Source organism: Zeus faber (genome assembly GCF_960531495.2).
Source record: "Zeus faber genome assembly, chromosome: 14".
Taxonomy (NCBI): Eukaryota; Metazoa; Chordata; class Actinopteri; order Zeiformes; family Zeidae; genus Zeus; species Zeus faber.
In genome coordinates, this window is record NC_137200.1 from 17514523 (window position 1) to 17586503 (window position 71981).

The 71981-nt window shown below is 44.1% G+C and overlaps 3 protein-coding genes across 3 annotated transcripts; 1 reads left to right on the forward strand and 2 right to left on the reverse strand.

Annotated features, from left to right (window-relative positions):
- Positions 1 to 453: 453 nt before the first annotated feature.
- On the forward strand, positions 454 to 24753 carry coro6 (coronin 6). Its single transcript, XM_080013840.1, has 11 exons — positions 454 to 714; positions 4004 to 4203; positions 9392 to 9514; positions 18612 to 18741; positions 19524 to 19702; positions 20572 to 20691; positions 20794 to 20898; positions 21205 to 21350; positions 22262 to 22319; positions 23752 to 23979; positions 24291 to 24753. Exons 2-11 carry the CDS (start codon positions 4006 to 4008, stop codon positions 24411 to 24413), a joined length of 1410 nt encoding a protein of 469 aa, XP_079869966.1. The 5' UTR covers positions 454 to 714; positions 4004 to 4005; the 3' UTR covers positions 24414 to 24753.
- A 318-nt stretch (positions 24754 to 25071) lies between these two features.
- Positions 25072 to 36639, reverse strand: LOC307240071 (von Willebrand factor A domain-containing protein 7-like). The gene is made up of 16 exons (XM_080013667.1): positions 36543 to 36639; positions 34819 to 35024; positions 34443 to 34715; positions 34231 to 34324; positions 33082 to 33216; positions 32467 to 32653; positions 32178 to 32353; positions 31866 to 31978; positions 31676 to 31792; positions 31352 to 31546; positions 31108 to 31240; positions 30173 to 30319; positions 27938 to 28030; positions 27099 to 27367; positions 26718 to 27011; positions 25072 to 25726 (listed from the first exon to the last, which is right to left on the reverse strand). Exons 2-16 carry the CDS (start codon positions 35002 to 35004, stop codon positions 25307 to 25309), a joined length of 2832 nt encoding a protein of 943 aa, XP_079869793.1. The 5' UTR covers positions 35005 to 35024; positions 36543 to 36639; the 3' UTR covers positions 25072 to 25306.
- Positions 36640 to 42563: 5924 nt separating this feature from the next.
- On the reverse strand, positions 42564 to 61804 carry LOC307239721 (serine/threonine-protein kinase TAO1-like; the record flags this gene model as incomplete). Its single annotated transcript, XM_080013256.1, has 20 exons — positions 42564 to 44121; positions 45177 to 45359; positions 47279 to 47491; positions 47644 to 47883; positions 47963 to 48082; positions 48922 to 49005; positions 49625 to 49753; positions 50500 to 50736; positions 51419 to 51565; positions 52184 to 52390; positions 53837 to 54004; positions 56221 to 56302; positions 56733 to 56826; positions 57438 to 57529; positions 58756 to 58869; positions 58975 to 59071; positions 60036 to 60081; positions 60567 to 60668; positions 61416 to 61487; positions 61673 to 61804. 20 exons carry the CDS (start codon positions 61802 to 61804, stop codon positions 43537 to 43539), a joined length of 3144 nt encoding a protein of 1047 aa, XP_079869382.1. The 3' UTR covers positions 42564 to 43536.
- Between the last annotated feature and the right edge of the window lie 10177 nt (positions 61805 to 71981).

Sequence of the window (71981 nt, forward strand, 5' to 3'; positions counted from 1 at the left end):
ATAATAACAATAATAATAATAACAATATTATTATTATTACTATTATTATTATTATATAATTATTATTATGATATAATAATAATAATAATAATAATAATAATATTGTTATTATTATTATTATATAATTATTATTATTATGATATAATAACAATGATAACAATATCATTATTATTATTATTATTATTATTATTATTATTGTTATTATTATTATTATTATTGCTAATATTACTATTGTTACTATTATTACTATTATTATTTATCATTATTATTATTATTATTATTATTATTATTATTATTATTATTATTATTATTATTATTTATTATCCCGCGGGCGCAACAGATTGCGGCAGCGCCCGCTCCCCACCGGCTCAACAGTTCGCCCCGAACCCACCGACGTGCGGGTGGAGAGCACAGGGTCTCTTCCAAAATAGACTCAACCACCCCCACCCATGTGCCGCCCAGTCCCTCCTCCACCTCCCCGCTCCGCTGTGCCGAGGAGAGGAGCGTCAGTGAGTACTGTGGCTCGGTGCGCCTGTCCAGCGCTCCCGCTGAACCCCACACCGGACACACTGGAATATATATATCGAGTGAATAATAACAACAAGGACCGCAAAACTTCCAAGAAAAGGGACAGGAGAGAATCCGCAGGCTGTCAACCTAAAAAAAAAAAACAAAGAAAAAAACAACAACCAAAAAACAAAGAAAAACACAGAGGTGAGTTGTCTCTGGTTTTAACGTCAGTGCGGCATGGTGTGGAGGTGCGTCACTTTGTCTGTTGCAGCGCGTCTCCTTGAAGAGCGCATCGAGATGAGCATGAGGTTGTGACGCTGCACTTATTTCAGCAGGCAGCTCAGATCTCCCTCCACAGCAGCTGCAGGCTGCTTTAAGAAGCACCCCCACCCTCCACACACACACACACACACACACACACACACACACACACACACACACACACACACACACACACACACACACACACACACACACACACACACACACACACACACACACACACACACAGCCCCCTTTCCACCTATAATCTCTTATCTTCATTGAGGTTTGGTGGTGTTTCCATGTCGTGGACACTGTCATAGGTAAACTTAGTTCACAGAGCCATGGGAGGTGGTGGCGGTGGTGGTGGTGGCGGCGGTGGTGGGTTCAAGTGGGCATATTGTGATATGTGCGATGAGAATGTGCTGCCTCGGGCGTGTTGGAGGGCTGGAGGGTGGAACAGGGCAGTGTGGCTATATTAGGAAAGTGGTCTGTCATTCTTCTGGGACAGAACGCAGTGCTGGCCTAAAAACTTGAAGCAGGCCTCAACAAAAGGACAGGACCGCAACGAATACAAATCGGACGTGAGACTTTATACTTAAGTTACTGTCATCTGGTTTGTAAAAAAAATGGGTCGTATGGGTTTTTGAATTGCGTCAGCACTAATTGGACTTAATTGGACACCCCAGCCGGTGAAGGATGGTTATGAAATAGGATAGGATAGGTGAGAAATGGAAATGTTACGTTTAGGATTAAGGTTGGACATGGTTGGATTTTTGCTCTGGTTTTGGTTTGGTTAAGGTCAGTGTAACTACAGTGGAAGGGTGGTGACCAAAGCAGCATCCAAATGCCAAAGATGAGCTGCTACTGATAAGTCGATATGACTAACATTGAATTATCAAGTATCCTGAGACTCAACTGATTTATACACCAATCAGCCACAACTTTAAAACCACCGCTAATAACCGCTAATATTGTGTAGCTCCCCCTCACGTCACCAAAACAGTTCTGACCCGTGGAGGCATGGACTCCACAAGACCTCTGAAGGTGTCCTGTGGTATCTGGCACCAAGAAGTTAGCAGCAGAGCCTTTAAGTCCTGGTAGTTGAGAGGTGGGGCCCCCATGGATCAGGTTTGTTGTCCCAGCGCATCCCACAGATGCTCCATCGGATCGGACCCTGACCCCGCCCATCCACATGATGGAGACGAAAACGTGATTCATCAGACCAGGACACCTTCTTCCATTGCTCCATGGTCCAGTTCTGACGCTCACGTGCCCGTTGTCGGCGCTTTCGGCGGTGGACAGGGATCAGCATGGACACTCTGACCGGTCTGTGGCTACACAGCCCCGTACGCTGCACAGTGTGTTCTGACACCTTTCTATCATAGCAGCATTAACTTTTTCACCAATTTGTGCTACAGTAGATCTTCTTTCGGATCGCACCAGACAGGCTAGACTTCACTCCCCACGGGCGTCAATGATCCTCTGGCGTCCATGACTCTGTCGCTGGTTCACTGGTTGTCCTTCCTTGGACCACTTTTAGTAGGTACTAAGCACTGCATACTGGGAACACCCCACAAGACCTGTCGTTTTGGAGATGCTCTGACCCAGTCGTCTAGCCATCACAATTTGGCCCTTGTCACATCATTACGCTTGCCCAGTTTTCCTGCTTCAACTTCAAGAACTGACTGTTCACTTGCTGCCGAATACATCCCACCTCTTGACAGGTGCCATTGAAACGAAATGATCAATGTTATTCGCTTTACCGGTCACTGGTTTTAATGTTGTGGATTGTCAGTGTAAGTGGACTGTTGACTTTGGACTATCCATATAGAGCACTTGATACTAGTAACTGTAAAGTTTTAAGTTCATTCTTCCTCATTGATTCAGACATGAGATGAGATGTTCATCGTCTTTCGGAAAAGGCCGCCAACAGTTAAATTACTGACCCCGTACTGCGCTAGAGGAAGGATTTCAGTACAGTAGTCTTGATGTCTTCAGGGACGTTCGCTGGCCTAATTCTTGGCTGCAGGTTTTTCCCTGTAAGTGGAAAATACAAGCTTCTAATGTAAGACAATGCGGTTTTGTCTGTGCGCTCCACAGATTTCGGGCCTGATCGGCCACAAGGCAACAGTCCGCCGTCGCGTATCACAGAGGTGCGACGTTGGCTTCACATGAAAAATCCCTTTTAAATTGCAAACCTGTACGATGTGTAGGAAGTTCCTGTCTTTGCTTTTATCGTTTTCATGGCTGTTTCTCACTGTTTTGCCTTTGGCCCCCTGCGCTGGGAATACTGTTTGGCTGGACAATCGTCTAATAATAACTACGCCGATGGCTATCGGTGTTTGGAGAATGTCCCCTGTGTTTCAGGGGGCCTAGGGGCCCTCTGAGCCGTTGCCTGGGACACCAACAAAACAGCAAGACGCAACAGACGACACAGGAGTTTCTTTTTGTTTTTTTTTGACAATATTAGAAGAAAGATTGATTTTCAGAAATGTAGTGGAGCAGAATGACGGTCATTAGCTGCAGTGTACGCTTTTCGTACATGAACACCAAATGATAATGAAAAATGATGCCATCGTGTGTATAAATCAGAAGCGCAGATAAGAGGAAGATGTTTCTCCCAGAACCTGAGACCAGTAGGAGTCCCGTCCGACTCGGGGCTGGATGATGCGTCTCTGTCGGTCGGCACGTAAGCCAACATGCGCGGGGTGTCATTCGGAGATGTGGGCGTGGGCGCAGGCGTTTGCCTTTGTGCTTGTACGGAATTGGGTGGAATTAACGTTTACGCGTTAACGGGCAGTGTCGCATTTATTAGACGACCATGTCTTTTTAAATTTTTTTTCCAAACTTTGTTTGAAAACTTTCAAACTCCAAAATATGGATACGAAAACAGAAATCCGCCTTCGAGCCTCATCTGCAAGTCGTGCTTCTATCCGCCACATTTTCTTTCCCGTTTCGAAACCCGCTTCCCCTTCCCTACAGGAAGTCGTATTATTCCACCAATCGGATGAACCCATGGTTACCCCAGAGCCCCCGTCGCTGCGTATCTCTGCGGAAGCGTAATCCAGCCTCCATACCAAAGTATCAATGACGTCCAATGACTCACGTTGGAATTTTGATCCGTGTTCTCACCCGTCTCTCTCTCTCTCTCTCTCTCTCTGTCTCCCTCTCCTCCCTCCGTCTACGTTTTTTTTTTTTCTCCCTCTCTCTCTCTCTCCCGCCGCCGCAGCGATGAGTCGCAGCATCGTGCGGCAGAGCAAGTTCCGCCACGTCTTCGGCCAGGCCGTGAAGGCCGAGCAGGGCTACGACGACATCCGCGTCTCCAAGGTGACATGGGACAGCTCGTTCTGCGCCGTCAACCCAAAGTTCCTGGCGGTGATCGTGGAGTCCAGCGGAGGAGGGGCCTTCCTGGTCCTGCCGCTTTCTAAGGTCAGTGGGCGCCGGGCGACTCCCGGGGTCGATGTGTCCGAGCCGATGGGGGCGACAAACGCGCAGGTCCGCGCGTCACAGTTGTGACGACGGGGGGAGTCGAGCAGCGAGAGTCAGATCAGGAGGAGGGAATCAGACGCCTAATGCTCCAATTTCCCGTTGTGTGCGCCGCGTGTACAAAACATGAACTAATCGTAACGCTTTTACTTGTGTGAAAGAAGTACAAATACCTACGCCTGCCTCTCACTGAATCTGTAATCGTGTCCGAATGTCGGATGCTCCCCCCAGTGGACGCCGGATGAGCTGCGTCTGAGTTTTGCGTCACAACACGTGCTGGAGGCCGTGGGAGAGCTCTACAGCGAGCAGTTTGCTCAGCTGGACATTTACCATGTTCCATGAATGAGAGTTTAAAACTCCCTTTATATAGTGTTTGCAAAGTGAGAGAAAAAAAATACACACAATTCTTATATTATATTCTCATCCTAAAAGAGATTTTTTGATCGCGAATATTGTTACGTCCAACGTTAATGACGTCATTATTTTGAAGCACGTGACTTATTTAATTCGTTTTGAACCCAGCTCCAATCGACCGTTGCTCTTCCGGACGGAGTGTCGGACCGAAACTTGTCGCATGAGTTGAAAAATGTGAACGCATCCCGGAGCCTGGATCGGACGCGCTTGACACACAAATTCTATAGTATATATAAGAAAGTACCACGTCAACATTTATACTTTCTACTTACCTGTGTGATCAATAAATGATGATTCTTCTTCGTCTTTCGCATTACAATTTACAATGAAATAGCATAGTTGTGTCATAGTAATTTGCGAATGTAAATCAAAATCCAGATGTTTTTTCTTTAACTAAAATAGCACGACAGTGAAAAATGTACTTATGTTCAGTCGGGGATCAAGTACTTGTATTTTGTTACCTTAAAAAAAAAAACAGCTTTCTCTGATCTAAACTTTAACCTTGTATCAAGTTGATGTTAAAACTTCATTCTCAACCTTGAGATTAAGTGCATTGGTTGATAACAATCACAAACGCTGTGACCACAAGTCTGAGCCTTATCCAGACTCTCCAGACTTTATTTACGGAGAGATTTACTGATTTACAGATATTTACAGATTCATGTTACAGAGAGAGATGGAAATAAAGAATAGAACTAAGCTACAAAGAGAGAAAATAAGCAAAGTTTTCGCTGGTATCTTAACGGGTGGTTTAAATAAGTCGACAGACAGACAGACAGACAGACAGACAGACAGACAGACAGACAGACAGACAGAGTAGGATTGGATGACACCTAAATCACAAGATGTTTGCGACGTTCCGGTTCTAATGACACCTCAACTGTGTCCATAGCTGCAATGAGACTGAGAACGGTGATGAGATAGGATGTATACAGTGTATATAGTATGTGTATATAGTGTATATAGTGTATATAGTGTAAATAGTATATATAGTGTATGTAGTATATATAGTATATATAGTGTATATAGTATATATCGTATATATAGTCTATATTGTGTATATATTGTATATATTAGTATATGTTTATAGTGTATATAATGGTATATATAGTGTATATAGTATATAAAGGGTGATGCACGATGAGATGCTTGACACTGAGACGCCGTGGTACTGTACGCAGTGTACAATACAGACTGGTCAGAGAGCTGGTCGTTAAACAGGTATGTGGTTAAGTGAGAAGTACCCGTACAGTAAACTTAATGATAAACACAACAAGTATAACCTAAAAAACAACAATAAAAATAAAATGACCCCCCCAAAAATGGAAGTGAATAAACCGAAGAGCGAACCAGAAAGATGAGAAAAATTGACAAGGTAAGAAGGATTTGGAAAATCAGTGGACCTGGGGCAGATGAGGACCTACCGTGTGTGCATAGTTATTATTAATGAAGGTGGCACGGAAATAAGGTGTGATTCTGCACAGCTTCTAACGACCCTCTATTTACAAAATACAAAAATGGTACAGATACGGTTATTCCTCCTGCATTTCTATCATTAATGTCAATGTTCATTTTATATACAGTACATGGCTTATTTAAAGCGGGGTAGGTAACATTTACAGGCCATGTCATGACAGAAAAAAATCTCAAACCTTATTTGTGTTGATGTTTGATGGTGTTTTTTTTTTTACTTTCAATGGAATAGTTTTAAGTAGTCAAAAGGTGTTATTGACTTACTGACTGTCACTGCATTAAAGAGACATTATCCCCTATTTGTGTGCTTATTTTAATCGTAATTGTAATTTTTGCCCTTACAATTACTAAATAATTAGATATATTTGTTAAAATCATTTCATATTCATATATATTTAATTTTACATATTTTCCAATCGTCACGACTTGAATTTGGCAATTGTCACCCTTTCCCAGATAAACTCCGTTCAAACTCTCTTTAGGGTCACATCAGTTTATTGGGATATTACCAGTCAGGGCGATTTTTTTTGGGGGGGGGTGGGGTCTAGAATAGAAGAATTCGCTCTTGAAATCAGAAGTGGAAAGGATTGCATGGATTTGCTCATCAGTGTCAAGCGCTGGGGAGAAAACACGGCATGACCTTTTGACCTTTTGAACCCCACCCCCCAGCTTGAAATTCATCAATTTACTCTCCCCGCCATAACCTGGTGTAACCTGGTGCATATTTCGCGTTTGTTCACACTTAGATTGGCTTTGGCGAGACGGACTTGACCGACCGGGATAATAATTACTGAGCCTCATGTCTCACTTTTAATTAGAATTAGTCGTTCAGTTGGGTCAGTTATCATTTTACCCTTTGCATGTGGGAAGGCTCACATTTCAGTGCTTAGCAAGCGTGCGCAAGAGGAAGATAAACTGATAAATGAATCGCAATTTGCAATTTTCTTTTTGCTAATTAAATTACATTGTATGTATACAGTGTGTACATTTCAAAGATTTCAACCTTTTCCCCTCGACCGTTGTAAGTAAACCTGGAGAGGAAAAAAAAAAAAAAAAAGGGACGCAATTTCCGTTGAAGTGCCAAGGGGCTGAGAAATACGCCGTTGCCACTGAGGCCAATTGGTGTTTTCCCACATTATAACAAACAGTTGTAACTCGTGAAGGATATACGAGGTATAGATACGGCCGGAGGCGGGACGCGGTCGTATATTAGGGGCCTGGCGGACTGACGGGCTATTAATAGACCCTGCCCTTCTCTCCATCTCCCCTGCTCCGGGACCCCAGCGGGGACGGAGAAAACTCCCCTTTCTACGCCTCGTCATGCCGCTATTAATACATTGAGCTGTGACACTGAAGTGTGTGTGTGTGTGTGTGTGTGTGTGTGTGTGGGGGTCAGGGGTGATATAGTAGAAGTTTGATGTGTTCAAGTGTTCAGTCCATCCGGGCTACGGAAGCAAAGCCACACGGGTTTAATGCCGCTTTAAATGGGAAGCTTTTAGCTTTTCTAAGATAGGTGGCACAGGAGGACACCTCTCGGGTGCGGTTTTGGGCGGACGCAGATTAGGCCTGATCTTGGACGAAATCCCTGAAATGGCCTTTCTCGGTCACGGTTTAAAATAGTCTCAGACTTGCCCTAGTCTTGGTTTAAAAATGAATCTGGTTTCCAGTAGGAAGATCAGAGCTCATCCCGGTCTAAGTGAAGGTTTAAATGAAGCCTGACCAGAGGCAGGTTTATCTTTGGATTAATGGACGCGGGGCCTCCAGGTCGACCTTGACAACAGAGGAAATGGATCATCTGGACTAAGACCAGCACCAAGAGCAGACAGAAGGAGCCGACTAGTCCTTCGTCACCTCAGTCTAGGACTTCCTAGTCTACAATGCATTTATCTGATGATAAGCAACGTCTCAGAAAGGCATTTTTTTAATACTGGATTCATTTAAGCAGGGTTATCTTCGTGCTTCAATCAAAGCCCGTCCGCGAAACCGCCCCGATGTGTGTTTGTGTTGTTCTTGCATGGCCTGCACGGTACATGCCCACGAATAAACAAGGGGATGTGCAATGATCACTGAAACTCAGTAAAGTTGACTTGCAGTAAATAGCAACCATATTAGTAAGAATTACAATATATGACAATAAACGACACGGGCTAGGGCTCGGAGTAGATTTCCAAAACTTTATGTAGACGATAAGCCGAGGCGTAGTCTTGCAAAGCGCCGGTCAGTCCAAACAGGCAGAGGTACCAAAAAAATAAATAAAAATCACAAGTAGGAAACTGGAAACTTACCAACGGGTCAAAATAACCGGCTGTGGCTGATAGACAATAAATGTAAACCTATAATCAACAAAAACAATAGAATTAGTTTAGAAATCAACCACAAGCAAGATCAAATAGGAACATTTACAATATACGTACCTAACCATAAACCATGAAACAAACCCAACAATAAGCCAGAACAAATAAACACACAGCCTGAATACGACAAACGTCTCGAACAAACCGGTCCATTCATTCCTATGGAGAGTCTGATTCCACATGTGAAGGGTCATGTCACCATATTGACTATCAATAAATATATTTTTATAGAAGTGATTGAATTTTTTAGATTTTTTTTTTTAATAATTGCCATTTTGCAAACACTATTCAAAGTGCGTTTTAAACTCTTATTCAAGGAACGTGGTCAATTTCCAGCTGAGCAAACTACTTGCTGTTGTACTGGAAATAAAACAAGCTCTCCCATCTTCCCGGACATATTTTGTGACGCGCAACCCAGACGCAGTTCATTCGACAGCCGCCAGGGAAGGGATGAGCCGACTGTCGGATGCGTTTGCACATTCGGTGTGAAGCGGCCTTCAGAATGGAAAATTTGGCAAATGTACAATAGCGATTATCACGTAACAGTCAGATCTAGAAACCCAGAGATTAATCAACACAACAAAATAAACCTCCCAATAAGCATTAAACAATGAAATCTGGCAATATACTGTAAACCTAATCATACCCAATAAGCATAATAAATATACATTATGATTTGTTTTTTTTTACAATAAACAATACACCTCTGTACAAATGCTTCACATTCTAACGATGGTGGAAATTGTGCAGTTTTGTGCAGCAGTTCAATAAGTATAAAGTGAATAAAAATCTTAAAGGTAACAGCTCAAAATATTCTTTCTACAACGACAGAAGCTGACTGGTGACTAACGTCGCATATGTTTGATGGCGAACTTCTTGTGTTGTTGCAGGCAGGCCGCGTCGATAAGAACTACCCGCTGGTCATCGGCCATGCTGGACCCGTGCTGGACATCGACTGGTGCCCGCACAGCGACAACATCCTCGCCAGCTGTTCAGAAGACTGCACCGCCATGGTAACCGCGCTCTCACTCATCTCTCACTCGTTTTCTGTGTGTTTTTGGTTTGGAGAGAACATTTTAACGTGGAAAATCGGTGACTTTTTGACCTTTTGGTCCTCCGTGCATTAGGTTAGTCTTCGGTCACTAAAAATGCAGGATTGATGTTGTGTTGATTTACGGTAGGACAGTGGTATTCCAAAGTTTCGTTTTTGCCGAGCCCCCCGCCTCCAAAAGTCGACTAGTCGGCTCCAAAAGCATAAATGTGTCATATGCAAACTAACAGTTTATTATGATGATAATAATAATGATAACAATAATAATAAAAATTATGATGATGATGATGATGATGATGATGATGACAATAATAATAATAACAATAATAACAATAATAACAATAATAATAATAATAACAACAATAATAATAATAATAATAATAATAATAACAATAATTATAATAATCATCATCATCATCATCATCATCATCATCTCTATTTGTGTAGCACCTTCCATACAAAATGGGCAGCTCAAAGGGTTTTACACACATTTAGGAATTAAAAACTTTCAGTAATTTATTATTTAAAGTGACTGAATAGTACATTTGGGGAGAACACAAACAAAATAAACCAAAAAAATGAAACATTTAAATCAAAATTTAAAAAAGAAATACAATTATATTTGAATTTCTCATTATAGTAAACTGGGTGGAGCAGTCATATTCATTTGTGGCTTTTATTGCCTATTCACACAGGCCAACGGGGGCAGAAAGTTGAAAATAAATAAAAATATCAACAGATATTTTATATTTATATTTTCAATTAACTAATTTTATTTTGTGAGTTTGAATACCACTGATTTAGGGGAGTGAGTGTGTGAATCCATATATACAGTAGTAGGTTTGAATCACTTATCAACAATAACATTTTGCAATAAGAGTCCATCTGCAGGCACAATGAGGAGGGATAGAGAATCGCAATTTCTTTATTAAACAAGTATTATTGTTTCATTCCATTATTGCATGTGACATTGCGCTGGAAGCAGGTAAAACAGACCTCTAATGGAGCTTATGAGTATTTCAGATATGCACAGCCAGTTGAAATTCAATTGAAAATCTAAAATGTTGTGGATATTTTTTAATTGTTTTCTATTTATGCACTTATTAATTTGGTGTTGTTCCATCATCTATTTATTTTTGTTGATTAATATATTTTATTTATTGATTTATATTTTATTTTATTTTAATTATTTTAATATTTATTTCCATGTTCATTTAATTTATTGCAGCCGACTTCGTCTTTTTCTGACAGCGATACCAATTTAAAAAAAATTTCCCCACTTTGTTCTTGCAAGGCGGATCCACGTAATCCAGGGGTTAAATAGACGAATGTAAAACTAATAACTCTTGTTCAGTTTCAAGCCTATGCATTTATTTTCCCGTGATTTCTCTTCAATACCGAGCCTTTTTCTTTTTTTTTTTTCGTAAAACACTATATCCCATTGACCGAAAGCTGCTGCCCAGTGTGGTGTTCCCTGTTTTGTTGTCCCACTGCTTGACAGAATGATGGAACTGCTGCGTCTCCGATGGCGACAGCTGCTCCACCGCCGCTGCGGCTGCGTGTGCACAATTATTCCTTTGTGCGTACTGTTCAGTGCACTGCAGAGGAGGGCCCAACACGAAAGATAGTTTCTCGCAGCTGTCTTGTTTTCAGCACTGTCGCTGTATTCTAGTGTTCTGCGCTACGACAGGACAGAGCCGTGATGTCACCCTATGGATTACTGTACCATCGAAAATGGCTATCATTAGATAGTGTTTATGTCTGGTGCGAATGCCGACACAAGGGGCGAAGAGCCATGTGTGTGCGTGTGTGTGTGTGTGTGTGTGCGTGTGTGTGTGTGTGCGTGTGTGTGGCGCGTGTGTGTATGTTCGGCTGTTCTAGCGCGCGTCAAAGATGCAGAGACAACCTTTTAAGAGGGGAAGACATTACGTAAAGGGAAGGAAAGTGCTGACGGGGGCGATTTGGACCGTGAACGGTGAGAAAATCAATGGAAAATGACGTTGAGGTCACGTGGCTTTTTTGGACGGTGCACCGGCGCGCGCTCCCATGCACGCCACAAGTCGCCCATAAATGCTCTGGTGTATAAATAAGCGTGCAAATCGAGGGTGGCAATGAAGGCAGCGGCTGGAGAGCAAGTGTAGCACAATGAGGACCATGAAAAGTCCTTTAATGGCAGAAAGAAATAACGTTTATAACATTTTCTATGTGCCCCCAAAGTATTACCTGCAATGTATGTATGTTTGAACAATGATATGTATTTATTTATTTGACATTTATTTGACTAGGTGTCTCATCTCTTTTACCAGAGAGACCTGGCCAAGAAAGCAGCGGACAAAGTTACTGAATATACAACATGAAAACACAACACATAGAAGGCAAAGCACAGTATGAAGCAACACTGAAAAGGAAAACTGAAAATCTAGGGAGGTAAAACAATTGCAATCTTCAGCTTCATCGCCCATACTGTTGACCCTCTCTTTGAGCTTATTCAAAGAGACAAACTCCTGCAGTTGTAGCATGTTTAGGTCGTAATTTGTCCCAAGCTGAAGGGCAGGAGAACTGAAACTCTGTTCTTATCTCAGGTAATACCATGACGCAAAACACAGCTATTTCAGCGTAAGCCCATAGATATTTATTTGAGCTACATAGGTAGTTTGTTCGTCGACCTAGTATGGCCTTTTAAATAAAAGTGTAGCAATGATTTTGCCTCCTCACCGCTGCAGATGCTAGTGAGCCAGCCCACGCTCAAATAGAGGCAACAACGATGAGTGCAAGCTTTAGAGTGACAAACAGCGGAGCACCAGAGAACGCAGAGAAGCCTTAAGGGCAGACATAGAAAATATCAGCATAATTTACAAATGGGCAAAAAAGTTGCAAGACCTGTTGAAAACGAAATTGCGAAAATTAAAACCCAATTGAAGCCTCGTCTTCTTTTAATGAGTCAATCCATGTGGGGCTTAATAGTCAATCACTTATGGAACTAGAAACCCAGGTGCTTGTATGTTGAAACCCTCTCGATTTGCCTGCCCTGTGGTCTAGTTATGGAAGGGAGAGTCTGAGGTTGCAACTGAGACTTTGGTCTTCTCTGCGTTCAAAAGAAGCTTCAGCTGACAAACATCGCTCAGTGCAGACTACACCTCTTCAAAGGCACAGTTTAGTGTCTGGGCAGTAAACCGTGATGTCATCTGCATACAAATGTAAACTGGCATTTCAAACAATTTTGCCGACTATTTTGTCGGCAAAACTATATTGTCGATTATTGATACAAACAGTGAACTGCAGGGGACCAAGTACCGAGCCCTGTGGCACCCACTTCTGGATGGTTCAAATATCATATGTTTTGCCATCAAACTGAAGACGTGTACAACTACTTCACTACTTTTAAAGCACTTTGTAATATAAATAAATGCTATACAGATTAAGGTGTATTAAAATAACACCCATGCTGTGCCACTGGGCCTATCCTAAAATACAGTAAATCACATTTTATTTCGTCTGGGCGCACATGTTTTTTATTAGTATTAGAGAGCACAAGTTGCGCTCTGGCTCGGTTTACACACATTTGAGTATTTTTCGTATTTTTCGAGCTTATAGAGCTTATTGTGCGTAATCACGGGGTGTCATGACATTTCACTGCATATATGTATGACCGTATGTGTATGTAATCTCACATATAACCGTATGTGTGACAAATAATCTCTTGAACTTGAACTCGAACTTGAACTTGAACTATATGGACGTGGACTGCGGATTCCTCATTTCACCAGACAATTATAACCGCAGCATATGCCATACGTGAATGGTCACGTTTTCCGGTTCCGGTTCCTGACTTGTCCTGACGTGATGCTACGTGTTATTATATTTTAAGTTTTTAACGTTTTTACCCACCGATCGGAATTGATCTAATCGGTTTTACTGGTCTTCTATCACTTTATCACAACTACTGTATGTCCATTGAGGACTACGTGCTTCTCCAGAAAGCAACCAGGAAGATTGCTGACCTTAAGGAGGATATTCAACAGCTTTCTGATGAACTGTAGAAGAAGGAAGCCCTCTTGTCCATGTTAATGGATCTGGCTTCTGGGCAGTCCAAGCAGATTGCCACTCTTAGCGCAACCCTCCAGGACACAGTGTTGTGGGATCCGTCTACATGCCCACGGCTTTCTTCCTGCTCAACACCTGGCCATTGGTTGTCCTGGACCGAAGTGGTGGTCCGCGGTATTGGGAGACACTCGGATGAGGCTGCCTCACCACCTGGCCTATCCCTCTCCAAAGACCACGCGACCCTGTCTGACGACGCTCCCGCCCACCCAGCTGGTGCTTCTGCGGTTCCGACTCGTCCTGATCTGGACCCCTCTCCGAAGATGCCACCTGCTGAAACTGCAGCTTCTTCATCGCTGGTCACTGGCAGTGTTTGGGTGGCTCGCCATTCCACGCAAGGCCAAGTCGATGACCCTCATCTCAGATAAGGATCTCTTTCTCACGTCGTAAGATCCTAAAAGATGCCCTGGTCAGACATTCTGGAGGTCTTCCTTGCCCGGAGCCAGCAGAGAAAGCAGCCCTGAATGAGCAGGAGTTCCCTGGTGCACTTACCTCTGGTGGCCGCTACTACTACAGCCGGAGAGGTGAACACCAACGCCTTCTGCCCAGCCGCTGCTACACTGAGCCAGGCTGAAGACCCCTGGCTTCAGCTAGGAGCGAGACCCAATGCTCATGTCAGCTCTACGCTCACTAGACAGAGCCCTGGACCACGACTTGCAGGATGAAACACCTTGGCAAGCGACTATCCCGTCTGTCTCCAACTTGGGTCCTCGAGACAGACAATAGGTTTGTCACCTTGGACAAACTGGATGACACATCCCTGGCCGGTTGCCTCCATCCTCCGTTGTCTCCTGCGTCACAACCCCTCTAGTGACGCAGGAGGCACTGGAGGATGAAGGCAACTGGCCAGGTTGCTTCAACAACTGTTGCTTCAACACAACCCTGCCTCTGAAGCTGCGGTTCAGGCCAGCCCAAACAAGATAAAAGATCAACATTCTGAGACCCTCAAAGAGGAGTTTGTGTGTCTCATCGACAGTCTCCTGGAGACTTGGAAGCAGGTAATTATCTCCAGCCCCCATACCCCCCCCACCCATAATTACTGCTGCAACAAAGATATCGCCTTTGTTGACCATTTTACTACCTTATATAACAGGCCTCGGCTTGTTAAAACAGATGGCCTCCATCCTTCCCAGGAGGACTCACACCTTCATTCAATAAGCATTGTAATGACCTTGCACTCCTCTAAGGCTTCTCTTGCCTGCTGACTATCAAAAAAAATCCCTCTAGGCCAGACACAGATATCTTTAACATGCCTGTGAAAAGCACTTATGAGATTTACAGTCAAACATACTGGTGCATGTATCAGGAACCTCATCCCTGTAAATGTTCAGTCTGCTGTGAACCCTGCTGAACAGAACTCTTCTTCACTGCCATTGAAGTTGGCATTATAGAACATGTTAGTGCTCTATAATAAGAGTTTCTGTCTATGAATGACTTTATCTCCCAATATAATTTCCATGTTCTATTTCTTACTGAATGTTGGCTCTCATCCACTGCCTCTGCGACATATTGAGGCTTCTCCCCCAGACAATAGCTTCTTATTTTCTGTGAGACAAAGCAAAAAAGGTGGTGGAATAGCAACCATTTTTTTTCTAACTTGTTCACCTGCACCGAATGCAATTTTGGAAATTTCTCGACCTTTGAGTATTTAGCCATGGCTATCAGAACTCAGCAACATGTTCTCGCAATTACCATTTATGGAAAGCACAATCCAAATGTTTTATCTGAGTTTTCCGAATAACTGTAGAGTGATTTTACTGGGTGAATTTAACCTGCATGTAAACGACTGTTCAGATTCTAGAGCAGTGGAATTTATGGACCTTGTTACTGGTCTTGACTTTACCCAACATGTGAAGAATGCCACAACTGTGGAAATACACCAGACCTAATTTTTACAAAAGGTATAGTTGCTGATGTTTCATCTATCTTACAGGTTCCGGTTTCTGATCACTCCTGTGTCTTTTTCAATGTCTCTTTCTGCATTCCAAGTAAGTGTTCAGAGCCTCATACACATACTTTTCGCTGTATTGACAGCATTGCTCGGTCTATACTGGAGTGTTTACGTGACATACTTGACTCCTGTAGTGCAAATTCTGATTTCCTCTCTCTTACAATCTGAATAGTGAGTGCCTTGATCAAAACACTCGCTCCTTTTACAACCAGAAAACGCACTTGGATGAAATCAGCGCTGTGGTTTTCAGATATCGCCCGTGCAATCAAACAGACCTGCAGAAAACTTGAGCGCAGGTGGCGTATGTCAAAACAAGAGATTTCTCACCTTGCCTGGGTCAAGGGTTTTTATGAAGTATAAACATGCACTCTCAGCTGCTTGGACAGCATATTTATCTCACTTGATTAACAATAATAAAAAATAATCCACGGTTTTTGTTTGATGCTGTTGCTAAACTCACAGAATACCCGTGCCAAAAGCTCTTCATTCAGTGCTGATGATTTTCTGATTTTTTTTACAAATAAGATTGATTCCATTGAAGAGAAATTCACTGGTCCACAGTCTTCTGAGAATGATGGCTTTCTAGTCTCTATGCCCTCAGCTTGTAAAACTGCCATCATCAAACCGCTGTTCAAAAAAACAAATAATGATCCACAAATTCTGAATGATTACAGACCAATTTCCAGTCTTCCTTTCATGGCGAAACTACTAGAAAAGGCTGTCGCTGATGAACTTACTGCCTACTTATCCAACAACAATCTATTCAATAAATTTAAATCTGGCTTTCGGTCATGTCATTCCACGGTAACTGGCTTGACCAGAGGAGTCAATGACCTAGTTATTACTGTTGATTCTGATTTGACATCATTGTTGCAGCTTCTTGACCTGAGTGCAGCTTTTGACACTGTTGACAACAGCATACTTTTAGGCTGCTTGGAGAAGCATATGGGTATCGAGGGGATGGTACTTTCATGCTTTCATTTTGGCCCTATGCTCTTCTCTATCTATATGCTCCCCCTCGGGTACATTATTTGCAAATATGGTGTTAAATTTCTTTGCTACGCTGATGATACACAGCTGTATGTACCGCTGAAGCCAAATGACCTTTCCCAACTCCTAAAATTAGAGGCATGTCTATCAGAAATAAAAACATGGGTGGGTATTAACTTTCTGCTGTTAAATGCTGATAAAACAGAGTTATTACTTGTTAGACCAGTCAAATATGGAAATTTGTTTGAGAACTTGAGTGTTAATATTGATGGTTGTATTATTCCTGAAAAATCGACCATCAAAAACCTTGGAGTGATTTTTGATTCTCGTCTGACATTCCAGTGTCATATCAAGGCTATTACCAAGACAGCATTTTTTGATCTTTGTAATATTGCTGAAATCCGACCTTTTCTATCACTGCACGATGCTAAAAATGTAATCCATGCATTTGTATCCTCCAGACTTGATTATGGTAATCCTCTTTTCTCTGATCTTCCTAGTTATGCTACTCGAAGTCTTCAGCTTGTTCAGAATACTGCAGCTGGAATCTTGACAAAAATGAAAAATATTTGATCATTTAACACCCATTCTGGCCTCTCTTCACTAGCTACAAGTGCAAGCTAGAGCTGATTTTAAGGTTCTTCTTTTAAACTTATGAGGCCTTGCATGGACTTGCACCACCTTACTTACTGAGATAATTGTACCATATGCAACAGCACACCCTCTCCGCTCTCTCAATGCCGATCTCCTGGTCATTCTCTCAGTTAACAAAAAATCATTTGCTTTCAGAGCATTTGCCTCCTGGTTCCCCTTATCTCTGGAATGGTCTGGTAGTACATGTCAAAGCACGCTTATTTGAATCAAGACTGAAAGCCTACCCCTATTAATTTCAATACAGCCTAGCCAAGAACGTAGAGCTTAGTCGAGCCCATCATCTTTTTAAACATTCCTTTAACAATGATGTTTTGATGTAGTTGTTTTATTTCGATTTTTGTTTTTGTGCTATGTGGAGGCATCTCTTGGACCTTGATGTCTTTGATTTCATTGTTTTGTTGTGGCTATTTTGTTTGCCTGCTGTATGTTGCTCCTGTGTTTTCTTTTGATTGTGAAGTGTATCAGGACCATGCTGCATGGTGATTCTACATTTTAAATAAAAATTGATTGATTGATTGATTGATATGCATATTTATTTATTTCTTTTTCACTAACCTGTGCAGTGAGCAGGCTTTGCATATAGCACAGGGTATTCGTATCATATGCATATTTCTATTTACTGTTGCATTAAAAATGATTTCAGCTTACCTATTTGACTTGCAGAGGATTGCCTTCAAGGTAATAAAAAAAACGTGCTTCCCAGTAATAATAGAACAGAGAAAAAATCTGAACTCTTGAAATTGAACTATTTACAGTTTAAGTGTGTTTTATTCAGATGCTTGGAGATCCCTGTCATACATTTCTATTAAACAAGTTCCAACTTATGGCTGCATATTCCATGCATTTGCCCGAAGGAAGTTCTCCAGAAGCCCATCTTTCATCCTATTGTGCAACAGCTCTAAACCGCGGACAAAAATGACAACCCGCTGCAACAGTTAAAAAGTTGCCGAATTCTGCATGAAAGCTGCAGACCTGTCAACTCTGCTGGCAGCAGTGAAGACCTTGTGATGCTGAGAAAGTGTGGAAGAACACGCCCACCTGCTACAAATCAAAATCTGATTGGCTAATCAGCCTGCCAGTCAAAAATCAGACTCCCACTCACTCAGACAGCAGAGGGATTCAGTTGAGATTCTGAAGCGCTCGAGGAGGAATTCATTTTCCACTTGGCAGAGTGGAGAAACAGTGCGGATTGGTCTCAGAACCTAATGAGAGATAATAGATCGACCAGACTGACGTATATGAATAATTAAGACACATTTTTCTTCATTCAGAGAAATCTTACACCTTGGCCGAAGGCCTTGAAGGCAAAGATGGCCCACAGCTGCTAATAATGCGTCTCCTTCTCTCTGCGGTGCTGCTGCAGGTGTGGCAGATCCCAGACCAGGCGCTGAGCCGTCCCCTGTCAGAGCCCATCGTCGTGTTGGAGGGACACTCCAAGCGCGTTGGCATCGTCAGCTGGCACCCCACCTCACGCAACACACTCCTCACTGCAGGTACACACACATAGATAGATAGATAGATAGATAGATAGATAGATAGATAGATAGATAGATAGATAGATAGATAGATAGATAGATAGATAGATAGATAGATAGATAGATAGATAGATCTTTTATTAATCCCCAGAGGGAAATTGCAGTCTCAGTAACAGTTTACATAAAAAATAGCCAATAATAATAAAGCAACAGAATAAAAATCTAAAAAGAAAATGGCAATATATGGAAAATGTGAAGATATACATTAAAAATTAACTCTACACAATAACATATGAAAACATACACTCAACCCTAATGATAAACAACAAAATATATAAGCTAAAAATTATCAGACACAATAAAATAATAAAAAAGTAAGATGAGAAGTGTTCCAAAAAATAGTGGTCCTAAAAAAGAACTAATGAAACCAGAAAGCAAGGACCTAAAGATGAACCTACACTTTAAATATAAGCCTAAAAGACAAAAAGCAATAGAAAAATACACCTAAAAATGTAAATAGAATGGCACTACACAATGCAAACACACACACACACACACACACACACACACACACACACACACACACACAGACACACACACACACACACCCACACACACACACACACACACACACACACACACACACACACACACATGTGCACACTTTACACATTTACATACTGTACATGTGTAAAGACACTCTGAATACACGTCCAAATCCCAAAAATAGAATCTGCCACTGAAATTGTCTAGGAGCCAAATTAAGCTAATATTATCCACCCCGCCCGCCCCCTCCCCAGGCAGTGATAACTTGATAATAATCTGGAACGTGGGCTCCGGCGAGCCCCTCATCTCCATGGAAGACCACCCCGACCTCATCTACAACGTGAGCTGGAACCGAAATGGCAGCTTGTTCTGCACCACCTGCAAAGACCGACGCCTCCGTGTCTGTGACCCCCGCAAGAGGGAGGTTGTGGCGGTGAGAGAGTTTTTAGGTCTACGCTTTGCAATAACAGCACGGCTGACTTTGAGATTCAAGCAAAATGTTTGAACCATATTTGTGTGTGACTGTGTGTGAGTCCATAGGGATACATTAAATGGGCAGAAATCCTAGACAAGTGGGAGGGTCAAAACTGTAAGAGAGACCACTTGATGATGTGTTAAACGCAATAAATTATCTGTCGGATCTCAATGAATTCACGTGGCATTAAAATGTAAATATCATTTTATTGTGTCGTATCAAGTGCATACTTGAGAATGTGAGACTGCTACTCTAAAAGTATGAACAAGGCGTTTTCCCATAAATGAGTCTTAGCTTACAGGGCTAGTTCTGTCGGACAACTTGACAGCGCCAAATCCTGCCTGGCAGCATGTGGGGCTGTCAAGTTGTCAAGCAGCCAGTCCCTCCAACCTGCATTGCTGCCCTCAACCTCCTTTGCATCCACCTGTTGGGCTGTACTCTTCTGTATGCCTATCTTTGCCGCACACTTCACCGGGGGTGACGAGCAGTCCAAGCGCCCAAACTCAAAACAACGCAACTTAATGAAGATAATTTAAAAGTACATCTAAAGTCAAGAGTTGTCAGAAGTAGGTTTCTGCGATATTGTAGCTACCTTGTCATATTCTAATGGCAAATCAAAAAGTGGCCCTAAAATTTGTGGCAATAGCATTTTATTATAAACAAATAGGTAAGAAGGACAATTAAGATTGTTTTTAAATGTAGATGAACCCCAAAAGATACAAAGATAAGTAGAATGATTGTATATGTTGATAGAAAGCGCAGTTGGTAATGTGCCGCACGCACAGATTGGCTCCACGTCTAACGTCCGTCTTGCCGTCGACTGACAGGAACGCTTGGCTCCGCACGAAGGCATCCGGCCGATGAGAGCCATCTTCACCAGGGACGGAAACATCTTCACCACGGGCTTCACCAGGATGAGCCAGAGAGAGCTCGGGCTCTGGGACCCGGTAGTTGCCTTTACGGTCCACACACAGAGTGTCGCACTGACACATCTGCACGTTAACACCTTATCGATTTGCCTTTCCTAATTCTTTTAACCTTCCCCACAGACAAATTTTGAGGAGCCGATCGCACTGCTGGAATTGGACACGAGCAACGGAGTGTTGCTACCCTACTACGACGCCGACACCAACATGGTCTACCTCTGCGGAAAGGTACTAAGTCAGAACCTTACCCTTGTTTGATTTGTGGGCACAATTCAAAACATCTCCGCAACGGGAACTACCCCCAAAATGAATTGACCCTTTGAACTCTATGAACTCTAAAGTTTTAGTGAGAGGTCTGTCATGTGCAGAGATATGGAGCCGTGGGCCTCGACTAGTGTTCCTGTCTCTACAAAAATGGACGTTTTCATCATGTATCGGTCTCTCAATGGCGTTTGACCGTGTGTTGGTGCTGTTGGTTGCGTGTGTGTGTGTTTGTGTGTGTCTCTGTGTGTGTGTGTGTGCGTGTGTGTTTAGGGGGACAGTAGTATCCGTTACTTTGAGATCACAGAGGAGCCGCCTTACGTGCACTACCTCAGCACCTTCAGCAGCAAGGAGCCGCAGAGAGGGATGGGCTTCATGCCCAAGAGGGGAGTGGACGTCAGCAAGTGTGAGATCGCGAGGTGAGACGAGATAAGATAAGATCAGAACACTTTATTAATGAAATTCATGAAGGTGAAGGTGAAAGTGGGACACTCACGTAGGGGTTCACACCATGTTGGAAGCTGGAATTGCGCCTGACTGTCCGACACAAATCACAAGTCGAAAGGGGTTTGCCTTGCATTTTCCCGACTGTTTTTCAAATACAAAGCAATACAAAACATACATACGGTTCCGCTCCGTCCCGCCTCTTAGTTATGTTTACGTTTTTAGTCACACACAGGTAGGAAACTAATGGAAATACATCAACATCTAGAATAAAAACTCACAGGAACCGTGCGCATCATAACTTAGTATATACAGTAAATAGGTTAATAAGGTGTCATAAATATGTTATTATAGGCCAGGTTCAAAATGCAACACAAAAATAATTGAAAATCTAGGGGGTCCCTGCTCTGTTTTTATATCCATCAAGGGGCCCTCGGGCTGGAAAAGGTTGAAGAACCCTGATCTAAGGTGATTACAAATACGAAAACTCCTTAGAAAACAAATATTTGTAATATGCTAACCAATTCATTATTGATATGAATGAGCTGGCATCACTTAGGCATTATTTTACCCTTTTGCTATCCTCCACTTATATGGAATCATTTCAAGTGGACGTGTACGCAATTTCCAATGCCGTGCTTTTATTTTGAAACACGGTTTCCAATTGTGGCGAGTGGCAGTCAAGAACTCAAATTACGAACAGTCACAAGGGTCACACCAGCTTAGCTGCAGTTTTCGGTCAAATAATTAAAACGGCTCAGATCTTCAATTATGCTTGGATTGGGACTTAATAACTATGGTCAGATGTTGACCCTGTGGCCGGATCAGTTTAGAACCACTGGTGTAAATGATGCTCACCTCCTCTTTTTCTTTGATCCTTTGTCAGGCTATACAAGCTCCATGACAAAAAATGCGAGCCCATCACAATGACAGTGCCCCGAAAAGTGAGTATAAAGCAGTGGACTTTTGTAAATGTACTTAATTGAACCAACTTGAAACTGGAAGCGTCTCTCACATTGCATTGCAGCGCATTACAGCTTATTGTGCATTACTACTGTTAAACTTATGCACCTGTAAAGTGAATCTAGTGATTTGTTTCTATACACATTATACTTGTTAGAATGTAATTGCTGAAAAGATTTTGAGGTGAGCACAAGACTGGGTTCAGCAGAACGTTTAAACATGGAGTTGACTTCCTCCTAAACGCAATTCTTTGCAATTGGAAGTGTTTTCAGCATCTTCAGCGGACACGCGCCCCCAGCCTCTCGGAACAGAGGGAACTGCCTTTTTCCCGCGATTTTTAAACCAAATTTTATATACTTACCGATTTTTCTAATCATTGAAATTTGGCTGGGTGGTCAATGTGTTATTGTTCTGTGGTGCGACAACTCAAAACGCATATTTATTTTTGCTTTACCAGCATTTTATGCATCGGAGAAATAAAGGCTTTCTCATCATGTATTGCGAGTTTATAAAGATATTGAGCAGTCGTGACTCCAGTGACAACCAGTGATGCAAGACTCGCGATCAATTCATTCCCAGTGAACAAATCTTTTGAATGACTCGGGCGTCTCGAGTCATTCCGGCAAAAGAGACGTTCGTACGCGACTCTGCAACTGCAGCCAGTCACACAGGCTGAACCGAGACTCGCATCTCAAGCGAAAAGCCCCGAGAGCCCCTGGTGGCGAGTCACGCACGCTCCCCAAACGAAGGCAATGACTCCTGAACCGGACCGAATTGCGACTAAGGATCCGTGCGTGGCGAGTCGCGCATGCGCGGGGCACACCCCCTGAATCGAGCGAACGAAGAGTCTGAATATTGAACAAATCTATTTACAGAGTCACTCGTAAAGAGTTGAATCTTCAAAACGAGTCAAAACTTTTCATCACTACACGAGAGCATCACACCCAAACCGATTCTGGAATGAGGTCCGTGAGTCACGAGTCACGCGTGCGCCTCAAGCGGAGGCAATGGCTCCTGAACCGGATCGCCAACGAGATCGGTCCGTGGGTGACAACCCCTGGATCTCATTCGCGAACGGGAATCGGTGAGTCGCGAGTCCCTGTGAATTCCATTCACAGCTCTCCCGTCTCTCATTCACCCGAAGTTACACCAACTTAGCCAAACGAACGAAGAGTCGGAAAATTGAACTAATCTATTGACTGAGTAACCCGTGAAGAGTCGAATCTCTAAAAGGAGTCACACTTTTCATCGTAATTGTATTCTGATATATTATGGATATACACTCCATACTTAACCGTCTTGTTCTAGATCTTCATTTGTTTCCCCAGCTTCCTCGGTCCTCTCCTTTTTAACCTATTAAAAACCCCCGTCGCACGCCTGACCGCCGCCGCCTTGTTCTCTCCGCCTTCTCAGTCGGACCTGTTCCAGGACGACCTTTATCCGGACACGGCGGGACCCGAGCCGCCCATGGAGCCCGAGGAATGGCTGGAGGGCCACGACGAGGACCCCATTCTGGTGTCCTTGAGGCAGGGCTACGTGCCGCCCAAGAGCCGCGAGCTCAAGGTGGCCCGGAAGAACGTCCTGGACTCCAGGCCCAGCACGCGGCGCAGCATGTCCACCTGCGACGCCAACCACCTGCCCGTGAGCATCAAAGAGCGCACCTACACACATATACAGCATATACTGTACATATGAATCACCGTCTAACACGTTTTCATGTATCTCTCTCTTCTGTCTTCCACTCTTCACCCCAAAGCTTTGTTTACCAAAGCAACTTTTGGTTGTCGTTCCACATTTCCCACGTTTCCTATATTCTCCCTTTTTTAACGTAGTATTCCCTTTCGCCGTCTTTTTTTAAGGCCTTTCTTCTCCTACCACTTGGTTTCTTTCTTAATTTCCTGTCTTCTTGTCCCCCCCCTTTCCATTTCCCTGTCCTCTCCTCTCCTCTCCAGCCTCAGTTGCTCGAGCGGTTGCTGGAGGAGATCCAGAACCTTAAGGCCACAGTTTTGTCCCAGGAAAAGAGAATCTGTGACCTGGAGAATAAGCTTTCCCAGTACACCAACGGCACTGCCTGACACCCAGAGACAGAAGGCACCCGTTGCGTTGGGGAGACGGTCTGAATTATATTAGTGTTACAAAAAAAAATTTAAACGTTGTAGAACTCCCCTACAATTGCCCGACACCTACAATTCTCCTAACAACGCCACCTCTCTCTTAGGGGTGAGGGGTGCAAGGACATTTTCAAGATTGTACATAGCGAGGAATCAGAAAGGAGTAAAGAAAACAAAAATTACAAACTCATATTAAATGTGAAAATGTTTTGTTTTTTTTCTTTTCTGTAAAGGATCATACATGAGACACGTAGTCATGGCATCAATAAAACAATCTTTTTTTAGAAAAAAAAGTCTTCCTCAACCCGTCCATTTCTGTTGTCATTTTTTCCTAGATCTTTTCCCTGCAAAAGCATTTCTGCCTGGGCCAAATTTTACATTTATATATATATATATATATATATATATATGTGTGTGTGTGTGTGTGTGTGTGTGTGTGTGTGTGTGTGTGTGTGTGTGTGTGTGATTATTTTGTATTAATTTATTAATTTATTTGTATTAGATATCTATATATTTATTATATATATTTATTAAATTAAAAAACAATCACATACATATGCAATGTATCCATATAACTATACAACAACTATGTGAATCTGCTATATTTTTGTTCATTACTGAAAATGTCACAGCCTCCTCCAATTATAGAAGATAAATAAAACAAAAGCAACTTGTTTGCACATCTCGCATCATTTATATTTGCCTATGCAAGCATAATGGGCTTAGAGCCCTGGTCTAAAGACTGGAATCGTAACAGTTTCATCATCATAACACACAAGCAAAAAAAAAAAAAAAAAAAGAAATGTGAGTGAGGAAAGATCACCGGGGCCCTTGGATCTTTGGAGCTGGAAGTCTCGCTATCTCCAGGTTGTGCAGAGCGGGATCATCATGCTGAGGCCCAGAAGGCCAGACCGTGTGGATTTGGGTTTGGTCGCCTCAGATACAGGGGCCGGCGTCGGACGACCAGAGGAAGCGTCTCTGCTGGTGAAGAAACAGGAGCCCACGTTGCCGACCCCGTCCACAACCACCAGTTCCATCTCGGGCGAACAGCAGGAGGCGCTGTAGGACACCAGGGTCGCGTTCACGCCGTCGGCGCCCGTCACCACTGTGCTGGTTAGAGTTCCGTTGCCGCGTTCAAGACCGACGCGTCCGATGCTGCTCCCGTCAGCGCCGTCTGTCACGGTGACGGAGAGCGCCCAAGTAGACAGGTGGCACGTTTCGGGGCAGTTTGACTGTAAACTGTTCCGTAGACACACTGGCGGAGTGAAGTCAGTCACCTACGCAGTTAAAGAGAATACTGTTAATCACACTTTTAAAGAAGTAAGTGACGGTTTGAAATAGTCTCACACTTGCCCTGGTCTTGTTTAGAAAAGTCTGTTTTCCAGAAGGAAGATTAGAGCTAATCTAGGTCTAAGTGAAGGATTAAATTAAACCTGACCAGAGGCAGGTTTATCTTCGGATTAATGGACCTCCAAGGGGAGCTTGACAACAGAGGAAATGGATTATCTGGACTTAGACCAGTGAAGAATATATTTTCAACTGATCTTTTATTTACTCTCATTTATATAACCAATACTCATATGTTTAATACAATATAATCAATAAATGTTTTTGTTCATACGCTCTCTCTTCAGTCTTTGTACAAGGCGCTTCCAGGCAACAGGCTCCCTTATCTCTATCTCCACAAAACTAGAGCAGATGTGCATTCCTTGCATTCCTTGTAAGACAATACCCGACTAAGGACACCTTTAGCCTATATACAGTACTCCCGGTGATGCCATGAATACTCTCCTTCTCCAGTGTGCCCTGCGGGATGCACTTGGACAAAGTTCCCCGCTGTTATTAAATTTACTTAAAGCTTTAAGAAGTAGTACTTTGAATTATTTCTCTCTGCAGTCATCCGTCTCAGCCAACAAACCTATAAGCTCCGGAGGAGGCGTTGAGAAAATCTTCCACACCTGCACCAAGATACAACTATAGATAGGAGCAACCCTCTGACAGTCGCAGACGAGTCCTTAATCTACCTACCAAGTCTAGAACTAATAAATCTAATATTAAGCAACGTCTCAGAAGGGCTTAATTAAAGTAGGATTAGTTTAGCCCTGATTTACAGTAGATTTAACCCCTGTCTGCAAAACTGCCCCTTGGACATTCACAACAACTTTGCTCTTTTATACTAGGGGATGTAAAAGTGAGTAGGGTGGGATATCGACAGATGGATAGAATGATAGAAGATAGGTGGCAACATTTTTGAAAAGACAAAATAACCATGTTGACGATGGAGAACCGCAGCACGACGTAGTTGGTGTCCGTGGCCCCCGGAGCCTCAGCCTCGATGGTCAAGGTGACTTCGCTTCCTGACGGGGTGTTGAGCGGTGCTATGAGGCTCACTGTACCGTTGGCACTGCCCCCCTGTTGCAGGGACAAGCTGGTAGGGAAAGTCGAATCGAAGCCCTTGTCGTTGGTAGCCCGTATGGTGAAGTTTCCGTCCGTCTCGCCGGTCGTCACAATGAAGGGGACTATGAACGGCGACCCCGGCACGAAGACACTTTCTGAATCCGACTGGATGAATAAAGAATGGACAATGAGTCATTTGTCACGAGTGTTGAATGTTTTCAAAGGTGCGCCGCTGTAGCCTCACATACTCACAATAACAGTCAGGTTGGAGCCCCGCAGGCTCGTAGGGGACTGCCTTTGGAAGTTGCTTGACGAATCCCTGGAAATGGTGTTCGTCCCCTTCACTCTCACCATAAACTCGCCCGATGGGATTGTGTCGAACTGAGCTAAGAAATCTCCTCCGCCCAGTGACTCCACAGTGGCGTTAACCTCTCCTGAACCAGATACGTCCACCAGCGCCACCTCCGTCACTGTGGCCGTATCGCCGCCCGTGATAGACAACATCAAGCTACCATTCACACCTTTAAACAAAACAACTTTGGATTAACCAATGACTAACATAAAAGTACATCATATACATAACAATATACCGTTTTTGAATATGACATTGTCACATGCTCAGAAACCAACATCTCTCTGCCCCAAACCGCAGCCCAAGCACTTTCATTTTAGAATGTCACTTATTTTCAATTGAAATCTCTCACACTTAGATTTGTGAACGACCTCCTGTGCTTGAGTGTGGGCCTATTGTGAAGGGTTTCACATGAAAGGGATCTCGTTCTGGCTTGTTAGTCCAAAAGGAAATGCCTAAAAACTCACTGATAAAAACCCCAAAAAGTTGTGCTCATAAAAGAAACATCAGCTACACCAACTAATTTCTAACTAAGTAGAAGCTGGATTTAAGGTAGTACGCTGTCCCTGATAAATTGGGACGGGATGTAAAATGTCTTTCCCGACTAGGGGGAGGCGTAGCAGCCATTATATGGCCTTTGAAATCATTTGACAATGATTTTGAGGTACTTTGCAAAAATTGAGGATTATTGCTTAGAGGAGGGTTTGGGGCGATTCAGGGCATGACACTGCAACATTACCAGCTCTAGGACGGCTGTCAAGAATGTCAAATCCAGTAAAGGTGCCTCGAGAGGTCTCCACAAAGTCAAACAGGAAGTCAATATTGCTCTGACCTGAAAACAAACAGACAAACAAATAGAATGCATGCACAACAAAGCTTCCAGCATTAAGAACCATTCTGTTTTATATCTTCACCCCATAAATGTCAATGGAGATCCAAAGATTGGTGCCTTAAAGAGCTGCTTCGTATTACTTTTCCATCAATCCTTTGGCCATAGCTGTGGTTTTTCAGTGTCCTTTCAGGGTAAGGCTAGTTTGTCTTTTATCTGGTTGCAAATATCCAGCCTCGTTTGGTTGGAAACAAAACTGGATCTTACGCCCCTCTGTGCGAATGGATTTCTATCTGAATGGACTCTTAACTGTCATCACATTCCCGCAATTCTGTAAAAACTTCACGGACTAGAAGTACGTTGGCCATGACAGCACTTTTAGTTTAATATGTAATGCTTTTCTAGCGTTCTTGACTCTGGATATCTCTCATTGTGTCCTTATTTATCATCCCAAGCAAGCATCACTATGTTGAATTGGTCATTTATACTCAATTGTAATGTGTGTATCATCAACCCATCCAACCAAATATGGCACTGGCCAAACTAAAAACAGTCAATTAAGTAGCCATGAACTAAAAAATAGCCGCCAGTCTATTAAACTGTATAGCAGGACATAAGCTAAAACAAATTATACAAACCAATGAAATCCTCTCAAACTGAAAGGGAAGCCAAAATGCATTTTGTGCCACTGCTCATAATTCACAACGAACTTTACTACTTCTGCTATTTTCATATGTGCAATTGGCTCTCTGTTGGCAATTTTTTCTGTTCTTATTGTCACACAGAGTTATCTGCTGTTGCCCCCTGTTGTGATCCTGCAGGGAAGATCCCCAATCTCCGTTCCGTCTCAAGCCTGCATCACACAGAATGCGACAAACAACAAGACCAAACTGACCGGGAGTGAAATTATTTGAAATTAAATTAAATTAAAAATTATTGGAACTGAGCTTAAAACTCAGTAAATATACAAATATGTAAATAACATACGTATATAACCGATCAGCCACAACATTAAAACCACCTGCCTAATATTGTGTCGCTCCCCCTCAGGTCCAAAACGGCTCTGACCTGCGGAGGCATGGACTCCACAAGACCTCTGAAGGTGTCCTGTGGTATCTGCCACCAAGACGTTAGCAGCAGATCCTTTAAGTCCTGGAAGTCGCGAGGTGGGGCCCCCATGGATCGGGCTTGCTGTTCCAGCACATCCCACAGATGCTCCATCGGATTGAGATTTAGGGAATTTGGAGGCCAAGTCAACAGCTTGAACTCTTTGTCATGTTCCTCAAACCATTCCTAAACAAATTTTGCAGTGTGGCAGGGTGCATTATCCTGCTGAAAGAGGCCACTGCCATCAGGGAATACCGTTACCATGAAGGGGTGTACTTGGTCTGCAACAATGTTCAGGCAGGTGGTACGTGTCAAAGCAACATCCACATGAGTGCCAGGATTTAAGGTTTTGCGAGAGAACATTGCCCAGAGCATCACACTGCCTCCGCTGGCTTGCCTTCTTCCCATAATGAATCCTGGCGCCGTCTCTTCCCCAGGTAAACGATGCACAAGCACCCGCCCATCCACATGATGTAGAAGAAAACTTGATTCCTCAGACCAGGACACCTTCTTCCATTGCTTCATGGTCCAGTTCTGACCTTCACATGCCCATTGTAGGCACTTTGGGTGGTGGACAGGGGTCAGCATGGGCACACCCAGCCCCATACGCAGCAAGCGGATCCAACGGGCTAGACTTCACTCCCCACACGCATCAATGAGCCTTTGGCGCCCATGACCCTGTCGCCGGTACTAACCACTTCTTATCGGGAACACCCCACAAGACCTGTCGTTTTGGAGATGCTCTGACCCAGTCGTCGAGCCATCAGGATTTGGCCCTTGTCCAAGTCACTCAGATCCTTACGCTTTTGTGGCTTTCCTGCTTCCAACACATCGGCTTCAAGAAGTGGGAATCCCACTGATGGATGCGATTATGGATTTGATGTGCAGCAGGCTTTCATTTCACCCTTTTGACACTGGGTTTTTGGTAGATGAAACTAATCATCAAACTATCATTCGAATGTAAGCCTACAAATCCTACAGGAATGTAAGTGTGGTAAGGGACTATACATACTTGAAACTGAGATATGAGTCACATACCTATGACCTTCAGTGAATATGGATTATTTGACACCAGTCTCATCTCCCATCGCCCCACTTGTGTGTTCAGCCGCAAAGTCTGGAAGTTCCCCACAGACTGGATGGTACCTAATGATCCAGTGTTGTCAGTGCTGCTCAGAGACGCACCTGTGAACAGTTACATGTCCATAGATAATGTGAAATTTTATTTGATCATCATGTTGAGAACAGTACGTGCCATGAGCTCTCAGTGTAGGTAGGCAGCAAAAAAGAAAAAACAAAATATATAATTTACTTTAATGATTGATAACTCGGCATTATCAGTCATTTAAGTTGCAGTGCATTATAAAAGAAGATAGAGAAAAACAAACAACGAACAACATCTTTACAGGTCCACCAGAACCGAGGCCCCGACCAGGGACCCGCACCTGATTCGGGTCCACCTTTTATTATCGCCTCAGACATGCATCAGGTCTGTTCTGTAATATCTGGGGGAAAACGGGTCGGGTATTTATTTTTATTTTTTATTGTTGGCTCACATCGGATCACAGGGTAAATGTCCCGGGTCCAATTGGGCTGGGGTCAGAATTTGGGGACCCAAACAACCCATATGTACGTGACGTAGCACAGCACAGCAGCCAGTCCTTCTTGGTGTCCCACCCCAAATCTCAAATCTCCGGCCCCTTCCTTTAGTGAAGGTTTACATGCCCTGGTGTGTCAGAAGCTGTCACTACTCAAATTAAAGCCTTGTAAGGTGGAGAAGACAGTAACTGCTGCCATCTTGTTACCGTGTGCTCAAAGTTTAGAAGTTTACAAATTATACATAATCTCCATTGATCATATGCATTTACGCAGAAATGCAGTGTAGAAACAGCATTCTTGTATGTATGATAGGGCCCAAGCCCTTCAATTACAGGCTGAAGGTTAGAGATTGAAAATATTTCCTTTTTCCCGACCTGAGGGACTGATGAGGGTGAATGTCAGGGACCGTCCGGTGACATAAATAGTGAGGTTTTGTACCGACTCATCCACTAAGAAGGAGAAATCATCTGCCCTCCCTGGACTCCTGTCAGCCTGAAAAAGAGTCACCTGGGCGGAGGAAGAGAATCAACAATTTCAATTTATTACGACTCTTCGCTTTTGGTACTTGAAAGCTTGCCGGTCAAAGTTTGTTGGGTTTTTGTTTTGTTTTTTTTTTACCAGGGAGGAGAAGGAGGAGGACTCTGTTATGATGCTGGTGGCCTCCAACAGCTGACTCTTGGAGACCTCGATGGCCTGCCCTCCCGAAACCTGCGCCAGGTCCCGGTACAGTTGGACATCGGACCCTGTCATCTGGTCTTCATCACTCTGTCTCCGGCGACGGCGCCCCAAGACGCCAGTGAGCATGAAGTTAATCTGAGCGGGAACAGAAACAAAAGATGTTTGTTCAATTATATACAGGAGGTGAATGGAAATCAGGAAATCCTGTCGCCTTCATTCTGGATGTTCCATGCGGTCCGGACGAGCGGCACAGGCCGTATTCACCACTGTCTTGGTCCTTTCGATCAGCGCGGTCACCGTGCTTTTCAGGTGGCCGTCTTTGGCGACCGCGTCCGTGAAGAGGAAAATCTCCGACTCAGGAGGGGCTCCGGTTAAAGCCAACTGAACGAGGACAAAAGTATTGTAAGCAAGCTTCCACTCGGCCCACAAATACAAGTTTTTGCTGATACGGAACCTGAAGCGCCGAAAGACTCGGTTCGGGGAAATCTCCGCCCCCCTCTGCTGTGAGAGCATTCATCTGAGTCTTGAAGAGAGCTGAGTCAGTAGTTCTGATCAGTGGCCCCAACCCTGGAGTCAGAATGAGTGGAGAAGAAGACGTTTACTGCGATCTACAAGTCGGATGACTGAACACAGTATAAAGACAAGCATAGTGTACAACATTCAAACTTTCCATATTGATGGGTTCTGTTGTGTTCATTTCCATCGCTCGCCTTGTAGCCGTGGGCGTGCAGGTGGATTGGAATGTAAGGCAAACACGCCCTCCTACCTGGGTCATTGAAAGGCACGAGGATATAGACCGAGGGCTCATCCGACGTTCCTACTCTGCTGTTCACCAGGGCAAAAGTCACCGTCTTCACCGCCTCGATGTCGTCACGCATGGTTCCTGTTGTGTCCATCACAATGCACAGAGCTTTGCCAGAGCCCTTGCTGATGCCCAACATTCTGACATGGGAACGGGGACGGGCGGCGGTGTATGAAGGAGAGAGAAATGGAGAGCAATTTAAAAGTAGTCATCCCAGTAAGCGTTGCAGTAAGGTAGTGGTTGGATTTCGTACTGTAAGAAGTCTGTGTCCCCAGCGGCCGCTCGAATGTCCTCCAGCAGTTGTTCGGTCGCAGCGATAGCCAGACCGGCTGCCACGGTGTGGAGGTGGCCGTGGCTGGAGCTCTGCGAGTCCTTGTTGATCCCACCTTTTGGCTCTATGACACTTGTCTGATCTACCAAGCCTCCATGACTGCATTTTCCTATTCAAATTCATTGTGAGAATAAACAATTAATCGCACATTTTGGGAACATGCACTCTCTGTGTTATTGCTGCCGACATACAGTATGTACAATGTACAGGTACTGCCACAGGACATAGACACGTTGTTTTGGCTTCCCCAAAAGCATGCATGGCCAGCTATCGGAACAGATAAACCAAAATCTGTACAAGCAGGGTTGGAATAGAATCCTGGATAAAATATGAGGATAGGGAAACATGAATAAGTGAAGCACACCACTAGCAAAGATTCCAAAGAAGTGCATGGGTCGAGCAAAGTAGAGCTATTTTAGTAAAGGGCCGTATAGTATTTTCCTCATGTGTGTCTGCATAATTGAATCAATACTTTTTATGAAATGAATCAACTGAACCTGAACCGCCTCCCAAAAGAATGACGACATAACAACTTACCAGCTGGTTTGGTCGATAAAAAGGGCACAACGTCAAAATATCCCGATGTCAGTATCTTCTCCCGCAGGATGTCCTGCAGGATGTTGTTGGTGCAGTCGTCACCATCACAGTTCCGACAGGTCGCCCTGGTCACCGCTGGAGAACGGGAGTTACAAAGCGAGCGTTTCCACCAGGGCTGGAGAGAATCCCTACTGAAGCCTGGCCCCCGCTACAAGATTTCTCAAATCTTAACAGACACTGGAAATATGAGAGACCCCACACAAAACCACATATCTTTATGAATTCAACAGTTTTGTTCCCATATTGTGGGGGGAGCAAGGATTTGCCCACACGGCAGCACAAACATCAACCTATTCCTAATCTTGCGTAGCCGCATGGGGTCTGCGCAAGATCAACTGAGAGTCCCGACTCTCAGAACAGGGAAATCCTGCGCGATCAAACGTGGCTTCAGAATAAACAAATTCTATTTTCGCTCTATTATTATTACAGAAATTCCAAAAGGGAATAAGAAAAAACTGGATGACGTCGTGGAGATGGTATGAAAATGGACGTTATATGTTGCGGCCTGAGCTTTATCCTGCACAGTGTTGGCATTGGCGGCCATGGCTGCTGTTGTGTTCATGACTTGTTCCACTCCAGTCAACTTAGCTCCCAATATCCGATGTTACAAATACCAGACCGCGCCCTCGGCCATCCTCGTTGTTCCCGGTCACACTACACTATATTGGATCGTATATAGCTAAGGGCCTTTAATACTTGCGATTCGCCATCTGTGCGGACAGGACGGACTTCTGAGCAGATAGGGGAGGTAAAAAAAAAACAAACTCATTTTTAGAACTATCAACAAAATTGCGACTTTCTCACGATTGTCGAAGGAAGCGTGGGGGAGTCGGGCTCAAAATCGGCTTTATTATCTTGTAGTGTGTACCCAGCCTCTTAAATTGAACGCCATGCTTGAATCAATGTGCTGATTTTAATAGGGGCTGATGCCCATATCACCTGCACATGCCCGAGTAAGATCACAGCACCCCGCCCCGGTTTCCACAACGTTGTTCGATAACAGCAGCACCACGAAGAGTCGCCTTTTAGCGTCACTGGCGCTGGCTTGTCAGCGGCACAGACAAAGACAGACCCGATTCGTCTCCTCACCTGCTATGTTTCCGATGCTGACATCTGATCGGATTAGATTAGGGTTGGGGCGCTGGTTTCCTATCTCCACCCAGTTACTGTGGCTGTAAAAATCCTGCGAGTTTGCAAAGCAATCTTCAGTCACGTACTTTGATTCAATCCAAACCTTTATGATCTTTTCATCTGAGTACAGTTCCCTCAGATTGACAATTAAGGGAAAAAACAATATGTACCTGTAAGGGATGGCAAATTTCTCCCAGTTTCTCCCTGGCCGCCTCAAAATTCCCTTGCTTGTTGCTGACCTTGACGGCGGAAATCCCCGTTGTGATTATTTTCCTTCCTTGCAGAAACAACTCATCGTCAAAATGAAAGCTGGCGTTCAGGGCGTGTCGGAGGTCGACTCGTACGTTCCTCCACTTTATCGACTTAATGGATTTGAGGAAGCGCTTGGTCGATTTAGGTGACGAACAGGCAACGGCAACGGCCTCGGCTGTGAAAGGTTGTGGCTACATGCGCCCACCCACACACATACACACAGCACATCAAAACCCACATTTAAACAGTCAAATCACTTGCAAAAGAAACAAACTGTAGAATTTGAATTCTTACAGGGAAAGTGAAATCCGTCCCGACGGAAAGAGCCAGTCTGCGGCACACTTGGACGGTGGCGTTCAGAAGCGCACTATTGGTTATCTCCAGGTGATTCAAGGACTTCCCAGGTAAAATCCCAAACCCGCAGGCCCCAATCTGCAGGAGCCAGAAAGAGAGAGCCGCCAAACCTGTAGACGGCCTCATCCCTGAGCTGGTTTTGCAGCCTAAAAAGGATAAATATATGGCTTAAAGAGCTTTGAATTAATGAAAAATCAATATTCCCATCCATAATTCAAGTTTTTGAAACATTCACTGCAACATCTCAATATTTCAATATTTTAAGATAACACATAATATTTAATAAAATTTTACAAAAAGGGACAACATGATACAACATTTGCAAGGTCCATAAACGCCAGTGGAGTGATCCAAGGTGGACAGGCCCGTGGGAGGTAATCATAGCGACCTCACACGCAGTAAAAGTCAAAGGGTCAAAGAGAGACAATTGGCAACACCTCACCCATTGTGCGCCAGCCAGAACACCAACCAGACCTCTTACAGAGATAAAAACTCCATTGGCAGAGTACCAAAAATGAATAACCAAAGGCCCTGGCACGCATTTCGCCAGCCCGGCCTGTGCGGGGTAAGGGGAACGTTTGGAATACTCACGGTCATAACCCTCATAATAGTGTCGCTTACATTATGGCACCACCACACCCACGGAATCGTAGAAGTAAAGCTCAACTCCACCAACACACCCCCGCAAAGGGTAAAACGTAGTTCTGGGGACACTAGCAACAAAGCGGTCATTGTCACGGTATGCAAAGGGGAAACCAAGACGCTGATGATGGATGCATGCAGAATTTTCCCGTGTGCTAACCATCTTTATGAAAAACAACTGACAGAGGAAGCAAAATAAATATATACCACGGAAGAGATCAGCTATGTCGTAGCTGAGGACGATTAATGTGGACCACGTTAGCAATGAATTAGCGGACAACTCCGGGTTTGAGGACCCATTCTCAGGATGGTTAGAAAAAATGTTTGGCAAATGGAAACATGTGATTTTGTCTGCATTCATACCCATTACCGTAGTAGCTTCAATGCTTGAGCTATGTGGATGCTGCTGTATCCCGTGTATCCGAGGACTGTTCCAACGCCTCATCAATACCACCGCTACCAAAGTAGACATTCAAGCCTTCCAAAGACAGGTTGGGGAGGAAGACGTCCAAAAACCATTGCTTAGTGATATGCGTGAAGTGTGATTATGCACCTAGGTGTTGGAGTGAATAAAGGCTTCGGTGGTTATCAAACCCATGCAAGCTCCAACATACTAGGACATAAAAAAAATAATAATAATAAAAACTCCTTTAAAAAATTCCAAGAGTCCTCAAGAAGACCTCATGTTTTCTTTATATGCGTTTGAACTCATATGACTGACGGCAAAATGCTAGTGCAACTAAAAAAACGGAATAAACGAAAACATCTGCATTTAGGCAGACAGTTGAACAATCAGCTACCTATGTGTTAACACTTGTACACCTACGCCCGGCTAGACAGACCACAAGATGAAATTTCCACACCAGGTATGTAGTGTATTGCTGTGTAGTGCTTAGATAATGAGAGTAACAAGGAGGAATCAGGTGCGGCGCTACCCAATAGAGTGCGTTAACATACATTGTGATAAGACAAAAGATGTTGCGTCACTAAGCGTCTAAGAATTGCTGTACGTCAGTACTTACGCGGGCTACTGTCAGGCAGCTAACTGGATTTCTCCAGTCTGTTGGGTAGAAAGTGCGAGGAAGTCCAGTATTCCATCCTTTATTTGTTGACGGCTCCTTTTCCTTGTGGGCGCAGCCCATATGTGCCTGGGAGGGGAATCAGATCTCAGAATTCTACTACGCCCTTAACGGTTTCGCAACATTTATTCCAGGGAAGCCGGACTTGTTCAACCGGTTATGTTATGACAAACAACACAAGGGCATCCATCTCACCATCTCCCGCAGTCACTCAGCCTCTGATTGTGCATGATACATGTGAAGTGTTTTATTTATTTATTTGTTTGTTTGTTTGTTTTTTTGTTTATTTAATTATTTTCATTCATTTTCATTCATTTTCACATGAACATTTTTGCAGTAATTCCACTTTTTATATATAAATCACACACACACACACACACACACACACACGGTTGGACATTGACAGTGTTCAATCTGAGTGCCACTTGCCAAGTTCCAAGTTTACAATTTACATCCAAGGCAGGGTGGATGTCTCAAACTTCGCAGAAACGTAGATTCCGATATTAATATTTGTTAATGTTTTGACACAGCAACCACCGCTGGAAGCAGCTGGTACCAGCAGGGGGCTGTCTCTCCTCCCGCTGTGCCCATTACACAGACACTGGCTGGAGAAGCTGATCATTCCACGTACTAGAATTCTGACCCTTCTAGCCTGCCGGTACGTGTCTGCTGCCTCGGGAGGCCCCTGGGCCAGCCAAGCCCGAGAGGCCTCCTTCTTCAGCTTGACGACTTCCTTCACCGCTGGTGTCCACCAACGGGTTCTTGGGTTACCGCCACAACAGGCACCCACTGCCTTCCGACCACAGCTCCTAGAAGCTGCCTCTGCAACGGAGGTTTTGAACATGACCCACTCGGATTCCATGTCCCCAAGCTCCCCCGGGATGCGCAAAAAGTTCTTCCGGAGGTGGGAGTTGAAGACCTCGCAGACAGGGGCATCCACCAGGTGTTCCCAGTTCACCCTCACTACACGTTTGGGTTTACCAGGTCTGTCTGGCAGCCTCCCCCTCCCCCATATGGTGTTCATTATGGCCAATCCATGACTAGCACAGAAGTCCAATAACAAAGCGGACCACTTGGATTCACATCAGCCTGATGGTTCCTCCCAATCACCCCCTTCCAGATTTCTCCATCGTTGGCCACGTCTCCCGGTAGAACTATGGAGTCCCTAGGCGGAGTCCCTTCCAGGACACCACCCAGAGACTCCAAGAAGGCCGAATGCTCTGAACTAGTGTTTGGTGCATAAGCACACACAACAGTCAGAGATTTCCCCTTCGCAACTGTTAGGCTGGGCTGGTGAGTATCCCCACACCTGCTCGGCGCCTCTCACCCTGGGCAACTCCGGAAAAGGAGAGAGTCCAGCCCCTCTCCAGGAGATTGGTTCCAGAGCCAGTGCTGTGCGTAGAGTTGACCCCAACTATATCTAGTTGGTACTGCTCCACCTCCCGCACCAGCTCTGGCTCCTTCCCCGCCAGAGAGGTGATATTCCACATCCCTAGCAACGAGAGTCTCCGCTGACGTTAAAGTCGTTCTACCAATCATCCGTCAAACAGCGAATTGAAGCAAAGGTCGCCGTGGAGATGATCGTCTGTCACTTTCAAGCCCATGACGTCGTAGAACCTGTTGGCTAACTTTGTAGAAATTGGAATGGAATGGCCTGGAATTGTGATTCCCACGGGAGCCTTGCTGTTGTTGGTATTTAAAGTGAGTATTTCACATTCACTTTCACTTCTCTTGCAATTTGCTCCCAGGAGGCCACGATTCATCTTGTTAACAATGATGTAGTATGTGCCTCCTTGTCTTGTATTTTAATTATCACTCAAATTAGTCGCACTTTGTTGACCTGTTGAGTACCTTTGTTTTTTATTGCTATTTTTGAATGTATACATTTTGAATTTAGTGCTTCATGTTCTTCACTCTCCACTGAGCTGCTGCAACATCTGAATTTCCCCTACAGGGGATCAATAAAGTAATTATCTTATCTTGTTGGGAGGACATCTTTCATCTTTCATTGAAGCTGAGAGCTGTTTTACATTTTTATTTTTTTTTGGGTGGAGGGACTGGGAGGAGATGGCAGACCCATTGACTTTCTCTCCACTTTGCATCTGAACTTGCTGATAAAGTACATTTTGGGTTGATTGACAGAGCTTTTTTCTATAAGACAGTCAACATGCGCAACATAGGCGCTATGCACCAAGAGTATATGTGAGACGTTTAACCATTCCTACTGTCTACTGGCCCAGGCTGTACGGTCACTTGAGGTTTTGCTGCAAAGGCTGCCAGATAAGAGGCCAAAGGTCAACAATAGCTGGGTCCGAGAACTCCCTCTGGCCAGGAGTGAGATAATATGGACCAAAGAGAAAGGCCTGCCGGGAACGAAACAGACATCAGCAAAGTGATTGCCCCTAAAACACCCTCCTTGGCCAAGGGGAGACGGCTCTTGAGGGTCATGGCTGTGTGGAAAAGTGAGGGTGGATTGGATGGGAATAGTGGGCGACGCGCTGCTGTAAGTAACATCAGTCAGGGTGAGTCAAGGGAACTGGGCTGCTTCATCTGCGGCATTCCCATCACGCCAGTGGTCGGGAGGTGCTCGTGACTGTGTCGTGCGGTCGGTGAATGGGATTTGGGATCAGATATTTCGGTGGCGATGTGGCTCTGGTTCCTCCCTTGCAGGGTCTGCAGCTCGGACTGTGGTTCAACACTTCCATGTCGCCTACGTTCGGAGCATTTCACAGCAAGATACAAACTAGTAGGTGAGGAGGATTTGATAATAATGACAAATTAGAGCTACTTGGGCTTATTCGCTATATGCCACACAAGCAGTCTCACGAGGTTGCGCTGTAATGAATTTGGTCAAAGGCTCCTTAATGAAATTGTGGCAACACAGTGACACATATTGATTAGAATTTAAATCCTATGACATTGATAACAACCTTTTGAATCAATTATTCAAATTGACATAACATATTTTGTAAACACAACTCATATTTACATGCAAGTGAGAAAAATCGAGTTGGGTCTATTCAATATTTGGAAATAGAGTTGAGTTCACTATATATGAGGAAAGTCAGGTCGGGTTTACTAAATATTTGGGGAAAATGGAGTTGATTTACTATATATTTACGAAAAACCGAATTGGGTTTCCCAAATATTTGGGAATAATCAAATTGGGTTTACCAAATACTTTATTAAAAATATTTGTTTTACTAAAGGAAACATAGCAAACATTTTTACAAGCCTAAACTTACTTGAATTGTGTCAATTTCAATCATTTACTCTCTGTGTATTCCATCTATTCAATAGTATTACGTCTCACTTTATTGACACAATATAATCTTTTCTTATCACCTCAATAAAATCCCATTTCTCCTTTTTTATTTTTTTTCCTTTTAAGTAGCATTCTAATAAAAAAAAACCCCACAAACCTTTTCGGAGTGATTACAAGCCTGCAGGCCATGAGCAACACAGGACATTTCATTTGGCGACCTGACATCTGCTTCAGCATGAAGGGAAAGATTGTGAAGATCATATGTTTATAGATACCAATCGCTTCATATTGCATTTACAGCACTGACTTAAAAAAAAAAAAAAAAATCGAACACACACACACACACACACACACACACACACACACACACACACACACACACACACACAAAATATGACTAAATAAAAAGGAGAGAAATGAAATACTAAATAACTTTATTACAGTTGATACTTTATCCAGTAGCCCTCTTCCAACAAAAAATAGTAATTACAAACAAAATATTACATTTATCCCCCTAAACATTGTTTCTTAATTTCTTTTATACATTTTAAATCACTTTTATCTTCAGTAATGAATAGCTTTTTATCTTCTGTAAGCTGTGTGACAATCAGCTTCTTTTCTTTTTGCACAATCTATACAGTTTAATACAGGTTAATACAGGTCTCTGGACCGGGGAAGAAGAGTAAAGCAGGAAGATCCCACAGTGACGGGAAAGAAGAAAAGAAAGAAAATACTGATCATACAGACTGTACAGAGACGTATAGCTGTGCCCACCCCCCCCGCCCACCCCGCTTCACCGCCCCAGGATCGGCCAATCACAACGATTCCTCGTCAGGGCGTCGGCCAATCCCAGTACAATCATTATGATCTGGCAAATCAATTGTCCCTGAAAACACGAGACAAGGTTTATAAAAAGAAATCAAATAAATAAAATATATATATTTTTAACTGGCTCTCGTCCTGTCCACTACGGATATCATTCAGTTAATTGAAAGGAATAAAATGGAGTAAAACACTGGAATTTAAGATTTTATATATATACATACATATATATATATATATATATATATATATATATATATATATATATATATATATATATATATATATAAATATATATATATATATATATATATATATATTTTTTTTTTTGTGCAACTTATGAACGTGATGGACACAGCGAACAGCCCCGAGCGTCTTTCACAGTTCAAACTAATGTCGGATGAAATATATTTGGGCTGATTGTACGGGGAGTACAACTCAGTACTGTTCTATATTACATCAGGGTGTAGATTAATTCTTATTTGTCAGAACCGACATCCATATTTGGCCTGGAGGGGGCGGAGGGGCTATCGAAAGTGGAATGCATCAAGTTTCCATCGTCAACCACCGAAACATCAGCATAACTTTAACAATGGCAAAAAGCAGATAAAACTCAAGTTCAAATGACGGTTAAAAAAAAAAAAAAAAAAAAAAAAAAAAATCTGAGTTTCTCTGAAAAATAAAAGACAATTCCGTTGCCGTGCTTCACAATTGTTGCCACGAAATGTAAGCGCAACTGCAACAACTAAGCAACACTAACGTAGCGCTTCGTTGAAGCCTTTTGCGAACGCCAAACATCCCCCCACCCCACCCCCACACCACCCCCACCAGCGGTAAAAATGTCTTTGAAATATCCATTTAGTAGACGTCCATACCTCTCCGACTCCTAAATATACAATATTAACACATTCCTCTGTACATATCACTTTTAAACATCATAAAATCTGTCATTTTTGCGGGTCTCGTCACAGAACCTCCACCTGGACACCCACCCAAACCCTCCTCCTTTAACGATGTATCTTTTCATCCTTCTTTCACCTTTGCTGTAGAGCTCCCATTGGGGGAGGAGGAGGAGGAGGAGGAGGGAGGAGGAGAACGGGGAAGTCGCCATCCGGAACCTTCTTCTTCTTTTTTTTTTGTTTCATTTTTTTGTTTTCGTTTTTTTTTCGTTTTCGTTTTCGTTTTCTCCTTCGACGTTTCGCCGGAGGAGGCGAAGACCGAGCTGGAGCTCGGACAGACGAGAGCGGGCCGCGACACCGGAGGAGAGGCCGCAGGGGCAAGGCGGGGGAAACCGCGGCATCACCACCCATCCATCCATCCGTCAGGACATTCAGCGGTCATAAACCGAAGCGGGATCCGCAAACCCCCGCCCCCGGCGACCCCACGTCTTCATAACACAGAATCCCACTAATCAAATGTTTCAAAAATGTCAGCGTTTTGAACGGCTTAATGTAACTGAAACACGACACGTTGCAAGATGTTAACGGACGAGGTGTTCCCTGTCTCCTCCGATCCAAATGTCAACGCCTAGTTTCTGCATCCGTCGGCGCAGTGATGCAGCGAGACCGAGGGAATAAGCGCGTGTGTGTGTGTGTGCGTGCGTGCGTGTGTGTGTGTATCAGTCGAAGTTTACAAACGTCGTTGGCGCCCGACACAGGAAGTGCACCGGCCTGTGACAAAGCCCAGAGCTGTGTGACAATATGCCTGTTTGGAGGCGACATACACAAGCGATGACACCGGGAGCTAGAGGGATGGAACGGGGTCTGTGGAAAACCAGGCGGGAACCCCAAAAGCCCCCCCCCCCCCCCCCCCCCCAAGCGCGGGAATCCCGCTTTCTACGTCTATAGAGGCCGAGAAGGCCCTGGCGCCCGACTGGCAACGTCATCCGCCCTGCCGAATGTCCGACCGCTCCCGTCCGTGTTCCCGAAGCCGCTTCCCGCGTCATTATCACCGACTTCTATCTCCTCCCGCCCAATACTGCATGTTCACCAGCACGGTGTCACGCTACCTTACCGCTACCCCCCCGCGTGGCGGTTTCCTCTAATAAAAATAAAATAAAAAATAAAATCTAAAATCTCTAGTGCGAAGCCGACCGGGGCTTCTCGACGCAATTCTCAAATTTGGCACTGGGAGAGTTTTAACGTGACGTCTTTTAGTTGGGATTCTATTTCCCCTTAAACGTGCGCACGCGCACACACACACACACACACACACACACACACACACACACACACACACACACACACACACACACACACACACACACACACACACACACACACACACCATGAGCACTGACGCAGGCGAATCAAGTTGAGCCCGCGGTGAGATTGGTGAGACGGCACACTGCGCTTAAAAGAAAAAAAAAAAAAATTTGTTGAACTAAAATCTTGGACAACAACACTGCATAAACCGAGGGAGACTAAAATGCCAAGAAAATGTTAAGAAATAAAATAAAACTGGAGATGGTCCCGCAGGCTACGGCAAACCATATGACGGTGTTCAGCCTTGGGGTTTTGGGATTCCACAGTCCCCTGGTAGCAGGAGAAAACTAAACAAAACGGGGAGTGAATGAGGTCGACCGGTCGGAATATCGGAACATCTCTTTGTGTGTGTGTGTGTGTGTGTGTGTGTGTGTTTGCTTTATAAAACCCAATGGGCCCGATTTCCAAATTGACTATTTTTTGTTTGGTTTAGAAGTGCACCAGGAATATGGGTCCTCACTTACCAGGTGTGGGTGTGTGTGTGTGTGTGTGTGTGTGTGTGTGTGTGTGTGTGTGTGTGTGTGTGTGTGTGTGTGTGTGTGTGTGTGTGTGTGTGTGTGTGTGTGTGTGTGTGTGTGTGTGTGGTCTAGGTGTATGACAAGTGGGATCCATTGGAGATCTGGGAGGTGATGCTCGCGCTCCTGCTCATGCCCTGTTCACTTCTCCCCCCCGATGACGTCCTCCTCATAGCCTGTGGGCTGTTCCTCACCCCTCCTGGGCCTCCCCCGCTCCCCCTCTGGCTCCCCGCCGCAGGGTGGTGGAAGCTCCAGGGTGGTGGGCCCCCGGCCAGCATGGGGTGACCCCAGGGCTGCTGGGAGTTGGATGCCCCCTGGTGGAGATGACCATGGTGGCCTCCACCTCCTCCTCCACCGCCGCCGCCGCCTCCTCCTCCTCCTCCGCCGCCCCCTCCAACCATGCCTCCTCCTCCTCCTCCTCCTCCACCTCCTCCCCCTCCAGGCCAGTGGCCTCCCCCCTGTGCGCTGTGGCCCCCGCCGCCCCCGCCCCCCCAGCCTCCCTGCGACTCCGGGCCCAGGTTCGTCAGCACCATGTTGCTGAAGCCCAGCCTCATGGACTCCGAGTCGAAGGCTTCGATCTCTCGGGCCTGGCGCTCCAGCAGCGAGCGGATCCTCTCCAGGCGCTCGTTCTGCAGGGCGAGCATCTCCTCCTCGATCTGCGCAGAGAGGGGACAAAGCCGCGGTGAGGTTCGGGGGTTCTACAGAGACCAGCCGGGGTCCTTCAAGGGGTCCCGGGGAGTCTCCCAGCAAAATTTTTCATGGTTAAACATTGTTTTACTTATAAGACGTTACATCCATTAGAGCAGTGGTCTTCAACTGGGGGCTGGGCAGTTTTTTTATAAATGTCAAAAAATAATTTGTGAAAACTTCTTTTATAGAAAAATATTTATAAAAATAAATAAAAATATTGACTAAACTCCAACATTAACACTAGAACAGCTGCGTTGTTTTGTTTCAGTTATCGGCTGAAGGCGAGCCGATTCGCAGCTTCTGATGTTAAGGTGCATTCAAAAACCTACGACCCACGAACCTACGAGTACGAACTAGTGCATGGCTTCAATTAAAACACATGGGAAATGGTTTGTATTATTGTATTGGCATTAAACAGCATTTAAAACCCTATTTCAGATTTGTGAAAATGTTATTTTATTAGTGAAAACAAGAAAAAGATGGATTTCGCTGTATTGTAGTAGACCAATCACGTGCCGTATTAACGGAACTAAACTCTCGGAAATAAATCAAAATCTAAAATAAAATCACACAGGAACTGTAAGCGTCGCAACTGAGTATATTAACAGGTTAATAACGCGTTATAAATATGTTATTACAGGCCAGGCTTAAAATGCAACACTTAATTTGATAAAAAAAAATACATCTCAGGGGTTCCTGCTCTGTTTCTCTAGCCACCAAGGGGTCCTTAGGCTGACAAAGGTTGAAGACCCTGCATTACTACGATGATGATTATTTTGATCTCGGTTATCTCCCCAACTATAGTATAGATACTAAATCACCAGCAATAAAAAAATCTTCTCAGATTGGGGACCCAGAAATACAATTTTCTCAAATGGGGTCTGTTGCCTAATCCGCATCAAATTGAGGCTGCTTGGCGTAAAAGAGGCTGGGGATCACTGGCTTAAGAAAAACACCAGTTTTACTTTAAATATGGTGGATTCAGGCAGTAACTCCATTCCAAATCCACTCAAGCACGTACTTTCTGCTCCAGCAGAGCCCTCCGGAGCGAGACCCTCTGTTCGAGCTCCCTCCGCTCCTTGTCGTGCTGGGCGTCCGTCTGCATCTTGATCTTACTCTGGTAGGCATTGAGCAGCTCCAGCTCCTGCTGCAGCTGCATCCTCAGTACCTGACACTCCCCTTCCTGAGCCTCGTCCAACCGGAGCTGAGAAGGGGCAGGGCGGGCGGGGCCATTGGGGAAACAGGAGGTGGAGAAACAGGTTGAGATACGAGAAGACTCCAAAAGTTGGGGGTTGGGTGGGGTCTCGAGCCAACATTCGTTCTTCATGGGGGTTAACGTCAACTAAACGACGATAGGGTGCGGACAAAATAGGATCATTTCCAGGTTGACGCACAATCAAGTAAAACAATCAAGTCATTTATTTTCCATTTGTTTGTAAATACACAAGTCTTCTGGAAGTAAATATGAAAGGGGTCAATCTTCCTTCCTTTCCTGTCGGTGTGAAGATTACAAAGGAGTCCTGAGATATTAAAATAGTCCAAATCCCCTTCCATGAATTCAACGGCATCTGGTTATTTTGGCAATCACGCATGGATATATCGTACAGATGACTGTACCTGCGGACCTCTTTGCACAACCTTCATTCGCAATGCGTCCATTTTGAATTACCTGAAGAGTTCCAAAAACTGGGAGGTGCGCCCCCTCCCTCCAAATCACCGTGCGGTGCTGTCACGAGTGCCGCAATGCCGTCATTTATGGCGTGCGCACTAAACGACACCAGGGCTGCGGTGATTATTACCAGCCTCTAGTCTCATTGTCTATTAGTTTTGTGATCATATACACCGTCATCACCAACATCAGCCACAACATTAAAACCTCTGACAGGTGAAGTGAATAACATTGATCATCTTGTTCCAATGACACCTGTCAAGAGGTGGGATATATTAGGCAGCAAGTGTAATCAAAAGGTTGCTGGTTCGATCCCAGGCTCCTCCTGCTGGCATGCTGTAGTGTCCTTGAGCAAGACACTAAACCCCTAATTGCTCCTGATGGCTGCGTCCGTCGGTGTTTGAATAATTGTAAGTCGCTTTGGATAAAAGCTTCTGCTAAATGACTAAATGTAATGTAATGTAAAAGTGAACAGTCAGTTCTTGAAGTTGATGTGTTGGAAGCAGGAAAAATGGGCAAACGTAAGGATCTGAGACACTTTGACAAGGACCAAATTGTGATGACTAGACGACTGGGTCAGAGCATCTCCAAAACGGCAGGTGTTGTGGGGTGTTCCTGGTTTGCAGTGGTTAGTACCTACTAAAAGTGGTCCAAGGAAGGACAACCAGTGAACCGGCGACAGGGTCACAGACGCCCGGGGATCATTGATGCGTGTGGGGAGTGAAGTCTAACCTGTCTGGTCAGATCCCACAGAAGAGCTACTGTAGCACTAATTGGTGAAAAAGTTAATGCTGCTATGATAGAAAGGTGTCAGAACACAGTGCATCACAGCTTGCTGCGTATGAGGCTGTGTAGCCACAGACCGGTCAGAGTGTCCATGCTGACCCCTGTCCACCCCTGAAACCACCTACAATGAGCATGTGAGCGTCAGATCTGGACCATGGAGCAATGGAAGAAGGTGGCCTGGTCTGATGAATAATGTTTTCTTTTACATCATGTGGATGACTGGGTGCATTGTTTACCTGGGGAAGAGAAGGCACCAGGATACATTATGGGAAGAAGACAAGCCAGCGGAGACAGTGTGATGCTCTGGACAATGTTCTGCTGGGAAACCCTGGGTCCTGGCGTTCATGTGGATGTTGCTTTGACGCGTACCACCACGTGCCACCTAAACACTGTCTCAAACCAAGTGCACTCCTTTCATGGTAATGGTAATTCCCGATGGCAGTGGCCTCTTTCAGCAGGATAATGCATTTTTTTCAAGGAGTTTTCAAGCACTTCAGCACATTTTCAAGGTAGGGGCCATTTTCAAGGTAATGGCTATTCATCAGGGCTATTTTTTTGTCACGGTTGTAGCTTGAGTTTGTTGTGTTCATATCCAAATGTGACGACAGACCTGCCGAAGATAAACTCTGAAGATAAATCTCGATTCTGATTTTGGCGTCTTTACTCACAGCCTGCGTGGACAGCATGTCGTTGATGGAGTGGTCGTACTGCTCGGCCAGGATGGCCAGCTTCCTGGTCTGCTCCTCTTTCAGCCTCTTCAGCATGGCCTTGTGCTCCGACTTGGGTGTGCTCTCCATCAGGTGGTTCCTCAGAGCCTTGTACTGCCGCGTCTGGGTCTTACAGGTGTCCTGGAACTGTCTCTTGATCTGCAGCTCCTTGGACTGGTGCATAAGTAATAATAATGAGAGAGATTTGCAAAATGTGAGAGACGCTCTCCGCACACGACGTGGTCCGTGCACACGTGCCTTCCCCCACGCATTCTAGAACACTCATTCCCACTCCTTAAACAGGGTAACCTGGCGACCTCGGGTACCTTGAGGCTCTTGGGCTGCTGGCGGACCTCCATGACGTGCTTCCGCCTCAGCTCACGCTCCCTCCTCTTGTTGTACTCCAGCTGGTTGGTGAGCTCCGTCTGGTGCTGGGTTCGGATGAGCTCGGCCCGCGCCTTCTGGATCGTCCCCAGGTGCCGGAACTCCAGCTCCTGCATGGACTCGTGGTGCCTGAGCAGCATGGCGTGCTCCAGGTCCTTCTGGGTCTGCCGCTTGTTCAGCTCCTGCGCAGACGATCGTTCTGGCCTCAATGGACAGTTTGGAGTTAAGGGCATGAGTGTGTTTGTCTGTGTGTGTGTGTACCTCTCTGGCCAGGTCCTGCTCCACGTTGTGTCTGGCGATGAGGATCCTCCGTTTGAAGCGTCGACACTCCAGCTCCAGGTATTGCCGCTGCCTCCTCAGCAGGTTGGCCTCCTCCTCCGCCTGAGAGCCACAACACCACCACACAGTGACACTGGAACCTTCCCTCGTGGGGAACTTCACGTCTCTCGAGAAAATGTCGGCGATCGGCGAGGACAACGGACGCTGTTCTGGGACTGTTGTTCATACCATTCGATTGAATGAATTGATTGATGGATCATCTCCATCCGAACGTGTTGAGTTGCTACTTTGGCCCAAGAATAGTGGATTTCACGGCACCTTACAAAATGATAACTCTAGCCGCGTTTCCACCCAAATCACCCGGAACTTTTAGTCCCAGGAACTTTTTTTTTTAAGGAATTAAAAGGTTCCTTCCGCCCCTTGCTGTCCGCGTTACCAACGAAGTCTGATTGATTTTTTTTCCTCCCCAAAAAACCAAAAATATTTTAAATATTTGTACAAAATAAATATTCGTAAAAAAACCCACGATTTATGGTTTTGAGGCTACAGATTTGCGGCTGCAGATTTTTTATTTATTTTTATTTTTAAACGGCGGCTGAAATAAAATGCTGCAAGTACTCGACCAATCAGAAGAGTTCAGCGCAAGCCCCGCACCCAACGTGCCGGACTTTTGAAAAGCACGACCTCCCGAACCCTGGTTCCCTGAGGTGCAAACGCACAGAGTTCCTTTCAAACGTTCCCGAGTTGCTGGGGGAAAGTTCCTGCGGTGGAAACGCGGCTTCTGATGGATGTCTGTGGGTATTTTAACCGAACCAACTAAACACACGGAAACATCAAGAGTGGTATTTCATCACTGATCAAATGCCATAATTAACTCACTTCACCAGAGTCTATCCTGCATAGAAACTATAAAAATCAGATAAGACTACGACATTCCTGACCTGGAAGTGCTGGATGTTTTCTTTCTGCTTGGAGAGCCACTCCTGCTTCTCCTTCTTCGGTGTCGACTGGTTCTCACTCAATTCCTGGACACATCCGGGGGAGAACCATTTTACAGAGCCATAACTGAGTCCGGATGTGAGTCCCAATCATGTCCGGGTGCTTTTAACTAACTGAAATGGCCTTTCTCGCTTGGTTTAAAAAAAAACTGTCTCAGACTTGCCCTGGTCTTGGTTCAAATAATCTCATTTCCAGAAGGAAGATCAGAGCTAATCTAGGTCCAAGTGAAGGTTGAAATTAAGCCTGACCAGAGGCAGGTTTATCTTTGGATTAATGGACGTGGGGCCTCCAGGTCGACCTTGACAACAGAGGAAATGGATTATCTGGACTAAGACCAGCACCAAGACCAGACAGAAGGAGCCGACTAGTCCTTCATCACCTTGGTCCAGGACTTCCTAGTCTACAACGCATTCATCTTAAATCAAGCAACGTCTCAGAAAGGCCTTTTTTAAATTCTGGATTGATTTAATAGGAATAGCTCAGTCCGAATTTAGATTTAAACCCCGCCCGCGAAACCGCCCCTTAATATGGTTGATTGAACAAATGCTAAATTGAGTTTTTAATTATCAGATTGGTGTGTGTGTGTGTGTGTGTGTGTGTGTGTGTGTGTGTGTGTGTGTGTGTGTGTGCGCGTATGCCTTTTACCTCCTTGAGCTGCTCCTTGCGTAGCTTGTACTCCCGTTTCTGTGACTCCAGAAAGCTGCTGAGCTCCTTCTTCTGCTGCACCTGGATGTGCTGCTGGAACTTCTTCTCGTCGTTGGCAAACGTCTTCAACTGGACGCAACGCAGGCATAAAGTCACGGGGAGGTGTCACAGTTCACAAACATATATAATGAACTTAATTTAAAGAAAATACGAGTCGAGTGGCATTACTTATATGAGATTAAGTATATTCTCTGATTTATTATATATTATATATTCCGCGCTTTGAAAATGAACGTTCAACAACACGGAGATGGAAATGCGCGGAAATGATGTTACCGTCGGCAATTTATCATTTAGTTTATAACTTGTGTAGTGTGGTGCCAGTGTATTTCATCAGTCCATGTAATATGGTCATTTTCTTTTGTTTCGGCACATGTTCAGTTTGTCACCACAGGGTTCATTCTGGCATTACAGAATGACATTCAAGGACTTTCAAAAACTTCTGTGCCGTTTTTTTATTTTCAAAGACTTATTTACTTAAGACCTTATATAAGGAATTATATAAAATAATATATAAACAAATACATTTCCAATGTGATTTTCATTAAACTAAAATCTCAGGCTCATTGTTTATTAATTGGTATATATACTGTATAAATATCTACAAATAAAACGCTAATTGTAATTTATTATTAATCTCATTGCTCCACTGTTATACGTGTCTATATCCAACCATGCTGAATTAAATATAAATTTCCCCGGCATAATCAATGCCGTAAAAGCGATTCTGGAAAATGTTTATACGTTTTCAATGATCGCGCCACCCTCCAACAGGGGTGTGGTGGTGGTGGTGGTGGTGTGTCGCCATGACATACGTCTTTCTCCATGGCCGCCTGGTGTTTCTTCAGCAGCTTCTCCATCTCCTGGCTGAAGGCGTTCCTCTGGCTCTCCAGCTCCTTGTCCAGCCGCAGCCGGTGCTCGTCCATCTCGCCCTTCAGCTTGTTCTCCAGGGCCAGCAGGTGCTTCTGGTGCTGCCGCCGCATGCGCTTGTAGCCCGACATCTGCTCCCGCAGCTCCGAGTCCTGCTCGTGCTCCTGCATCTCGCGAGTCACCTGCGCAACGGGGACCCACAGTGAGTGGCTCCAGCTCTAGTCCATCAACGCGCGCGCACGCACGCACGCGCACACACACACTCCGGCTTTGCTACACTAACTGTTACGTTTGGGACCAGATTAATTCTTTGTGTCAACGACATGGGAACTATTCGAGAAGACTACGAAGGAAAAACAATTATTACAATTTCCATTCAACATTAATATTAGATTTTACATTTAATCACTGAGCCGACGCGTTTGTCCAAAGTGACTTCGATGGGAGGCTAGAGACAACCAAAGCATACGTGGACCACTGGAGCAACCTCAAATTTAAGTGTCCGAGCCTGTTTCTAAATTCAACCGGATACAAGAGCGAGATAGCGGTAAGATATCACAATAAAAAGTTGTGTTATTAGGTAAGTTGAAATATGATGAGTACTCATATGTTGTTCGTGCGATAAGACAATACAACAACTTAAAACTAATTAAGTCAACAACATTAATACTAATACCTTGGGGTTTTTATCAAAGGCAAAATTGTTGCAAAATAAGGTATATTCTCAAAACGGAAAAACATATATTATCATAGACAATTCATACCAAAAAAAACCCCCACCAATTGGAAATACATTCAACACCCTGTAGCTGTAAAGAATGCTACAACTTATTCCACCCAGCAGGTGATGGAGGGTGCTCTCACCAGCGAAGCTGTGCGTATGGTGGCAAAGTGCTCTCTGTTGCGGTAGTGCTTCTTAGGGGCCTGGGCTGGGGAGGGCTGGGGCTCGGAGGACTGGCTGCCGGCCGCCGCCGCCTCCTCCCCGCCCCCGCCGTAACTCTCCTCCTCTTCCTGCAGACACAGAGAAACGGTGCATCAGGGCCACATGGAGAGCAATCTGCATTTTTAAGGACCGGATCGAATATGTGGGAGCCCTGTGGGAACGCATGTTGTTACAGGCGCGACGCCAGACAGAACGGGGCTGGGTACAGATGCCTCGACTTTGGAACCTGTTAGAAGTTGATACATTCCTACGGGGCGATCTATTTTTCTTTATTTGAATTGGAGACGCTGAAAAATAATAGGTGTCTGACTATTTAGTTGGAAATAGGTTTTATTTTATATTCTATATTGCATAATTATTGTGGATCTAATATGAAAATTTCATTCAGTCAAAGTTCGGCAATATCACCGATGTCTGAGCGATTTGTGCTTACAACTGGTCTGACGCTGCTCTACATTCGCTCCTAAAGTTAGGAACAAATTCAATCTTGGCGGATCGCAAATTCCGTATTATTTTATGCGTACTATCAGATGTACATTCGGGAAGTGTTTTATGTGAATTTGAGTATTGCAGTCAGTACAGAAGGGGCTCCGGATGGATTATATAGAAATGACAATATATTTCAAATTGATTTCACGAAAATCAAATATCCATTTTTCAGTTTCGGCGACGAGAGGTGCCCCCACCGGCTTGAGGTGTATGACGGAGCTGTTGGACATGACGGTGTGGTCTCCCTCCATCAGGTCCAGCTCGCTGCGGCTGTCCTGGGCGGCCTCGTTCAGGCTGTTGACCGAGCTGCTCTGGGAGCTGGCGCTGATGGACATGCTGGGGATGGACTGGTTGCTGCCCACGCTGTTCACCGTCCCGGTCCGGCCCCCGCCCTGCTCCAGCTCCTGGACACACAGTGCAGAGACAGGAGGACGCCCGGAGAGAGAGAGAGAGAGAGAGAGAGAGAGAGAGAGAGAGCGAGAGAGAGAGAGAGAGAGCGAGCAACAGAGTGGCACAAAGACAGACATGCAGAGAAACACAAGAATGTTCATGGTGGGTTATTTACCAACCAAGGGGCCACTATTGAGGAAATTTCCCAATTTACAGGGAGCAGGGTTTTCTGGCCTTACCAAATGAAATTCAAGGACTTTCAAGTACCTTTTTAAGCACAATTCTCTTTGAATAGGATCCAAAACAAATATAATCAATTTTCAATGTGATCTTTATCAATTAAAATATAATAATCTTAGTCTCATTGTCTATTATTTATATAAGTATATCTATTATATACTGTATATCTATTATTAATCTCATTGTCATCTACTATTATAAGTGTCCTACCATTTCCAACCATGCCGGATTCAATTTGCATTTCCATGGCAAAATCTAGGTCGTCAAAGCCATTATGGAATTTTTTTTTAGGAAATTAAGATTTGAATAACAAAACCATAGGGGACCTTAAGTCAAGCACTTCAAGCATCTCAAGGACCTGCTCAGAACCATGACGGACTTTATCCAGTTCGTCCGGGAAAATGTAAATTTTTGGGGGTTGGCAAAAATGTATGCAAATTCAATAGATCTCGGTACTTAACTGTATGTTGAAATGAGAGCTGGTTTGAACAGACTTATTACTGGAACTCAAGCGTAAAAAAAAACTGATGATAAACTGTCATCCAGAGAAAGTGATGCTGCGTTTCACGGGAACTCGATCTGGAAAACTGGAATTTGTGACTAACGCGACTAACCTGGGCCCCGTGCATTGCTCCCTGCAGCTATATCTAGTTGTTTTTGGGGATATGCAGAATCACAGGTGCAGTGTTATCACGGGAAGTGATTTCATAGGACTCTTCCTTCATTGGTAGTTAAAATTTAAAAAACACACGTATAAGTTCAAATTGCATCACAAGTTTTGAGAAAAGCCGCTGCAAAATCAAGCCTTTTTGGAAACACCAATCACAAAAAAAACATAAAAAAACAAAATCTAAATCTAAATGCTTTCTTAATCATGAACAATCCTGTTAGGTCGTTTATTTTAGGACTCGACGACTAAATGCGTTCTTGATTTGTAAAAAAAAGCAGGAATGTTTTTTGATGAGCTGCGAGTTTAGCTGAGAAACATGACCTTGCGACGGTCCGAAAGATTTCCCATCTTACCGTGACCTGAAATAAGGAGTCTTTATGTTACGCTGAAACTGTATATATCCACCCCGCCTACAAACACACACGCAGACACAAGCCAAGACACACACACACACACACACACACACACACACACACACACACACACACACACACACACACACACACACACACACACACACACACACACACACACACACACACACACACACCTCATCTCCATCCTGAACCTCCGCCGTGGGCCCGTTGTGCGCCTCCTGGAAGAGGATCTTCTTCATCTTGCGGTACTGCAGGTTGTCCAACTCTCGCACCGCGTCCTTGGTCCGGAGGATCAGGTCCATCAACACCGAGTCCGGGCGCTCGCGCTGCAAGAAGGCGTGCTGCAGGAGAGGAAGAGAATGAAGGGCAAAACAACACAAGAACGGAGAAAATACACAACTTACTTCAGGTGTATTATAATCTTAATCTCATTGTCTATTATTCATATTAGTATTCATCTATAAATCCATTATTAATCTCATTGTCATCTACTATTGTAGCCTGGTTCATTCTGGCATTTAAAAAATGAAATTCAAGCACGTCAAGGACGAGGAGTTGTTTTTTTTCCCTAACATTCAACTCAAGTTATGTTGGATTTAAAAATACGCATAATATAGTTTATATACATATTTATGCGTTTGATACGCTTTAATCTTTTTTTTTTTCTTGTTTTGACTTTGCTTGGGTTTGCTTCATAGAGGCTTTCTTTGCTGTTTTTCCTCCAGCCAATCAGGGTACTCCTCTGATCCCAAGCTGGGGCCTATTCTGTCCAATAGGACACGAGCAATACAGGAGTGCAGAGTTCAGGAGAAAGGGAATCCTACAAAGAAGGCTTTTTTTTTTTTTTTAAGATGTAGAACATAAATTCATAAATAAATAACATAAATCCAAGGGCTTACATCATCATTTAGCAGACGCTTTTGTCCAAAGCGACTTACAATTACTCAAACAGGGACACTTCAGCACGCAACCAGGAGGAGCTAGACGATGGACTCTACCTCCTGATCTAATGCCCCGGTTTCAAGTACCTTTTCAAGCACTATTCTTTCATTGTCGAGGACCGATATAATGCATTTTCAATTATCTTTATTAAATCAAATATAATATAATCTTAATCTCATACATACACACACACTATGTATGTATGTCTATTGTAAAGGGAACGTTGAGGACACCTAGTGGTGAACTTTGGTACACGTAGGAACCTGAACGTTGAGGAGCAACATGCTGATGTTGATTCCGACGTGTTCTTGTCCTCAAAATGCATTTAGTATTGATTGTTAATTTGTGACGTAACATTATTTCATATTTTGCAATTGTAAAATAAGTAAGGCGTTAAGGACATGTTAGTTAGGTTCATGCTTACCTGATTATACCTAAATGCATTAAACCTATGCAACACGCAAAATGTATCTACATTTGTTTATTTTTCAGTTTCACACTTTGTCACATAAACAGACCCAGATGAAGCTACGAATTGTATCTGGATGTTGTTTGTGGGACAGAGTTTAGCTGACTGTATCACTAAGCTAAAGGCATACACTTAGCGAGGACAGTATCTATTACTAATCTCATTGTCATCTTCTACTATTATAAGCGTCTATTTCCAACCACCCTGGATTACATTTACATTTACCTGGCATCATCTGTGTTATAAAAGCGATTCTTATTTTTTCCCCATGGACTTTTCAAGGACTTCAACACAAAGGGGGCTATTTTCAAGGTATTCCAGCCATTTCTGAGAAGGAAATTGAAGCGCTTCAAGCACCTCAAGGACCCGGTCAGAACCCCGTCGACTGTATCCAGGCTTTGCCAGCGCAACGCCTTTTCGTTGTTCCAAACCCCTCTCCCATACCATCCCAGGGGGCAACTTCCATTAGTGAAAGAAAGACCATTAGCAGGCTTACTGACAGCTGCTCAGTTACTTAACGGCGGCTGAAGAAGTCAGTCCTCTGGAGTAATGACATCTGCGCTCCATCTACACGACTAAGCCTGCTTTTTGACCACTATGAACGGGTGCTGTGTATGTGTGCGTGTGCGTGTGTGTGTGTGTGCGAGTGCCAGGAAATTGAGGATTAGTCAATCAAAATAGAGCCTTAGGGCAGTAGAACAGGGAAACATCTGAGAGATTTAACACCAGAAGGTTTGACAATCACGGACACACAGGCTTTTTATATCAAAATTATTTTTGTGAACATTTTCTTTAAACGCATTTTAGACCAAAATAAATGATATTGAGTAAACTCCAACCATTAACACTAGAACGGCAGGGTTTTTTGGATTTCAGTAATAAGCTGAAGGCGAGCCCATTCACAGCTTCTAACGTTATCGTGCGTTCAAAAACCTTGGAATTCTTAGTGACATACTGTGTCTCGGTTAATAGGTTAATAAGGCCTTATAAATATGTTTTTGTACTCAGGGTTAAAATGCAACAGTTTTATTTGAAACCAAATCTAGGGGGTCCCTGCTCTGTATCTCTATCAACCAAGGGGTCCTGGGGTTGAAAAAGGATGAAGTCCTAGAACATGTGTGTATGTGTGTGTCTGTTTGTTCTTACGCCCAGCATATCGTCCGAGTGGGGCCTATCCTGGGGGATTTTCTGAAGGCAAGAATCAATAAAGTTTCTAAAATAATCCGTCCTGCAAAAGAATAAGGAAAAAAGGGGTAAGGACACAGGGGCGGGGGGGGTGGGGGGACACACACATTCACACAGCGTTGGTTAAAATCAACCCAAAGATGAAGCATCGCATAATGCCACAAGCCACAAAAGACACCGGGGGTGTATGTGGGTGGATATTACATTAGGCCAAACATCTGGGTTTTTAGAAAAAAAACATCCTCTAAAGGAGAACATTATTCCTAAAAACATATGATAGGTTTATATGAAAACATATATATTCATATGATATATGAAACAGTTGATCAAAGCGCAGAATTTTGTATAAGTTGTTTTCAGCAGGTTAACAGTGTGCACCTGTGTGTGTGTGTGTGTGTGTGTGTGTGTGTGTGTGTGTGTGTGTGTGTGTGTGTGTGTGTGTGTGTGTGTGTGTGTGTGTGTGCATGCCTCACCATTCACTGGACTGCAGTGTGGGGCTCTCGTTCTGCGCTATGTGGTATAAGGCACTCATTGCGTTCATATTGAACAATGGAGGCTTCCTCTCCGCTGGAAGAATGGGGATGAAAGCAGTTAAGTACGACAGTAACTCAGGAGTAACTCAGAGCCCTCCGTTATGAAAAGGCATAAAGACTTTGTGAGGACTCCAAACCGCGGCAGATTTCGGTTATCCAAGCTCGAGCCCTTGCCAAAGTACCTCCAAAAAGACGTGTCTAAGAATCCTTAAAAAAAAAAAAAAAAAAACTTTTCCAGCCATGAAACAAAGATTTGGTTGACTTTCCATTTGTAGGTTAGAATCGTCTCCAAAGGCTATGAAACAGGATTGCCCGTATTCTGTACAAGAAAATTCCGTTCACATCAACAGCATGCGGCAGAGTGGTTATGAGCAATTTCAAGCTTTCAAGAAAAAAACCAAATCCAAACATTGTTCCGTGTGTTCAGAAGATGCACAAGACTAGTTCAGCTATAAAATAGTCTTATATAAAATATAAAATAGAATAGACTATAAATGCGTGTAAAGATTATACCCCATTTTAACAACAAAATCTTCTAGCATCTGTTATATTGTTGAGTTAACGAAGGCTAAATAAGCTTAAAAAAACAGCCCTGTCCTCACAGTCAGCAGTGCAGCCACAGGGATCCAGACAGCGCACACTAACCTAACTCTATACAGGTGATTCCTAAGGACCAGACATCCACCTTCCCGTCGTATTGGCCCTCGTCCATTGCCAGAATCACTTCGGGGGCCATCCTGGGGAGAGGACAAACAACAACAACAACATAATCAACACTCAAGTTAACTAAAATAAAGATATGGCAACATGCAATAAACCTGTTGATAATCAATCAATCAATCAATATGAACCTAAAAAGTAACAAAAAAAAACTACAAAGAAGACCTAAAACAAATAAACAAGAAGAAATTGGCAATGTACATAAACCTAAACACCTAACTAGAAGATGGATACGATTTGCCATTTACAGTAAACCAGAAAAATTAAAAACAATCAATGTGGTAATAAACAATAAACGTTGTCATATTAAATTTAAACCAATACATGAAAAAATTAAAAATAAAAATAAATCTAAAATGTAAACAGTAAACTAGAGAAAAATCTGCAATCAACAGTTAACCTAGAAGTTAACTAGACACTAAGGAAATTCTCCAATATATTATTAAGCTAAAAATGTACAATAACAATAATAAACATAGCTGCGGGCAGCAATACACAGGGTCCAGTATCAACACCAATTACAGATTTCCGAGTTCCCATGGAACGCAGCACCAGCTTGCGCTGTCGCTCCTCTTTACATCAGCATTACTTCTAAAACGAGTCCCAATTTTCCGCTGAACACAGCATCGGCTCACGCACGGTGAGTCCGGGTGACACGCAGAATTACTAATACCAGCTGATCCACTTGTTGCGTGTAAGCGCGTCATCCCAACAATGAGAATTTGTCTGTCCACTACCTTTAGTGCACAGAGTCCTGTCTCACGGTGTCTCTGTGGAAGGAAATCACTCCGTGTGGCAGTTCCCAACAACACGGTTCCACTCAAACGTACTGAACACCGCATGTCGCCCAGAGACATTTCATCAACTTTTTAAACTTTTGGGACTAAAATAAAACAGACGCGATTAGGACCCGTTGCTCTGGAGCTGCAAGCGAACGCCATGTGCGAGGTCACAAACACGGAATATGTTTAATAAATAAAGAATCTTATCTGTTTTTTGACGAATTTCGACTCCTACAGTTACCGTTTCCTACAGTTTTTTCTGAAAAGTCCCGCCGACGTCGAAACACGCGCACGCGCACACACACACACACACACACACACAAAACAGAAAGTATCGCAAATGAGTAAAAGTGGAGTCTATCTATTGCGTAATGTCAGGACAAAAAGCGCCGACACCCCAATGTCCGTAATAGAAAAGCTTCCTTCCTTCCAGAATAATAAAGTGTGCAATATGACCTCACCAATATGGCGTCCCCACAAAGGAGTTGGCAGGTGAGGCAATGGAGGCAGAGCCAAAATCTGCCAGTTTGACCTGCCCGGGCTCAGTGAGCAGGATGTTTCCAGCCTTTACGTCCCTGCGGGGCAGAGACAGGGAGCATTTCAGAAAACCCTGCGTTGGAGTTGTTTGTTCGATGATGTCAAAGCGTTTTTGATCACAGGAGAGACGGCGAATCCCTCACCTGTGGATCATGTTGTGGGAATGCAGGTAGGCCAGTCCCTGCAGAGCACCGTGCGTGATGGCGGCAATTTCTATTTCTTGTAAGGGTTTTTTATGAACTAGATGAGGGGGGAAAAAAAAATTACATATTTGATTAAGAACTAACACCAGTTTTAAAAGTGCCGTCCAAACCAATATTTATGTGACCGACACCAGTGATAAGAAATGAATGAAAAGTTCTATTTACTCAAACAACAATTGGTTCACTTTTTCCAATGGATGCCTGTGTTACCAAGAAAACTAGTCAAAGTGTACAAAATACAAATCGAATAAAAAGCTTCCGAATCTGAAATGGAGTATGAAATGCTATTGAGGCTTTTTATTATAATCTAGTCCAGGATTGATTACCATAAGTACAGTAGTGATTTTTTTATCTGGACCTGGTCTTAAATGTGTAGAAAAAAAACCCACAACTGTGAAATTCCCCTGTTCTCTGTTTTCACAAATCTGAAATTGGGTTGTACATGGTTTTTAATATCAATACAATAATACAAACCATTCAGCATGCTTAGTGAAGTCCAGCCCTGCACCAGTTACATACAGTATAGGTCTGTCAGGGACACAGTATGTTACTGAAAATTCTGAGGTTTTTGAGCGTTACTCAAAAATATGAGCTTTTTGAACGCATCATCAAGTCAGAAGTTGCGAATCAGCCCTTTCAGCTGATTACTGAAATAAAATAAAAACGCCACTGTTCTAGTGTTAATGGTTGGAGTTTACTCAATATTACTTACTCTCTAAAATACATAAAAAAAAAAAAAAAATAAAAAAAAATTCACAAAAACTATTTCGACATAAAATAAAAAGTAATCGCCGGACCCCCTGCAGTACCACCCCCAGTTGCCCTATAACCATGTCTCGGCCAAACCCATCCGGTTCCAGTGGGCCCTTCTTCGTAACGCCAAAATTTATTCCTACGGCAGCAGGTCCCAGTCGGTCAGCCGCTGTTGACACTGGATTGGTGAAATGTGTGGTGTTGTAGAAAGCTCAAAAGGGTAAAAAAACCCCAAAACAACGGCTCACCTTCCAGAAGATCAGAAGCTGAGCCCAGGCAGTACTCCATCACCAGCTACACAGAGCACAGAAAGAAAGAAAGGCAGCACGGGCATGAGATCTCCAAGGTCTACACGTCGCTCAACTTTCATGATTCAATGTCACATGTGAGGAATTTGTGTTTAAATATAACATTTCAGCTCATGGCTAACAAGCAGGAAAACGTTGTACGGAGAAAATCAACAACCGGGTAGTTACGCACCACTATGTTACAAGGTAAACAAACCAAAACTGAACAGCCAAAACACCCAAACAGATAAAAGTGAGGGGTGTTTTGACCCTAATAACTTTTTCCCCGTTATTAAAACAAACAGGAACAGTTATGTTATGCTATTCCGCTTTAAGAGGCACTATAACTGACAAATCAAAATCGAGACTACTCATTTGTTATGAGGTATAAGAGGGATGGAATACATCAAGTGGCACGGAAGCCGACAGTCGAGTGGGCGTGACCTGCCTGCGCTTGCGTGGGAACGGGGGGGGGGGGGGGTGAGGCCTTACCCAGGCGGTGTGCTCACGAAGGTAGCAGCCCTTGTATTCTATACTGTTCGGGTGGCGGATCCTCTGGAGGAACTTCACCTCCTTGATGATATCCTGCCATTTCTGTGAGGGAGAGGCAGACTTTATCACATTTCAATCGGGACAAAAGACCGACATCAACCCCCCCCCCCCCCCCTCGGTCGCCGCCGCGTGTCCGACCAAACGAGAGGCGTCGTGTCGTATGTGTGTCTTTGGCAGCGCGACGGATTATTTTAACGGTGTGAAAACGTATTAGGTATAATCTGATTACAGGCTAATCTGAAAACCATGAGTGGAGTCGGCCTGTGGCCGAGCAGTCAGCGCTGGGAAGCGGCCGAATGACCTTGGGCCTGTGTTTGCCAGCGCCTCTGAGTGTGTGAGCGTGTGTGAGCGTGTGAGCGTGTGTGAGTGTGTGAGCGTGTGCCTGTTTTTGGAGTAGATACTAAAACTGTAACGGCTTAGCAGTCAGCCAGCTCCGGTCTGTCCTGCACAATCAATCCTATTCACAAGGAATTTAAAGGGGACGACTACGTCTGTGACACGGGAAAGGAGTCACACTGACAATTTCATATAGAGATCAGAGTCACATTTAGGAGTTTTGGCAACCACTCCGACTGTGATTCCATTTTCTTTTGAAGTGTGTCGGTTTAAAGAGCCGGAGGTAATTCACAGAGCAGGCAGTCCTCTACAAACGTATTCAACTGTTCCTCGAGGTGAAACTTGAGCTCCGCTGCGAGGGCTTTCTCTAGTCTCCGTGACCAAAGTGACGTCGGTCCTCCACCAAAAAAAGTGGAGCAACCGCTGTGTTGTCGCGCGGTGTCGGAGCCCCACCTCGTTGGATTGTTTCCCGCTGTACGACATCTTCTTGATGGCCACCACCTCGTTGGTGCGCACATCCCGTGCCTGAGGGGGGGGGGGGGGGGGGGGGAATAAAAAATAAAAACAAAATAAAAAATAAAAAAATAAATAAAAACACAGAAAACAATAATGTTCTTCCACACGTCTTCTTACATGTCTTTCTTTCTTGGATGAGGATGGAGTTAAGGGTGGAGAATGATCTTTTGAGGACAAAGGGCTACAAAACTCACAAAGTAGACGGCGCCAAAGCTGCCGTGGCCGATCTCTCTGAGGTCGGAGAACAGTTTCTCCGGGTCGTCCTTAAAGAAAAGCTCAGCCACCCCCGGGTCCTTGAGGCTGCCCGCCCGCACAGAGGAAGGCATCCTGCGGGCCTGTAGTGCCCGATCACCCGCCGGAGGGGGTACGGGACTATCTGGGTGCTGAGCCGCGGCAAAACGGCGGGAGATTCATCTGCCAAAATGGACGGGCCTACGGAGCCAGGACATGGGAGCACCTACAAAAAGCAGGAAGAGTCGACAGAAATTGGGCAAAGTCGTTACTAGAGGGAGCGTGGGCCGGGTCATTTAGACGCCTCTCATCAAGGGACACACTGGGCTAAGCTGACAAATACAAAAAATAAAAAGGGCCGACAATTCCGGATGATCTAAGGAGAGAGCAACCATTAAGACATTTTTTGATGTGGTCACCGACAGTTAGGGTCATTAGTGACGAAGGACAGAAGACAAAAAAAAGAAGGTACGGGAGACGGCAAAGTCAACAATTGTCAGGTTTGGCTGTGTGAGATCAGCTTTGTTTTGTTTGATTCATATTAAATGTAAATCGCTATTCGAGGTTTGTTTCCACAGCCTTTTACACTTACACCGTGCCGAGCCAGGTATGCCTTTTATTTGAATTAAACTGAACATAACCCGCTGACCGTTACATATCTTGCTTCGTAGTACAACCCACTTTTTAAAGCTGTGGTACTGAGCACAAACAAAACTATACATTAAAAAGAGCAAAATAAGTCCCTGCGTTATGCGCTTAATGTCAATGTTTTGCTTTAGAATTAAATTCTGGGGCTTGGCATCTGACGAAGCATGCTTTCAAGGGGACAGGAAGGAACGGTCTTAGGGGTTAGGGTTTCCCCTCCGGCACAGTTAGGTTGGCCTCCAACTAGAACGCATGAACAACACAGGCTGAGGAAGGCACCCAGCGGGTAACTGCAGACTCATCACAACTACAGCGGCGTGGATCACAAACGCAACAATCACCTGGAGAGTAATGAGTAATGAGCTACTAGACTGCCATACAGCAATACAAATAGCTTTCGCGGTGCAGATCGATTTTACGTCGACTGTCACACCAATAATTGGCCGTTCGCCTCAATAGATGGGATGTTGGATATTTATATGTAGAGTATGGAGGACTCCGGGGTCAAGTGTGGTGAACTGCAGATACAACGTCGTAGGGTATTGATCAGCGTATGAATGTCAAGTGGTTCAGTGTATCACTACGCACAGCATTTGTGCCAAACACTGAGAGCGGTTATGATAGCGAGTGGATAATCCATTGTGGCCCATTTAATGACGCTGGAAATGCAAATGAGTGGTAGTTCGTGTGTAAGCATTTCCATTAAGAAGGTAGTGCAAAATCGCCAACAACACTGTCGGTAAGTTCTGTGTACTTGCTAAAGTACAAGAAGAGAGGAGGTCACTCATTGAATAGAAAAGGTATTTTTTAGACTTTTTTTTTTTTACCTTTATGTAATGATACCAATTGTCTGAGCTGGGGATCTTACAAATCTGAATCCCATCCTTACAACTCCATGAGGTGGTGACAAAGCCCCACTCTTGCAGCTTCAGCTCGACAATCGAAACGTGCCTTGTACGATTAAATTGCCGTGGGCGAAAGCCACTATCTATCACATCTATTGGCTTTAGGAAATAGTGGGGCCTCTGGTTCCTTGCTATTGTGAACAAAAACATGGGTACTGGGCGAGGTCTATGTGGAGGGTTGGACTGGATAGTATGAAGGAAGATCAGCTGACAGCACACACATAATATACACACGCTCAAAATATTGAAACCGTGCATTGAGGATCAGGTCACAAGGCAGATCTGGAATGGATAGGCCAAAAGACATGTGCATGTATACACATAATACAATGAACAGAGCGTTCAAGAAACACCTGAATTTGCTTTACCCCTAAATTAAAATAAATAAATAAAATTGTGCATATATATATATATATATATATATATATATATATATATATATATATATATATATATATATATATATATAGACAGAGAGAGAGAATTTTTTTTCCCCCAGGTGCCCCCCCCCCCCCCCCCCCCCGTAAAACCAAGTACATCCGTAAATAACCCAGATAATTTGCTAGCCCTCGTTCCTGACAAATGGTTAGTGTCATGTTTAAAGTTAATCAACCATAGTCTGTACGAAGGCATCCAAAACCAATGTATGAAAGAAAACGTCAACTTATGTTCAGTCACATTTCGAGTCAGAAAGTTGTGTTTGCGGTACAACAACCTCGGCTTAAAAAGGAAAACTTTCCTATTTTGATGTTTATTCTCAGTGTTCAAGGCTTTATTTATAATTAGGGACAAGCACATAATGGGGAAGTTGCAAATAGCGCACATTACATTTTTTATTGACATGATCTTTAATGAATCTCTAAATTAATCCCTTAAAGGATTCATTCCTTTAGAATTCATTGATTATTCTATGAATAATTTCACCCCTTATATAGATTTACAGAAATAAATCTATAAAATAATTATCCGTAGTTACAAAAATGTGTGTGCAATTGAGCTCATTTCTTGGGCTTCATTCACATTCCCTCTCTGATTTGACCGCCAACATAAGGCCTTATTCCTATGTGAGGCTAATTTCTGATACGGTTCTCATCAGGTCACATATTTGCCACCAAAAAAACCCCCCAAAAATAATAAAAAACCTGTTCACACCAGAGACAACAAAGCCATGCGATAATGCAAAAGCAAACATTGCCTGGCGACAATGTAAAAGCAAACACTGCCTTCCCATTCCCATTGGCCTGTTGACAGGAAATCCAACGGGAAAGAAAATCGAACATCAAAGTTCCCAAAGAGTTGTTTGGCATCAACAAAAGGGCTCAACACGGTCCCACCACGCCTGACTCCCGCCGTGCATCCAAATTCATTCAATGACTGGCGTGGTGGCAGATGATAAAGCGCAGTATCTGGAAAGCCTTTCTCGAAGTACATTATATTTGCCTTTGTTACATAAGCTGCTTCCAGAGTTGACACAGTTCACACATGTAGCTCACAACCGGAGATCGTCCGTGTCAGACTTGTTTACACGACCTGGAAATACTCTGCTTGGTTGAGACGAGGGGCAGAGCCTGGGTGGAGCGTGCAGGAGGCACGACGTGAGGCAATGATGCTGTGGAGTTTTAGCACACGCAAGATGGCGGAAGCGGCTACCGACTTTGTCTTTCTTGGCGGTGATATTAGATGTACTTGGATGTAAAATAAACAAAAAAAGCGGAAAGGAATATAAGGGAAAGCAGAAAGGAGTGCACGAAGGTAAATAACCGGAGCATGATAGACACGTCATCAACACGGGACAGGCCCACTCGCTCGCTGTTAATTTTCCAGACAATTACCTGCCCTGTGCACACATACCACTCAAGCAGACATTACCCGGACTTTGTACGAGGGTGCTGGCTGGGTAAGTCTGGTTAATGTCCGGTCCAAATAATTCAGACATTCGCGTTCACACATACAGCTCCTCCGGGTAATGTCAGGGTCATTTCAGGGTTTCAGTGCATGTGTGAAAGCAGCCATAGAGTGTTATTGAAACGTGATCGATTATGTTCAAATTTGTCCGGACACCGGACTGAGTTTTACGACAGTTGTGTAAAAGTGCAATTGCACTCAGAAAACCGTAGGCGCACAAATACCAAATACCAAGAGTTACATAGACATACATGTTTAAAGCCTGTTCATAACATTCAAAATAAAATGAAAAACTAACGGTACTGCTTTCCAAATGGGAGAGGGAAGAGAGTGTGTGCACGTGGCGGTGTGAGAGGGGAAGCCAAGTGAGTGCTCAACTAATTTCTTGAACTTGAACTTGTGCACGTGGCGGTGTGCGCTGCCGGAGTTTTGCTTTCTCAGAATTCTTTCTCAGAATTCCGAGGCAGGCCGTTCAGAGATTTATTTTTTGGTGCCGATGGTAACTGCCTCCCGTCCTGTCCCGCAATGAACACACATCGCACGTATGAGCCACGTAGCGAAATTAGCTTATTTCAGACCACTGTTGCCAACTCTTTCCCAATGAAAGTAGCTGGCACTTGCTCAAAAAGTGGCTGAAAGTCGTCGAATACGTTGTGCGCTCGTTTGCGTGTTGATGACGTCATCACACAGCCATTTGCATAAAGCTTAATGGTTGTGCAGATCACCTTAAGCCATATAGCAGGTAGATAGAGAAATCTTTTGCCAAATAATTACAAACTCACTACAGGGACATTGTACATTGGAGGTCAAAATAAATAAATAAATAAAAATAATAATCTACAAAGGGAGGGAGAAGATCAAACAAGCTATAGGAACACCCTAATCCGGAGATCCGGTTGGTAGTTGGACACACCGTCTCGTGCGCAGCTCATTCCTCTGTCCGACTCCCTGCTGTGCAGCTCGTGCAGCTACCTGGTTGCACGGTGCAAGAGGAGAGGGAGAGACCCCAGAACCGCGATTACTCTGAGCATCACCATGCACGGCAATGAATTACAATATAATATAGTTGAATATGTTTCTCGCCTTTTCCCCGATGGTCCGAATAAGTCACTAAATTTTTCGCTCGTCACTTTTTCGAAATAAAAGTCGCTTAAGAGGGTCTGAAAAGTTGAGAAATCTAGCCAGAAAGTGGCCGAGTTGTTCACACTGTTTCAGGCGCCGCTTTGTCATCATCTCGCTGTCAGCCTGCCATCAGGTGTGGGTAAAACCGCGCAGTTCTCAAGCGTTTTTATAGCTGAATATCAAATTCTTCATGATTCATTTATTTATTTTAGCCGACATTCGCAAATGCACGCGAAAAAATGCATTGTTGATTCAGAAAAATGGTGGAGCACGATCCGCAGCTCAGATGAGAGCGATATTTTTTCCGAACAAAGTGTGTTTTTATTGTACATTCATGTGTTTTACTTCGCTTTTGAATTGAATGAAACAAAAAATCCCCGTTGTTACGCCCCCAACAACGACTAATCGGTAAATGCCTCCGGCACGTCGACGAGCAAAAACAGTGTCGTTGACATCCCTAGTTACTGTAAGCACCCATGTGAAATAAGGTAAATAACCAAGTAAACACAAACACGTTCCAGGACAAAGGATTGGAAATCAACAACATAAATCCCTGTGTGGCTTTGTCACATTCACAAAAAACAACAAGATACTAGACTACTTAATGTATAGCACAGAATAACCATTGTATGTTTCATTTCAGCATTTATTGAATGGGTTGAGCAAAGGATATATATAAATATATATACTGTACATACACACACACACACACACACACACACACACACACACGCCACTGCATGTAATAAATACCCCTTTCCCACTGCACCAAAAACCCGGTAACACCCGCTAACATCTGGCATTTGTCATCAGTGGGAAAGAAGAAACCCAGGTCTCAGTCCGAGGTCAAAAGACCCGGCAATAGACTGGGGTTTTAATCAGCTCCACCCCCGATCGCCTCTGAACAGGACACCCGGGTCGACCCGCTAATTTTGGTCCCTTTACCTGCGCGATGCGACGCGCGTTGAAATTCAGAATATTGGAGCGTAAATAGACAGGAATATCTGTGTATCATTCCATCATTTCACATCCCATTTAGAATCCAAAATCACAAGTTACTGACTTTTTTCCCCGCATGGGTAACCACGAAATGTTGTGAGGGTGGGGATGATACCGTGGGAACACGCGGAGAACCCCCACGCTCCCCGCCACCGAAGGACCAGTGTGTGCACCAGCAGCATACAGTATCCGCGCTCGGGTGCTCCAGGCTGCTTCTACTGTAGTGTGGGGTTGTCCATGAAAGATCCGATTCTTTTGAACAGCTCAAAATACTTTTCTTCAAGTTTTACAGTTTTATGTTGTTGTTTGTTGAAGCTGGTGTCTCCTCTAGTGTTTTGTTCCCAATCCCACTGGAACCGTGACGCGCCCCTTTTCCGGCGTGTTTGTGATGTCGAGTGTGACTCACCAGAAAAAAACACGGCATTTCTCCTGCCATCGGCAGTCAATCGCTAAAAATAGGCGATTGACACCCAATTTTGGTGTGAAAACTGTATGATTTACCCAGCAGTCACCCGATTGGAATTATGTTTTCTATTTACATAGTTAGGTTCAAACAAGCACCACTCAGCACTGCTGTCAGATCATGTTGTAAGTTTGAAGTGCCAAAGCTTTAAATGAAACCTTCCAGTACAGTTAGGTCACAGGTATGTCCAAAATCTTTCTGGGGGTGCGTCATCATATCTGGCGAGTAAGATATTTAACCTCTACTCCGACTAAATGCCAATATACAGTACAATAAAGAAATACAGCGATTTGAAGAAGCAAAAGTAAGACTGGGCAATGCATATGATTAAAAATAATTAATTTTAACATATTTTGGCTGTATTCTATTGTCATTAAAATAAGTCACATCGTCATATCCCAATACAGTAGAAAACGAATGATTATGAGCAGATCTGAAAAAAGGCTTCTCACAGTGAAAGGTCTGAAATATTTAATAATATTTTAGTATAATATAGTTGAATTAGAAAACTACAGTTTATATCCAATTTATTTACATAGGCATAGCCTCTCAGTGGCCACTTTATTAGGTAGACCTAGCTAGTATAGAGTGGAAAACCATCTGCCTCAGGATCAGACCAAATGTTTTGTGCCATGGATTGAACAAGGTGTTGGAAACATTCAAAGGGGATTTTTGGGAATGTTGTCACGGTGACTCAATATCATCACACAATTCCTTCAGGCTTTTCATCAACACTTTCATGCTATAAAGCTCTTGTTCTACGAGAGGTGCTCTATTGGGTAAAGATGATGCAAATGTACTCAGCTGGTCACGCAGAAGAAATGAACTCAAACCAGGCTTTTACGCACATCAATGCTGATTGCTAGAGAAGAAGAAAAATGATGTCAATCACTGGTTGAATTGACAGACGTCTCAAATCCAAAAGTATTGAAGGTGGTAATTTGTTATTGTGTGTAAGCAAATACATTGTTGAAAGCCAGTATGCTTAGCGGAGTGTGGATGTATTTGTATGTGCATTGCTAAACCAGTTGCTTATAAATGGATATTTTCACCAAATAATACTTTGGAGCCATGGGCCTTTCCAAGAAAATGTTCACTTCACCATACAGTACCACCCGGTGCCATTGACACTAGGCAGGATGGACCAATGCTGTTCACAAACCTGCTTATTGCAGCAGAATACCAGGATTTGCCACACGAAGCAAAGTTTTTCCAACCTCCATTCGAATTTTGGTGATCACATGGACAAATGGAGCCTCAACTTCCTTTGCTTAGCCAACTTGAGTGGAAGCCAGCGTGGTCCTCTGCGTGGTCAATTTGGTTTCAGAGATTCCCTTCTAAACACCACTGTTGAGCTTGGGGGAGAAGACGACAGCCTCCACGTGGCGTCCCCTGTAAGTAACAAGATATGGTGCAAGACCAGCTTGTGAAACAAACGCCGCCACCCAATCACCCAGCTGGGTGCGAGAGGTGCGAGAGGCCGGGGGGACACAGGTCCATGTCAGGGCGGGCGGCCATCCCGACCATCGCGCGCCAAGGAATTCCAGTGCTTCAACTCAATTTCGAGAGCCTTACCACCACTGTTGAACTGTTAGTTGAGCATTTGAGGCCTTTCAGTTAGCTTGAACAAGGCCAGACTCCTCTGACATTTCTCAATCACAAGATTCTCACTGATCCCATATTCTTCCACATTGCACTTCCATATTGCTAGATACAAGATCAATTTATAACCTGTACGTGCTATGGCTCAAAAGAGCCTTCTTGCTATGTTTACAATACCTCAGCTAGAGGTTTGACTGGCTTGGCCACAGAGCCAGTTCCCAGATGGATTTAAAATTGCGGCTATCATTGAGTGCAGTTAGTTCTACAGTCACCCAACACCGACAACACACTGACATTTGTTATAGCGGTCACTGGCATGCAAGTCGGGGTGCCAGTCAGAGTCTCGGTTCTGACAAGATATAATTTAAGGTTACAGCCAGCAAAACCCGACAAAGGACCTGACATAGATACCAGCCCCTTAACTAGCAGTAGACTCAATATAAACATACACGAACAAGCAAAAAACACATATTAAGCCAAATTCCCTCCCCTGAGTCTCATCCTGAGTTTAAATAGTCTGTGTCGCTGCTTTCCAAGTTCTCATTTGACCGAGTCTTTCAAAAGTAATAGACTTCAGGGATCCCGGAGTTTCCCCCCTGTACTCTGGTCGACTCCGGGCGATGAACAAGGGGAATCTGGTGGAGGGCGTGGTGAATGGCAACGGATCTGGTCTGGACGGGGACAACGGACTAGTTTAGCGGACTTAACGCGCTGCCAGGGATAGACAGACTATCGACTGACGGACGGGCTAGCCTCTTCCGGGTGTTTGAGTGCCAGCTGATAGCTCAAGCCATTCAGCTTTTTGAATGCCTCTTTACTGCCGCATATCCTGGTGACATAAAAGGGGAATGCGTGCAAAAAGGCGCAGATCGCCACACTGTACTATAGACTAGGGGTGTAATGGTACACATACTCGTACCAGACTAGGGTGTCGACTACCGATTAATTGCTAATAAGAATTTAATCGATTAAGGTTTTGTGGTATCGATAAGAACTGAACAATCTGTACAGTCTTGTTGTTATTGTATCGACTGGAGTCTTTGTGGCGCAGGGCGCTTCTCAAGAAAAAAAATGCCCAGTGGAGCAAGAAGTAGTAGCAGAAGTAGATGGAGGCTTCCGGAAGAACGACGAACAACAAACACGGCTGCAGGCGTCGATGCCATGGAGGAAACAATATGTTAATTGTTCCTCGACAACTTATGCTGCGTTCAGATGGAAGACGGTCGACGGGAACGGGATAATGGCACTTTATGAACGGCACGGGGGGAGGAAAAAAGACCCGGAACCAGGGAGAGGTACGAGTCGGCAAAATGAAACAAGCGATATGTTGCTATGTTGACTCCAATAAAATATATTAAACTAAATTATTTTGTCTGTTTATGTATAAGAATTTTAGTAATGTTTAATACTTTTATTAGTGTCTTGTTGTCCATATCTTCACCAGACTTGATCTGCTACATAACAATCGACTCATTCCGTTGCGGAGGAAGGCAAAAAGTTCAAATATTTAACTTGGGCAAAGATGGGTCGTAAATATTACTGTATGGCCAACCAGCTCAGCGAGTCTTGAACTTCTCCATTTTGAAATGAAATTAAATGAGGAAAAACGCACCTTGCGTCCAGTCACCAAAGCTCGGAGGTGCGCGACAACCGATGTTTTCTAAATACAACGGAACCCAGAATTAAAGCTCAAACCCCATTGGCTCACAGAACTAGGGCCCTCACCAATGTTTTCCGAGTTTCCATGAACGCAGCATCACTTCCTGCTTGGAGCGCTGCAGAGAGCCGTGTCCGCGTCTTCTAAAATCAATCGCGGATGGAGCCGTTCTCCCAGGCAGATAAAATAATAAAAATTTAAGAATGATAAAATGGGTTGCCACATATACTTTGGCGGCCGTTAATATACCTGGGCGGCATGCCCAAGTCCTGCCTATGTGTGGGAAACACTGGATAAACATCGGGAACTGCCGTGGGTAAATGTCATCTTATTTTCCGATAGGTCGATGGCAGTCAACAAGGTGAATATCGGCCAATACCGATGTACGGCCGATAAATCGGTGCATCCCTAGTCAGAAGGCTTGTGTCTTTTTTCACCATAGCACAACAGCTGCACACATACTGGAGAGCAAACAGGAGATGCTTAACATATACCAAAACACACCCTTATTCATGATGTCACCATCCGCTGGAGCTCCAGCTATGACATGACCACATTGTCTGACCAGGATGTGAGAATGGCAGAGGAGGTCATTGAGGTCCTTAAAACATTAAAAACACTGGTGTGCACCGAAGCCACTCGTTCAGCATCAATGATCCTGCCCCCTCAAAACCACAGTGATCAACTCTGTGGAACCCAATGAAGAAGACGGACTAACTGTGCTTAGTGAAGTCAGGGCTGCCATCAGAGAAAACCTCTGCTTGTCATGACTCCCTCCACAAATGCACAGCTCTTGAACCAAGGTTCAAGGCCCTCACTCATATGGATGATTCCTGTCGTGACAAAATCCACTGTACAATAGCCTCATCATCGAGATTGCAACCAGGGAAGAACGGGTACTGCATAAATTTTCCTGTGAATAAAATGTCCTCATTGCTTAAGGTGCACTTGCTGCTACAGTTCAGTGTCAGTAG

Excerpts from the sequence above, each read along its gene's own strand:
- coro6 (XM_080013840.1), top strand. The coding sequence starts at position 4,006 with ATGAGTCGCAGCATCGTGCGGCAGAGCAAGTTCCGCCACGTCTTCGGC. Across the intron at positions 20,899-21,204 it reads TGGTCTACCTCTGCGGAAAG|GGGGACAGTAGTATCCGTTA; the intron begins GTACTAAGTCAG and ends GTGTGTGTTTAG. Across the intron at positions 22,320-23,751 it reads CAATGACAGTGCCCCGAAAA|TCGGACCTGTTCCAGGACGA; the intron begins GTGAGTATAAAG and ends CCGCCTTCTCAG.
- LOC307240071 (XM_080013667.1), bottom strand. The coding sequence starts at position 35,004 with ATGAGGCCGTCTACAGGTTTGGCGGCTCTCTCTTTCTGGCTCCTGCAG. Across the intron at positions 27,368-27,937 it reads TGACAGCCGTCCTAGAGCTG|GTGTGAATGGTAGCTTGATG; the intron begins GTAATGTTGCAG and ends TTTTGTTTAAAG. Across the intron at positions 27,012-27,098 it reads GCTCCAACCTGACTGTTATT|TCGGATTCAGAAAGTGTCTT; the intron begins GTGAGTATGTGA and ends TTATTCATCCAG.